At 38.3% G+C, this 63,828-nt stretch overlaps 2 long non-coding RNA genes and 1 pseudogene across 2 annotated transcripts in view; all 3 read left to right on the top strand.

Moving 5' to 3' along the window:
* Positions 1 to 11,226: 11,226 nt before the first annotated feature.
* On the top strand, positions 11,227 to 16,815 carry LOC126606814 (uncharacterized). The gene is made up of 4 exons (XR_007617383.1): positions 11,227 to 11,430; positions 12,103 to 12,153; positions 12,735 to 12,785; positions 16,776 to 16,815. It is a non-coding gene; the product is annotated as an uncharacterized LOC126606814 (long non-coding RNA).
* Positions 16,816 to 16,863: 48 nt separating this feature from the next.
* On the top strand, positions 16,864 to 19,160 carry LOC126606813 (uncharacterized; annotated as a pseudogene).
* A 44,603-nt stretch (positions 19,161 to 63,763) lies between these two features.
* LOC126606411 (uncharacterized) overlaps positions 63,764 to 63,828 on the top strand; it is a 6,352-nt gene continuing 6,287 nt past the window's right edge. The window contains exon 1 of the long non-coding RNA XR_007617201.1: positions 63,764 to 63,828. This exon is cut by the window's right edge and continues 486 nt beyond it. This is a non-coding gene — a long non-coding RNA (uncharacterized LOC126606411).

Below are 63,828 nucleotides of genomic sequence, written 5' to 3'. Positions count from 1 at the left end.
TCTCGTCGACCATTAAAAGATGTGGTTTGCCTTCGAAACCTATGATCAGCAGGAAGAAAGCGTCGATGCCCTAAATAGCAAATCTTATGACTTGCCGGCAAGTAAATAGATTCTTTATCATGCATGCAATGTGGACATGCTTTATATCCATGTGTACTCCATCCTGATAATATTCCATAAGCCGAAAAATCACTTATAGTCCATAAGACAGCAGCCTTCATCGTAAAATTTTGGTTGGAATACGCATCATAAGTAGGAGTGCCCACCTCCCACAACTCATTCAACTCATCAATCAATGGACGCATGTACACATCAATCTCTTTACCGGGGCTGCGTGGTCCTGGTATTAATAAAGACAACAACAAATTCAGTTCCTTCATACACATCCAAGGAGGTAAATTGTAAACTGAAAGCACCACAGGGCATGTGCTATGGTCTTGCCTCATTTTTCCAAAAGGATTAAATCCATCACTGGCCAACCCGAATCAGACATTTCGAATTTCTGATCCAAACTCCGAATATAAATTATCCAAATGCTACCATGCTGGAGAATCTGAAGGATGTCTCATAAACCCATCCTTAGGACATTCAGTTGCATGCCACCTCATATGCTTAGCCGTATGCTTCGACATATACAACCGCTGCAATCGTGGTTTTAAAGGAAAATACCACATAACCTTAGCTGCAATTTTTTTTTTCTAGAGCCATCCTCTTCATTGACATTTTTATATCTTGATTCACCACAAACTGAGCATGCGGTCAACTCTGCAGTTTCTTTCCAATAAATTATGCAATTATTGGAACATGCATCAATCTTCACATACGTCAAACCCAAGTCATTTATAAGTTTTTTTGCCTTATAACAAGATTCAAGCAAACAATCTCCATCAGGCAAAATTTTTTTAATTAACTCGAGTAACGTGGTGAAGATCCCATCCAGCATTCTTGCTAAACACTTAATCTGATACAATCTTACAACTGCCTCCAATTTTTTAAATTCCTTACAACCTGGCCACAAATCTTGATCTGCCTCTTCAAGCAACTTAAAAAAAGTCTCGACCTCTTTCGGACGCCATTCCCCAGAAAGGGGCTTAGTAAACGGCCCAATACCTTCTTCCGTTAATGGTTGGACAAATAAATCATTAAGAACATCATGAATACCAGTCAATCGATCTCCTGTTTCAATACATGGCCCAACACCTTCTTCTCCAATCCCCATATTTTGCTCTCCCATGAAAGATTCCCCATGATGTCACCACGAAGCATTTTTGTAATCTTTATCCATATCATACAACACAAGATGTTCGATAATAGTTTTTCTAATAAAAGTATATCGATTACAACATCTTTTGCAAGGACATCTAAACTTATCAGGGCCAACACCATTCGCAACTGCTTGATCCAAAAACAAATTAATTCCATCTGTATACGCTTCCAAATTTCGCGATGTTGTCAACCAACTCTTTTCCATGTTTTACCATTGTACGGTAGCAAATATTACGTTGAAACTAAGATGCCTACAATCTTTCAATCCCTATCATGTAGGCATAACTATTAGAAATTTCAATCCCTATCTTTCAACCTCGAACTATCACAATTGCAATTTAATTTCCAACACCTATCACAGTAAAACAAATTAAAAAAACAAGAAAAGGTTAACAAAAATATGTTTATCTACACTCTTCATTATTTATTAAATTTAAGTTTTGTATATCCTCATAGCATTTAGAGTGAAATATTTAATTAGTTAACATAATATATACCTATATTACTAATATTACCAATTTATGTTATATTAAATATTGTCAATTTAACATAAATATTTACAAATAATATTTATCTCATTTCTTTATAACAATTTAAGTAAATCAAATAAAGTAATGGAACACAAATATTCCTAATTTATATTACTAGTTAAATTAAAATCTCTAAATAAATAATCAAATAAAGTATGGAACACAAATATTTCTAATTTATCTTACTAGTTAAACAAACAATTTAAACATCAAGAAGTTCAGTAATAAAACCTGAACTATTGAAGAATTATGTCGTCGATCTACTCTTTATGTACTTAAGCACCTAAATAAAGCCCCTACAAAATCAAATCATAAAATAAAAATAAGCCATTAAGTGCTTGATGAAGAAAGAAATAGAAGATAAAAGTATGGAAGCAAAAGAAAATTAAAAACTTACTATGAGATGAAGAGAAGAATAAGATGAAGTACTTGATGAAGAAATAAATAAAAAGTATGAAAGCAAAAGAAATGAAAAACTTACTGTGAGATGAAGAGAACAAAAAGATTGATGATGAAGAGTAGAAAATGATTGAAAATTGAAGATTGAAGATGAAGATTGAAGATTGAAAATGAAGATTGCGGGTTAAAGATGAATAGAATGAAATCTGAAACTGAAAAACTTTTGGAATAAAAATAATAAACTATTAAATTTCTGTCGGTTTTAACTAACAGAAAATTCAAATAATAACGGCTAGAATACTAAAATAATAAAGTACTAAATTTCTGTCGGTTATAACTGACACCATGAAATCCAAAACCGCCAAAATATAAAAAAATATATTTTTAAAAAATATTCAAAATTCCTGGTGGTTATAAGAATTTTGCGTCGATTTAATCCGACAGTAAATATCCGACAGTAATTACTGTCGGTTATATGTGACAGAAATTGACTTTTATCTAATACTAACTAAATTATGTGTTGGATATCTTTTATCTAACAGAATGTCTCGTTAACCACCACCATCATCTGACACTTAAAGCTAATATTGTAGTAGTGCTCGTATCTGGAGCCCCACAAACGGCAAGTGAGTCGACTGAACATCTTACCACTTGTTTGACAAAAAAAAAAAACATCTTACTAGTAGGAATATCCCTTAGGTCTAAAATATATATGGGTTGATATATATTCTTTTACATTTTTTATTTTTTTGATAAACTAATACAACTCAAAAGAATTATAAATAACGCATGGTGTGGTGGCTAGATACCTACTTGCATCCCCTACGTTTTTGGGTTCGAAACTTATTTTTAAGAGTTAATTTTAGTTTACTATCATGAAGTTTCTTGATTTTCAACATTCCATTCATCAAGTTTTTTTTCGTCTCAGTCTGGTACCTAAAATCATAATTCTATGACACTTTCATACATTCGTTAAAATTAAAAATTAAAAAAAAAAGATTAAAATTAAAATTTAAAAAGATAAAGAACTAAACCTAAACCTAAACCTCCTATCTCCTTTTCGCATTTACCTCTTTAACGCCCACAAGAGCTAACTTCACCCAGTACCCCACCGGCGCACCTATACCTCCATTATTCATAATCTTCGCATAACCCTTATTCTTCCTCAATTTCTTTCTGTAAATTCCCCTTCTCTCTCTAGATTGTGGCTGAAGAGCCTCAAAACTTCTCCCCCTCCCCACGCTGCTGCAACTGCAGCTTTTCCCGGAGAAGCCAGAGTTGAAGGCGAGGCGTCGAAAGTACCGCCTGCTTCACGGTTAACGATGGCGAGTTGCTCATTTGTCTCGAGCATCAAAACCGTGTTCCAGCTGCCCAAATGGTCCATAAGCCCCAAACCCCCTGAAGTTGTTGTTAAACACGGACTGCCACACTAGCTTTAATGACTAGTGGCGGCGAAGCCACTGTTAATACCCTAACAATTTAGGTTGACCTTGAACTGCGTTAATGGAAGAATGGAGAGAAGGGAGGAAGAGGAAGAAGGAACCAAACATAATAGTAATTTCTGATTAAATTTCAATAATCCCTTTGCCACCACAAACATGAGGAATTTAACAACCTCTCTGCTAGCTCAGCACTAAAAGACAAAGTCTATTCAAATGACTCCTTATACTTACTACTATTAAAATAAAACCCCAAAAATCTCTTACAATTAACCATTCCCTTACAATTTCATCCTGACATTTGTGATCAGAGCAATCAGAATTACAAGGAACATAACAATAGCTCCTCCTTCAAGAACCTTGTCCACAAGGTTTACAGAGAAAATTCTGGAAACTTGGCTTAGAATTCATCAAAATCTTCCTAAGTAGCATCGGTTTCTTCTTGATCAATCCAGTAAACCAGCAATTGAACATCTGCTAAATTGCCCTTCTTATAGATCATTTGAGCTATAATCTTCTTTGGAGAGAGCAAAGATAGTCCATTATCCAAAACTTGAGGGAGTATAGGCTGCAAAACAGTATTGGAACCCAATTCTCTCTTGAGATTACTCACATGGAATACTGGATGTATTTTGCTTTCCGCAAGGAGCCTCAAATTGTATGCAACTGTACCAACCTTCTCTATCACCTCATAGGGTCCATAATACCTCAGTAGTAGCTTGTGATAACTGTGTGGTGCCAATGATTGTAGTTGATATGGTATCAATTTCAAATACACTGAGTCTCCAACAGAAAACTGCCTTTCACTCCTCTTCTTGTCTGCTTGCATTTTCATTCTGTCTTGGGCCTTTACCAAGTTTGAATGAAGCACAAATAGCACCTTATCCCTCTCCAAAAGGCCTTGTTCCACTGCATCCACATTAGTTGTACCTGGTTCATAGGCAGTGATATATGGTGGAGTGTATCCATACACAAGTTCAAAGCGAGTAAACCTCAAAGATGTGTGGTAAGATGTATTAAAACATCATTCGTCAAGATGTATTAAAACACCATTCGCCCCAAGCAAGCCATTGGACCCATTTTTGAGGTTCTTCCCCCACAAAGCATCTGAGATAAGTTTCGAGGCATCGATTCACCACCTCCGTTTGTCCACCACTCTGAGGATGATAGCCCGAACTCATACAAAGTTTAGACTGCTGGAGCTTAAAAAATTCCTTCTAGAATGCACTAATAAAGATGGGGTCCTGATCACTAACTATGGAGTGAGGCATTCCATGCAATTTAAAGACATGATCAAAGAACACTTGGGCAACAGTGGAGGCAGTGTAAGGGTGAGATAAGGCTATGAAATGGGAATACTTCAACAACCTATCTACCACTACCATAATCACAGATTTTCCTTTGCATAGTGGAAGGCCAACTATGAAATCCATGCTTATATCAGTTCAAACCCTGGTTGGTATAGGCAAGGGTTGCAGTAAACTTGGAGGGGATATTGTCTCATACTTGTTTTGTTGACAAGTGTGACAGGTAGCAATGAATAGCCTAATGTGCTTCTTCATTCCTTGCCAATAGAATTGTTTGTTCAATCTGTGATATATTTTAACCACTCCTTGGTGTCCAGCAGCTGGGGTAGAATAATACTTCTTAATGAGTTTGCATATCCATTCTGAATCAGGACTTAGCACAATCCGTTTCTTATAACACAAAAAGCCATTCTCAATGGAAAATTTACCAAGGGTAGAACTACCAACATTAGTATGAGCATTTTCCCTCACTTCCTGTATCTTTTGCAAAATCCACTCATCACCTTCATTAAACTTCTTTAGGTCATCCAACCAATCACTATATGGGTAAGAAATGTAGGCACATTTATTAGACTTCGTGGCATTAAGGTCTTGGAGTGGGGCAACACCTTGAACCCTTAACAATCCATCTGCAACCACATTGTCTTGTCTTACTTTGTACTGGATCTCGTAATCAAACCCCAATAGTTTAGAGACCTATTTATGTTAGAAGGGTGTATTAACCCTTTGATTCAAAAAGTACTTTAAGCTATTATGGTAGATCTTGATAATAAAATGCCTCCCTTAAAGGTAGTTTTACCATTTCCTCACCGCATAGACTATAGCAATGAGTTTCCTTTCATAAGTGGATAAAGATTGATTCCTTGGTCCAAGGGTATGGCTAGCAAATGCAATTGGTCTTCGACCTTGTTGTAGAACTGCACCAATTCCCAACCCAGAGGCATCACATTCAATTTCAAAAAGCTTAGAGAAGTCAGAAAGGGCAAGGATTTGTAGGGAAAACATCACTTCCTTCAACTTAGCAAATGCACTTGCAGCAACCTTAGACCACTGGAAGGCATCCTTTTTCGTCAATTCATACAAGGGTTGACAGATTCCCCTATAACTAGGAATGAACTTCCTGTAATAACTGGTTAAACCAAGGAAACCTCGCAATTGTTTGACAGTTGTTGAGGTAGGCCAGTCTCGGATTGCGTGCAAGTTGGTTGAGTCAGCCTCAACCCCATTCTTGGATACAATGTGCCCCAAATATTCTACCCTTTGCTGACCTAGGGAACATTTAGACATCTTAAGATACAACTGGTGCTATTGTAAGATCTAAAAAACAGTCCTCAAATGTGCCGAGTGTTTAGTCCAACTCTTGCGATAAATCAAAAGGTTATTAAAGAAAACCAACATAGATTTCCTGAGGTATGGTTTGAACAGATCATTCATTAAATTTTGAAAGGTAGTTGGAGCATTAGTAAGCCCAAATGTCATTACTAAGAACTCATAATGTCCTTCATGAGTTTTAAAAGCAGTCTTTTCAATATCTCTAGGGTGCACTAGGATCTGGTGATATCCAGATCTGAGGTCCAACTTAGAAAATAAACAGCACCAAAAGGCTCATCCAAGAGATCATCGATTAATGGAATATGGTACTTATCTTTAATAGTAAGAGTGTTAAGTTCCCTGTAGTTAATGCATATCCTCCAAGTGCCCTCCCTCTTTTCCACTAAGAGGACAGGGAAAAAGAAGGGACTGTGACTAGGCTGAATGAACCCTGTAGCAAGTAATTCCTCCACAGCCTTTTCAATTTCTATTTTCTGGAGGGGATCATAATGATAAGGTCAAATGTTTCAAGGTTGTGCTCTAGGTACCAAAGGAATGCCATGATCATAAACTTGGGAATGGGCCAGTTTTGAAAGGATTTCAAAGATGCTTGCAAATGAGTCAATGAGATGTTGGAGTTCTTGTTATTGGAATGGGGAACACAAATTGGAGTTAAGAAGAACATTCCCAAATTGGAATACAAGAACATTCCCAAATTGGAGTTAAGAAGTTCCTTTGCCAATTGTTAAAGAGAGACCTCTCGAATTAATGGGGCAATGGAAGGCATATGGAACAGTTTGTAGGTATGATTACTGCGAGTGAACTCCATAGTGAGTAAATTGAAATCCCATAAAACCAGACTACTGTAGAGAGCCATTGAACCCCTAAAACCAACCACATCACAGCCACCAAGAGGGATAGAATACAAATCTACCAAACAATTATAACTCCCAAGTGAGAGAGTAAAGGCCTTGCAGCAACCTGAACTCTTGACTTTACCACCATCAGCAATCATAACCTTAAAGGATTTAGTGGAGTGCACTGGATGTCCCCAATGTTTAAGCAATATGGAATCAATGAAGTTATGGGTGCTTCCCGAGTCTAGTAAGATTTTGATAGAGTGGCCATTAATGGTTCACTCAACTTTCATAGTACTAGGGGTGGGCTTATCACTAGTACCATAAAAAGCGTACTCACTCATCACCATAGTAAGCAATTCAGGGTTGGTGGTTTCCCTCTCATCATCAAAATTACACTGTGTCCCCCAAATCCAACATGAGTGATTGCTTAAGCCCACATTTGTGTCCTTGAACCCATTTGTCATTGCAAAACCAACACTCCCCTTTTTCTCTCTTCTGTTGAATTTTAGTTGGGGTTAGTTTCTTAACCTGCAAATTACCAGGGCGAGGTACATGGTGGAAAGTAAGAGCTAGGGGAACATGTTTAGCAGCAGTAATGGCTCTAGGAACATGCAATTTTAACTTAGCAAGTTTAGTATCGACCTAAACCGTAATGGCTATCGCCTCATGTACATTGGTAGGTTTATGGAGTTTCACATCATATTTCAATTCACGTTTGAGACCCCTCAAGAAGAAACTCTTAAGTAAAATAGGACCTAAATCAGATGTACGATTAGCCAAACGCCAAAATTCAGAGATATACTCATGAAGGGTACCTATTGGGCCCAGTTTGAACAGAGATTTTGCACTATCGTCAAATTTCGATGGCTGAAATTCACGGTAAAAGACTTTGGTGAAATCTTCCCAGCGAGAGAGTGATCGAGTATAATCCATCTGTTTAAACCATTGCAAAGATTCACCATCAAGGTGGAAGGAGGCAGTGAGTACCTTCTGTGCGTCATGAGTGTTGTAAAACGTAAAAAACTGATCGGCCTTATAGATCCAGGCGAGGGGGTCGTCACCTTCAGAGAAGTGAGGAAAATCAACCTAAGGCGTATATGGCGGCCGATAGGGTTGACCACCGCCAGGGTCAAGAAGAGGACGCGGGGGTGGAATTTGGTCCAAATTAGAATCAAGTGGATGATTTGGACAACCTAGAACCAAAGAGCGGGTTTGGTCATTGCAAATAGCGAGCTCACAGTTAAATTGCTTGAAATACACCGGAAGGCGAGTTTCGAGAGCTGATGGAAGCTGAGCTGTGAAAGCTTTAGCGACCGCAGAGTGAACAGACGAGTTGACTGCTGTCGTAATCATGGCCAGAAGGTTAGCAATGGTAGTTTCCAGAGCGGAAACATGATCATCCATGAGAGTGGCATGGTGACGGGGCATAAACGAGGAAGGAAGTCCAGGATCAGTGGGTGATACCAATGTTAGTACCCTAGCAATCTGGGTCGACCTTGACCTGCGTTAATGGAAGAATGGCGAGAAGGGAGGAAGAGGAAGAAGGAACCAAACAGAATAGTAATTTCTGATTAAATTTTGACACGGAGGAAAGAGAGCAGGAAGACCAAGGGGAATTGACTGAAATTGAGAGAGAACGGGGGAGAAGATCTAAAGGCTCTGCAGTGGATGTTCCAGAGAAGATCCGAGTACGAGAGTCGAGGAGAGAGAAGGGGAGATGAGGGTTTAGATTTCGGTTTAAGTTTTTAAATTTATTTTTTTTTTAATGTTCACATGGGCTAGATTGACACGTGGCGTCCAATTATGATCCATGTGAGTGCGACATCATCAGTTAACGGATGTTCTGACAAAAATTTATCAGATGTACAAAAGTGTACCAGAATTATGACTTAAGGTACCAAATTGAGATGAAAAAAAATTGATATATAAAATGTTCAAAACTAATAAAACTTTAGGGTAGTAAACTAAGATTAACCCATTTTTAATTACTAAAAAAATTAAAATAAAACATAAAAAGAAGCACAAGACCACTTGCACTGGGAGCTTTAATTTGGTAAATTGTTGCACATTTACATATAGGGTGAAGTGCCGATTTAGTTCCTCAACTATCATCTCAGTGAAAATTAGGTCATTGAATTATTATTTTTTTATATAAAATAAGTCCCTAAATTCATTAGAAATTGCTAATTTCATCCCTATTATTATATTCAAAGCTATTTTATCCAATTTTTTGTCAACTTAAGTCACTTGACACACTTTAGAGTGTAATACCGTCATTTTCTCGCCTATAAGCCTTTAACATTTCATATAGGTTACGAATCTAAGGACCAATTTACTCTTTGAAGTTAACTTACACTATTTCTTATGAAAACCTACCAATTTACCCTCCAAAGTTAACTTCATACACTATTTCTTTATGAAAAAGTATCTATCTATCCTCCAAAATGTATCACATGCAAGTAACATGACTTAAATTATCGAAAAATTCAATATAGTAGCTTCGAATATAATGTTAGAGATGTAATTGGCATATTTTTATAATTCAAGGATTGATTTTTCTGAAAAAAAAAAAAAAAAAGATAGTTTAGGGACCTAATTTTCACTAAGATGATAATTCAGAAACAAAATTGACAGTTATACACACACACACATATATGAATAAAATAAAATCGTAAATTGAGGGTCCTCTTTTGGCACCACTTATACACCCTTAAAACGGGCCTTGATGAATAACAATCTTAATTGTCTTTCTTTTAACAAGTTTAGTTTGTTCTATGTCCCCATGAATTTGGTTTCCCATATTAATTTTTTTCATCCATACAACATGAACAACATAATGCATATTTCCTTTTGCGTTGAAATATTCTTCATTGCACCAATTTACAAGGACAAAAAAGTGCAATACCGCAACCTAAAAAAATAAAAATAAAAGGAAACGGAAATCACTACATCCCTTTTTTCTCCTTCTATATATATTCATTTTTATTTTTAACCATCAAATTTGAAATTGGAACAAGAGACATGTTTAAATATAAAAGCGTGTGTTATTTTTTGTGAAAGAAAATTTTCACAAAAGATGAGGCAGTTATCATCAATGACATCAAAGGCATTTTGAAGAGCATTTCAAATCTGTGTTTGGTTCTAGATGATGGACAATTTAGACACGGTGACTAGGTAATTTTGTCGAATCAGTTATCTTGTTTCGGATCATTGTGAAAAAAAAAAAAGAACAGGCAAACAATATAATAAATGGGGGAAGGCTAAAGATTTGTTTATTATTTTTGGTCCTTCGTTTTTCTTATGGATCACTGCAGTCCATTGGATTAGAATATTCTCACCTTTTGGACCTTTGTTTTCAGGAGAAATGTGAAGGACATTCTCTCAAGAATGGTACTTTTTCTATGAATTCTTTTTCATTTCATTTTTTATAATATTTTATAATATTGATATAAAAAATTTATATTAAAAGTACCAAAATTTACATTAAAATGTAAGATGACAGAAGAGTTCTACGATGAGAATCTTTTTAACTATGTCTCTGTTATCAAATGCAATCTAACCGACCAAAACACTTTCTTTGTCGTTTCTTGTTTGTCTAATTGTAGCAAAGGTATTGATTAGTGATTACATATTAATAAGGAATGAGGCATGGCAGATTATATAAACATCAAATTTAGGGTTTATATTGTATGAACTTTTTTGTTGGAGGTAATATTTCTTTAGAGACATTAAGATTCTTCTAAAGTTCTTAACTGAGCCCTCAAAAGTGGTGGTGGAGTCTCTAAAATGGGGACTTATTGAAGATGCTCCTATATAATTCTGTATTTTCTGCTATTCCAGCAAACATTAACAAATAAAGACTCTACATTCACTAGATGTTTGCACTATGGTGAGTTCATAACATCTTTGTGTGTACAAAGAAAGATATAATGAGGATACACTACAAGAAAAAGGCCTTTTTGCGACACGTTTTTTGCGTCAAATTACACTATCGTCGCAAATAAAAGGAAATTAGCGCGGTATTTGTTAGCGCGAAAATATTTGCGACACCACTATAAGTAACGTCGCTAATAATGTCGCAAATAGAAATATATGTTGTCTTAAACATATTGTTTGCGACGCCCCTAACGACGGATAGAGTTTGAGCGGGAACAAATTGGGCGCTTAGGGTATGAGCGCGCGCGCTCCTTTTTTCTTTTTCCCAACGCAGCCTTAGTGCTCTCCCTCAACCGTTTCCGTTTCCTTTTCCTTTTCTCTCAAAGATTCAATCGAAAATTCTGGAGTTGTATCAGAGTTACGGAGCACAATCAGAGTTCAGGTAAGCCACTACAACCATCTCCATCTTCTTTCTTTTTTGATTCCATAAGTCTTGCTAAGTGATTTATAAGGTTTCTGTCAAAGGCGCACATATCTGCTAAATGTCTTCCAAAACCTAGGGTCTTTGGCATCCGGGATTGGGATGTCTTTCTTTTTTCCACCCATTCTGCTCAGAATCGGTTTGATCATCTTCCTCAGTACCTTGTTAAATCCCAACCCACGTCTTTGATTGCTAAGTGATTCCATAAGTCTTGCTTAGTTCTCTCCCTCAGCCTTAGTTTTCTCCCTCAACTGTTTCCGGTTCCAATTATTAGTTTGGACTGGACAACGCCTGCGTTCTGGGCTGCAGGTTTTCTTAATATGTTTACAGCACAAACAGAAAATTTTAGTTAAAAACAAACCCTGTTTTCTTAATATGTTTACAGCACAAATAGTAATTGATTTTTAGGGGGATTGTGCTTCTTGATAAATATTTGGTGTCTTTGCAGATACTTTATCTTTAGGGGGATTGTGCTTCTTGATTTTGTACGTGCCTTTATTTTTAATTCGTGGACATCTTGCCCAATTTTTGTTTTTTTTTTTTTTTTTGTAATTTTGTTGGCATTTGCAACAATATTTGGCTTCTTTTTCTTCCTTAAAAATATGGTGAATGATTAGAGTGTACCTTTTACAGGCGTTGCTTTTCCATAGATTGGGAAGATCTTGGAGAAGGCCCTCGCACAAGGTAAAGTGGATGATGTAGGATTGTTTTTTTGTGTGCTGACTAAAAGTTTACCTTGGAGTAATCTCTTATTTGTGACACTCCTTGAAATTCCGGATATATTTTCTTTGAGTATCATATGCAAAAGTCAAGTTGCCCAAAGTTCAGAGGATACATTGAATGAAGAATTGGATATGTATTTCGTATTTGCTACCCAAGAATATGACCGTTTGGATTGTTAATTACCCATTCCTAGCTAGTTCATGTGTTAGGTAGGTGAATGATGGGGATTAGTAGTGAGTTTATCTAATTTTTAAGTGATAGTTGATGGCAGACCTAGAGTTTGTCTAATTACCCATTCAACTCATATTATATAAGCCCACCTTTTAAAACTCAATTGCTTCCCTTTATTATTTATTTTTTTAATAACTAGTATTATCATTATGAATGTTGAGATAACTCTGTATGTGTATCGCCTATTCCGAGCTCACACATTATCATGCGTTAATGCATATTCTTTTGTGTTAAAGTAGAATATTGTTTTTGGAATAGTTTGGATTGACAACTTATCTCATATTGCTTAGTGTTTGACATTTCTTTTGTAGTTCAAATATTTTGGATTAACTATAGAGATCAGATCAAGGGTGCTTAGTTCGGTATGTTTTATATCCTCCTTTTAAATAAAATTTTGATTAATTTTACTTACTTTCTTTGTATTATTTTCGGATGACATTAGGTATGGACAAGAGTTGGATAGATTTAAATGACAGGTCATCTGACCAATTTAACTATGGGCTTGAACATTTTTTGGAGTTTGCATTTGATAACAACAAGGGTCATACAAGGATTTATTGTCCTTGCAAAAAATGTTACAATCGGTACTTTGTTACAAGGGAAGTAGCAAAAGCTCATATAATAGTTGATGGGTTTATGCCAAATTATAGAAATTGGATTCATCATGGAGAAACAAACCAACCATTATATTCAGAACAAGGTATTGGGAATAACACTCCATCAGCTTTTGTTGATGATATGTTTGGAATGGTACAAGAGGCATTTGGCCATTCAAATGTGGATCCTAATATGGAGAATGATCAGTCAACAGAAAATGAACACAGTGAGGGGCCAAATGATGAAACTAGAAAGTACTTCAAATTGCTACAAGATGCAGAATGTCCTTTGTATTCGGGGTGTGAAAAGTTTACTAAATTGTCATTCATTGTTCGGCTATTACACATAAAGGTACTTGGTGGATGGACAGACAGTTCAATGACAATCTTGTTAAATTTTCTGAAAGAAGTTTTTCCTAATATAGACGTACCAGACTCTTATAATGATGCTCGAAAGATTACGGAGGACATGGGCTTCACATACGAGACATGGGATGCATGTCCTAATCATTGTATGTTGTTTAAAAATGAGGATAAGGAGCTTGAATCATGTGGCATCTGCCACACATCCAGATACAAGAAATTTGAAGGCCAAATTAACAATGGTGTGAGTGGGGATAGAAAAATACCTGCTCAACAAGTAAGATATTTTCCATTGAAGCCAAGATTGCAAAGACTTTTTATGTCATCCAAAACTGCTTCGCTTATGAAATGGCATGCTGAGGAACGTATTAATGATGGTGTGCTAAGGCACCCTGCTGATACACCTGCATGGAAAGCTTTTGATGCTAAGTATCCAGATTTTGCTAGTGGAATTCGTAATGTCAGACTTGGTCTAGCATCAGATGGTTTCAGCCCATTTAGAACAATGTTCAAACCTCACAGTACATGGCCTGTTATTCTAATGCCATATAATTTGCCACCATGGATGTGCATGAAGCAACCATTCTATATCTTGTCTATTCTGATAGATGGCCCGCATGGACCTGGTAATAAGATTGATGTATATTTACAACCACTGATTGACGAGTTAAAGGAATTATGGCAAGAAGGTGTACTTACTTATGATGCCTCGATGAATCAAATGTTTAAACTACATGCTACATTACTTTGGACTATCAATGACTTTCCGGCATATGGGAACTTATCAGGGTGGAGCACTAGAGGTGAAAAAGCATGTCCTTGTTGCAATACAAACACTCGGTCTCGTTGGTTAACTTACGGAAGAAAGTATTGTTACACAGGTCACCGTCGATTTTTACCTACAAGTCATAAGTTTCGAAGAGATAAAGTGTCTTTTGATGGCACACGAGAATGGGGACGTGCTCCACAAAACATTTCAGGTATTGATGTGAAAAGACAGTTGCTAGGAGTACTTACAGAGTATAAGAAAGATGATCTTAGAAAGAGGAAAAGAGATGAAGTTGGGAGTAATAATCATCGATCATTTTGGAAGAAAAAAAGCATATTTTTTGAGTTACCGTATTGGGAGCATAATTTGATTCGTCACAATCTCGATGTCATGCACATTGAAAAGAATTGTTGTGAAAATATCCTTTGGACAATATTGGGTGTTGCTAAAAAAACTAAGGACAATTTGAAAGCTCGACGTGACTTAGAAGAAATGGGCATTAGGAAACCATTGCACCCTCAGCAACGAGGTTCTAATAAGGCATACTTAGCTCCTAGTTGTTTTACTATGACTAAAGACAATAAAGATGTGTTCTTAAAAGTTTTGATGCAAGTAAAGGTTCCAGATGGTTATGCTTCTAATATTTCTCGACATGTACACATGAAGGAGCGGAGTATTTGGGGTCTTAAGAGTCATGATCATCATATATTAATGCAACAATTACTTCCTATAGCAGCACGCAGAGCATTGCCTAAGAATGTTGTTGAAGCATTGATTGAGTTCACTAATTTCTTCAGACAACTTTGCTCGAAAGTGAACGTGCAGTCTGATCTGGAACATATTCAAGAGCGAATTGTGCATACACTTTGCCATTTTGAGAAGATTTTTCCAATGTCTTTCTTTGACGTAATGGAACATTTGCCTATCCATCTAGCTGAGGAAGCATTGGTTGCTGGGGCTGTCCAATTTAGATGGATGTATCCTATTGAGAGGTTAGTAAAATTGTAGTTGTAATTTTTATTACATTAACTACTTTCATTAGATTATATTTTAATTATAATACACATAGGTACTTATTAACACTGAAGTGTTATGTGCGTAATCGTGCACATCCTGAGGCCTCCATTGCCAAGGGTCGCTTAATGGAAGAATGCATGACTTTTTGTGCCCGATATTTGAATGAAGTAGAAACAAAGCTTACTCGTCCAGCTCGTAATGATGATGGTGGTAGTGACTATGGTCGTCCGCTCACCAAAGGAGTTAAAATACGTCTAGATGAAGTTACATGGACACAAGTACATAGGCACGTGCTAGTCAACACAGATGCTATCACACCATTTCGAAAGTAAGTGAAAGCACAATTATATTTATTACTTTGAATGCTTCTTAATTCACTTCTTTCTGAACAAATCTCATATACACAGCCAACACCTTGAAATACTTGCATTGGAAATGCCTCGTAAAACAAGTCATTATATCAGAAGAGTTCACACTGAGACATTTCACATATGGTTTAAAAATTATGTAAGTACTTACAATCATTAGATCTATAAATTTAATGTAGGCCAATCAAATTAAAATTTTCTTCTCTCTGACTTCTTTATAATAATGATATTATATAGGTTGATACACAGCGGCTAACTAATAATGAAGTATTTTCTGAAGACATCATCACTTTGGCTAATGGTCCTGACCAATTTGCACGAAGATATAAAGGTTATGTCATTAATGGCTCCAAATTTCGTACGAAAGAAAGCGAAAAAAGTAGAACCACTCAAAATTCTGGTGTTGTATCGAAAGCAGACACTATGAGCTATGCTACTGTTAAGGACAAAAGGCCTTGCTCAGGTGATGTCACCTATTATGGAGTGTTGAAAGATGTGGTTGAAATCCGATATACCAATGCCTTGAAATTTGTTTTGTTCAAGTGCGATTGGGTTGATGCAATTGGTGGAATGAAAGAAGATGAGTTTAGATTCACATTAGTGAATTTTAATCATCTGTTATACAAAGATAATGTTGTAGGGGACGAGCCTTTCATTTTAGCACGAGATGCAAAGCAAGTTTGTTACATACAGGATCCAATTGATTCAGATTGGCATGTTGTTGTTAATGTGACTGTAAGAGATATATTTGATATGCGTTCAAAGGATTCTTCCCACACCCCAACAATAGTGCCTCAAGTAGAGCTCTATGCACCCCAACAATTGGATGAAACTGTATTTATGAATGATGAAGATGTTGGCTGGGTCAGGGAAGGAGTGGATGGAGCAACCGTAGACACAAATGTTGAAGAAGTTGATGATCCTCCTGAAAATGAGATGGAAGAATGATTGGCCATATAGTGTATTAGTTAGTGATTATCTTGGAAATTCTTGTTATCAAGTGACACTATTTTGGAAATTCTGATTATATTAGTTACTTTATTACTTCTAATTGACTATGTTTATCAATGCATGTCTTCTTAAAATAGCTTATATATAAATATGTTAGATTAATAATCGTGCACAGGGAGTAGCATTTGATAAGGTACTTGGTAGGTACTCGGTTACATATTATGAATTATTTACATCAATCTTTTATGATGATTCATCGTGTGTGTACTAATTTTTTTAGTGCAACAGAAAATGGCACCAAAGAGGGGAAGAGGCAAAGCAATGGAGGAATTGATTCCCCCATCTCCAATGAGAGCTAAAATGGATAGGTCACAAGCACGACCATCTCAGCAGTGTGGACAAAGTTCGAGTCAGCCTCGGTTATCTAGGCCATCTCAGCATATCACATTGAATCAAACTCAACAACAGCCACCAATTACAAGGCGCACACAGTCTCAATTAGAGACACAACTACAACAAAATCCATCTGCCTCTAGTTGTGGGGATGAGCCTTTGGCAACTCCATTAAACAAAACAGGTTTGTGGTAAAGGACCATTAATTTTTCTAGTTTTTTATTCAATCATTCAAATTATATTTTGCTTATAATGAATAATTTATAGGTGAAAATCAATCTGAAGGTATTAGGAAGGGTCGAGGAGCTGCTCTTTCTATCTCAGAATGGGGAACTGGAACAAAAGTTCATATTGATTTTGATTCTAAATGGAAGCCAATCAAAGAAAATGCAACCAGGTTTAGTGGACAACTTGGAATTATAGCAAGAAATGGTCAAAGGGTTCCTCTAACATATGTTTCATGGACTGAAATGCCTGATCATGTATTAGATGATATTTGGAAAGAAGTCACGGTAAATAACACTTACAAAATTTACTAATTTTACTCAGATGCACAAGTCTTCATTTCATTAATAGTTATCATCTAATAATTGCAGGATAACACAGATGTCCCTGATGCATATAAATTTCATTGCTTAAAGGTTATTGGCAATAGATGGAGGGATTGGAAGTGTCGGGTTAAGCAAAGATGGTATGACGCATACTTGACCGATGAATAACGATTATCCTTCACTCCTCCTCAAGTCACTACAGATCAATGGAAGACACTAGTAAAGTATTGGGGCCTCCCTAATATAAAGGTAAATTAGGAAAAATTACATTTTAAGTTTATAATAGTGATGAATTATGGTTGCTTTAAACATGTGTAGGAATATTCTGAGGCAAATAAGGCTAATCGTGCACATGGAGGTGCTCCTCATCGGACTGGTCGTACTTCATTTGCTCAATTGAAACATGAGGTCAGAACACTAGTTTTGCAGTGAGTAATAAGTGATAATAATTAACAATAGGACTAATACTAATAGAAGCAGGGGATGTATATATATAAACCATGCTGGAAAACTGGAATGGTATCATTTGTACCAGGTCCAATTTGAATACGGCATGATGGAAATGCTGGAAAGTTTTTATTTTCTCCATTTAACAATTTTCATTACTAACTTGATTAAACATTGTGTGCTCTTAAGATGAGAGAGAAGGGAGAGAAAACGGATCGGTTGAGCATGTTTATAAAAACAAGAACAAAGAAAACAAAGAATGATGACAGAGACCTTTTCGATGAGGAAAGTGGCCACATTATTGTAAGTATCAGTTAGGTTATATATTTTTCACTCAAAGTAAAACTTTGCATATTCACATCGTTTTGATTAGTTGGGTTGTGCATTATTTTTATCTTTTGGTCATTTGAATTGGTTGGGTCATGTTCTGTAGAATCAATTTAATCAATGCTTGGAAGAAAGGGAAGAGCATGAGCAAGACGAGGATTATCGAGAGGAGGTGTTTACTAGAGTTATGGGACCTGATGCATATGGACGTGTTCGCATGTATGGAACAGGTATAACTCCATCTCAAGTGTTTTGTCAAAGTTCAAGATCTTCCAATGTTAATGAGGACACCATACGAGAAGAGGTAGAAAGACAATATAAGACTAAGATAGATGATCTTAAGGCTAAGCATGAATCTGAAATTGAAGATCTCCGATCCAAGTATAGTGAAGTCAGTTCGAAACTCCATCTCGTGATGACTCATATTGGTTTCCATGTTAACACATCACCAAGTGGAAGTGGACAGGTATATACATTCGAATGTGATTTTGTTCTCTTTTCAATTTATTAGAATAAATTAGTGTGAAAATTTGAGCAATTTTGATTTCTATTTGTCGTGTTGGTGTTAAATATAGGCTCCAAATACATCAAGCCATCTACAAGAAACATATGGGAGTAATGAGCAACAACCTCAGTTAGACCCAGAACCATAGAAACAATTGCTTCATAAAAGGTTTGTAAAGAAAACATTATACTAAAGATTAAACTTTTAATTGACACATGTTATTGATGGCTGTGTAATTCTTATTTTTCAGGTTTGCATGGAGATTGTGATGAAGAGTCTTGATCATAATTAAACTCTTGAATATGTTGGAGCATATTTGAAAAAAAAAAATTATGTTCATAACTTTTGAGACGAGATTATTTATATTTGACTCTAGTAGGATTATATGTATTGGGATATGCGGATGGTGTACTTTCTATGTTATTAGGAATTCTAAAAGCATAGTTCTTTTGATTCATATATTATTTTACTTTTGAACTTGGGATGATTGTGAATAAGATTATAAATTGCAAACTAATCTTTCATTGAACAAATATCATTTCCAACCATTTTGTATTTATAACAAAAAAATTGTAGGGATAAAAGCATTTACGACGTGTCAAACATGTCCCAAATATTTTGTTTAATTCCACCATCAAAGCCATTGCGACGCTAACTATTGTGTCGCAAAGCTGTCGTAAAAGAACTTCGCGACGCTTGAAATGTGTCGCAATAAGTTGTGAAAACTTTTGCGACATGGGTTTGTTGCGACGCAATCACAAGTGTCGCATGAGCGTCGTTAAAACGCATAAACGACGCTTTCATGACTTAACACGACGAGTTTTTAGCGTCGTATTTAGCAAGTTTTTTTGTAGTGATACATATTCTTTCTCTATTTAGTTCAGAGTGATCGATAAAGTGTGGATATCATTTATAATAATATCTCAATAACAAAACGTACGAACCTTATATTGATACATTTACGATAATATCGATGTAAGCTTTGTGGTTTAACAAAGGATGGACACCCTCCTCATATTTTTGGTGTGATAAAACCTTGTATTAAAATGATCCAGTTTGGTACAAGAACACAACATTTACCCTGGAAGCAGTTATATCACTATTTAAGATAAAATCAGTGTGACATTTTTCTTCTTTTTCTTTGTGAGTTGAAACGAAAATGGGTTTATTAAAACTTGTTGCAGGGATTGGATTTAGCCGCCCAAGATTTAGCGTCCTTAATCAAACAAACCGAAGGCGAGGAGTCCTGTTGTGGACTAGAGATGGAAGAGACCACTTGGGAAGCATCACACTCCAGAACAAACTTGGAGTGGTTAGGAGACCTTGCCAACTTCAGCCCCTAGTGAGTGTGACATTGAGGGCTTGGAATATTTCATGGACCCTTCTTTCTCTTATATGCATTGACAATGACCTTTGGTAGAGTAGTCTTCCCAAAATCTTAATTGAAAAAAAAAGAATAGTAATTAGAGAACTCAACGGAAGGAGATATTTGTTATTGAATAATTCTTGGTACTGATTAGTGTACTTTAAGTTTATTTTTGAGTGGCCACTTAGTATTACGGTCTAGTGATATTCCTCTTCACTTGTGAGCAAGGTTTTAAAAGATGCTAAGCGCTAGTCAGACGGTGAGCTGGAGCCTAGCGCCTAGGCGGCTAAGCGAGGCCTATGACATGCCAGACCCCGATATCCTCCAAACACTAGGGTAGGCACGTGCTGGCCAACACCCAAAGGTGACGAAGCCATACTTACATGCATTAGAACTATGAAGAAAGAATGAACATAAATAAAACTCTTAATTTTAATTATAATGAATATGCAATTGTGGAATGTGTTCAGAGCATACAACTAAACCAAAACATTGAAAAAGGAATATTATAAAGAATGTATGAACAAAGAAATGGGTCCTACATCGAGAGGACTCGAAGATACGCTGCGAGAGTGCCTCTACGCCAGGATTATACGCCTCGATTCTAAGTCCTGAGGGGACGCAAAATAAAGCATGAGTGGACCAAGTTGATATAGAAGTAATACTAAAACAATTATTCATCAACGTACTAACCCCCAAAGTTTATGAAAACTCATCTAGCATAATATGTAATAGGTTTTCTGAAAACCCTAGCATGCCATAAAACCTTTGTAAAACATATATCATATAGTGCTCTTAGTAGTGGTATCAAAATCACCCGAAGGCAGTATCATTCACTCGTAGCCCTATATCACCCGACCGAAGCCATTTTCTAAGCCCATATTGCTGGGCCTTCATTCAAATTTGTTAAATAGAAGGTTGGGCTTGCATTCCTTATGTTAACAAAATTGCACCGATAACCTTAGCTTAAAGCTAGCTAAAGCCTAAAGCTGCAATCGCTAAAAGCCATTGTCGCCATATCCATCTCTGTAATTGCACAAACTTCTTCTACAACTAGGGGTGCAACTTGGGTTGGGCCAACCCGAACCCGCTCATGTTCAACTCAACTTTAAACCTAAACAACCTGATTTCAACTCGTTCATTGATTGGGTTGGATTAATCATTTGTCAAACCCAACACAACCCGACCCAACCCAATTAACCAAACCCAATTAGGTTGAGCTATGCAACATGCTTCTCAATGACCTTTACACCTTTATGGAGGATTCACTAGTGACTTTTAATAGATTATGATAGAAAAGTGCATGGAGTTGCAGAAAGCAATTGTTTTTTTTGTAGCCATACTTTGATTTTTTCTGCAGGAGATTCGAAGGACAAGACTTGAGTTGGGTACTAGCTTTGTTTTTCTGCAGGAGCTTTGAAAGACAAGACTTGAGTTGGGTACTAGATTTGGACAATGAAGTGTTCTATTTTTTTTTTCTTCTTCTCTTTTGGTACTAGCTTTGGTATTTCTTGTATTTTAATTCAAACTTTGCATGAACCCGATTAAAACTTTAAAAAGTTGGGCATCCTGAAACCAACCTAAGTAAACCCGAACCTAATTAAACCCGAACACGAATTGTAAAAGTTGGGTTAGGGTTGGGTTGACCTTCTAACCCGCCCAACCCGCCCGAGTTGCACCCCTATCTACAACTATCGTCGTCACCCATTCTGCAATTACATAATTCTCATCTACAAGACTACAACTCTCTCTCTCTCTCTCTCTCTCTCTCTCTCTCTATCTCTCTCCCTCCTTCCCTCCCTCTCTATCTCTCTCTCACTGCTATTCTTCTAGCAAACCGGGAAGGAGACGACGAGATCGAGGAGACAGACTAAAATTAACAAGAAAAAAGAGAAGAACAAGGAGAAGACAATTGATTTAAATACAAACACACGACACAAGAAAACCTAAGGTCATGAATTCATTAATAACAATTTTATTTACTTTTCCTAGAGTCAACTACTATCCAATTACCATACCAATGTTAAAGGTTGTTCTTTCTAAGCTATGAATTAATCTGTGGTCAAGCATCAACTCTTGTATCTCTATATGATAATTCTATCCTATTGGCTAGGCATACAATTAAACACATAAAAACCCATTAAGCGTAGAATAATCATGTTAACCAGATAGGACTAGCTTGATATTGGTCATCCTCACTAGTTTGTCTACTCTTCTTAATCTTAATTCCAATAAACTCTTAATTCCAATAAACCTAATTGATTGATCATCCTCATAGATTTATCTAAATATCTAGATGCAACATTCCTAAAGGTGATCAATCATTAGAAATCCGAATCTATAATAAATTACACACAAAGATTAAGAATATAACATGTCATATGATCGGATAATAATTAACAAAGTACTTTGCAAATATTCATGTCATGGCTTCATTATTCAAGAGTGAATTGATAGGGCTCTTTCTACGAATGAATGGGTGAGAAGCTACTCTAATACTGTAGTCAAACATGTGGTCTTGGAAGGGTCTGACCATGCCATGTTGGTACTGTCGATACAGGTGGGCCAAGTTCGATGGAAGAAGCGCTTCATGTATGACCTGAGGTGGAATCAAGATGAAAAGTGTGCAAAGGTGGTGTGCCTTGGGTGGAATGGTGGTCATGGTGTGTCTCCCACCCATGATTTGGTCAATAAGTTGAAAAAGGTCAAAAATGGTTTGTTAGGGGCGGAAAAGGGCTGGAAGGAACGAGTAAAATGAAATTTGCCAATTGAAGGATGCCATTCGGAACGAATATCAATAACTGATTTTTTATCGGAATCGAGTTCGAGAGATGGAAGCAAAACTTACATAGGCAATTAAAAATGAAGAAATTTATTGGCGGACGAAATCTCGAGTGCAATGGTTGAAGGAGGGGGATAAGAATACAAAATTCTTTCATGCTCAGACTGTGAAACGGAGAAGGCGGAATGCAATTCAGGGGTTGGAGGAGGAGGATGGATCTTGGTCCACGGATAGGTACCGTATTCACGAGGTTGTAGTGCAGTACTTCCACTCTCTATTCTCTTCGGCTAGGGTCTCTAACTTTAATGAGATTATCTTATGTGTGCCGAATAAGGTGGGGAGTTTAGATAATAATTTTTTGTGTGCTCCAGTGTCTGATATGGAGATTGGCTATCTACCAAATGTACCCTACTGAATCTCCTGGACCAGATGAGTTTCATGCTGGTTTCTTTCAACACCATTGGGAAACGATGGGTGGTGGAGTTATTGGCATGGTTAAAACCTTTTTCCAGACTCGATGAATGTCAAAGGAGGTAAACCATACCAATATTGTACTTATTCCGAAAGTGGATAGTCCATGTAAAATGGCCCAATTTCGGTCGATTTCTTTATGTAATACGGTGTATAAGATTACTTCTAAAGTTCTGACAAATAGATTGAAGGAAATTGCTCCTAAAGTAATTAGCCAGAACCAGTCGGTGTTCATAGCGGGAAGACAAATATCAGATAATATATTGGTGGTTCATGAATTGTTGCATTCCATGAAGCAAGGGAATGAGGAGGCCATGTTGCATAAGCTAGATATGGCAAAAGCTTATGATCGTGTTGAATGGCCTTTTCTGAATGCCATGTTGCATAAATTGGGATTTGATGATGTTTTCTGTCAATGGATTATGGAGTGTGTGCAAACCGTCTCATACAGTGTCATTATTAATGGGGAGGCCATGGGTCATATAGTACTATGTCGGGGGCTCCGTCAGGAAGATCCCTTATCTCCCTTTCTATTTTTAATCTGTGTCGAAGGCATATCGGTGTTAATTCAAAATAAGGAGAGGGTTGGGAATATTCGGGGGATGATGGTTAATCACTTGGCCAAACCCTCTTTCATGTGTTTTTTACGGATGATTCGGTGTTATTTTGCCAAGCTACGAAATTGGAGGCAATACATATTAATGGAATACTCCAAAAATATGCCGAAGGATTGGGGTAGTTCATTAATCTTGATAAGAGTTCGGCATTTTTCAATTCTACTTGCCCATTAGCTTTGAGAGTCCGGTTATCTGAGGTGTTGGGGATTACTTACCAGGAGAGTTTCGAAAAGTATCTAGGTATTCAGGCGGACTTTAGGGTGTCAAAGAAGAAGGTGTTTGAAGATATTCGAAATAAGTTGGAGGAGAGAATTAATGAATGGGCGGAACAATTCTTGTCGGTGGTGGGGAAATAGATGCTTCTTAAAAGTGTTGCTACTGCCTTATCTAATTATACCATGTCTTGGTTTCAACTTCCTGTTCAATTGGCAAGGGAAATTGAACAAGTCATTGCTCATTTCTGGTGGCGGGATCAGGACACACAAAAGGGGATTCATTGGGTGGCATGAAGGGCTAGGTTTTAAGGAAATTATCTCATTTAACTTAGCCATGTTAGAAAGGTTGGGTGGCGTATTATTTGTAATCCAGATTATGTCCTTCCTAAAGTTCTCTGGGTGAAATATTTTCATTCCTCCTCTTTTTTGGAGGCACCTATGGGAAGAGGCACGTCGTGGGGGTGGAAAAGGATCTTACAGGGTCGCAAAATATTGAAAGGAGGGCTCCGATGGTGGGTTGGAAATGGTGGGAGTATACGGATTGCTACAGACCCATAGATGCCAACCCTACATACCTTCCTTCCCATTTCTCGATCTGTGGATATGCCACAAATGGTTAGGGAGTTGGTGGGCATTGGTGGTTTATGGAAAAAGGATATAATTGATAGGTATTTTAATGAAGAAGGGGCCTGTGTTATCTTAAGTATGCCTCTTAGCAAGTTTGGGTGTTCGGATCGACACATTTGGCATTACACACCAAATGGACTTTACTCTGTTAAATCGGGTTATATGATTGCTCAAAAGATGAATCACAATGGAGAGATTGGCCGAAAGGGTATGGGACAGTCAGGTGGGGAGCATATTAGGGATCATGTTTGGACGGATTTATGGAAGTTGCAGGTTCGTCCAAAGCTTAGGCATTTTATTTGGAAGAGTTGTAAAAATATCCTTGTTATTCGAATGAATTTGCTTCGACGTGAAGTTCGTTTAGAGACAAATTGTCCAATCTGTGGGAACTAGGGAGAAACACAGGTACATCTTTTTTTTAAATACCCGTATGCTCGGGTCTTTTGGTTTGGTTCTCCTTTACAATTGGATATGGTATCGGTAGAAGGGGACAATTTCCTAGAATGTTAGAAGTGGTTGTGTAGGAAATATGGTGAGGAAATGGAGGGGATCCAGCTTATGCGTTGAGTTGTATGTGGGTTGTGGAGGATATAGAAGTTTAGAAACCAATGATTTTTTAGATTACTATGGTGGAGCCAAATGTTGCTTTGGAATTATTGCAGCAGCATTAGGAAGAGCTTGAAGGGTTAGACCGAGAGCACATACGGCTTGCAAGTCGTTCACGTCAGGTTGGGGGTGAGGAGACTCAGGTGGCATGGGTGAAGCCTCATTTTTAGACAATTAAAGTGAATTGTGATGATTCTTGGTGCAAGCAAACGAGAAGGGGAGGGTATGGGTGGATTGCTAGAGATTTTGCTGGGATTTTTAAAGGAGCTGGTGGAGTGGGGAAAGTGTTTTGTGAGTCGAGTTTGATGGTGGAAACAGAGGCAGTGTGCAGGTTTGTCGGCATGTGTGGAAAAAGGCTATGGCTTAGTTCAACTTGAGACAGATTCTAAGGTTTTGGTGGACAAGTTAACAAGTGTATCACAACCAGAGGCATTTATGAAGGCTATCATTTGGGATATTCATCATCTCAAGCAACAATTGAGTTCAATTAAGTTTCTTTTTACTCCTCGATCCTATAATGGGGCTGTGTATTTGGTGGCAAGTCATGCCACGCGGCTGGGGGGTTATCATATGTGGGATTTTCTCGAACCAAAATGGTTGTTTAATGCTCTGGCTTTTGATGTGAACATTTCCATTCGTCTTTAATAATATTCTTCTCTTTGGAAAAAAAAAAAGAAAACAATAACTACAAAAATAAAAATAGAGAATGAAAAACAAAATTAATTAAAGCGCAATTAGCAAGTTGAATTGGGATTAGGGGCAATCCTCGGCAACGGCGCTAAAAACTTGATGGATATTTAAACTAACCTAAATAATAGATTAATTTGAACTAAATTAAACTCGGAAGCGCACGAATTAATTATAGTAATATATGCAATTACGAGGTCGATCCCACATGGATTGCTTTAACACCAATTTAACCAATTAATCACACTAGACTAAATTAAACAAACAAAGGATAGATTGAATTGAATAATCGAGTAATTGGTTAAGACTAAAATTAACAAGAAAAAAAAAGGTGAAGACAATTGATTTAAATAAACACACACGACACAAGAAAACCTAAGGTCATGAATTCACCAATAACAATCTTATTTACTTTTCCAAGAGCAAACTACTATCCAATTACCATGCCAATGTTAAAGGTTGTTCTTTCTAAGGTATGAATTAATCTGTGGATAGGCATCAATTCTTGTATCTCTATATGATAATTCTATCCTATTGGTTAGGCATACAATTAAACACATAAAAACCCATTAAGCGTAGAAGAATCATGTCAACCAAGTAGGACTACCTTGATATTGGTCATCCTCACTAGCTTGTCTAATCTTCTTAATCTTAATACCAATAAACCTAATTGATTGATCATCCTCATAGATTTATCTAAATATCTAGATGCAAAATTCCTAAAGGTGATCAGTCATTAGGAATCCGAATCTAGAATAAATTACACACAAAGATTAAGAATATAACATAACATATGATCGGATAATAATTAACAAAGTACTTAGCAAATATTCATGTCATGGCTTCATCATAAACCTTAGAAAATAACTTAGTCACATATAGAAATAAAAATAAAAGAAAGATAGAACCCGGAGTCCATGGAAAATCACGTCCCTAAGCTCTTCTTCACAAATTGCGGCGATGGTGAATGGTAGTATGGTGTGGGGTGATGTCGAGAGGATGCTCTAGAGAGAGCTTAGGACACCTTATGTATACTAGAAAAACCCTAAAAGGTTTGCAAGAAACTCTCCTAAAATAAAACAAACTCCTAAACAATTAATAACACAAATTAGGAAAGAATCCTTCTTGACTTGGGAATACGTCATCTGTCTTGCATGCCAAATTTGGAGTTGATTTATCTTCTGGAAAATTGTATAAAAATATGAGAAACATAGCTTTATCTCTTATCTTTCCAAGAATATATCGCACGCTACTATGAAAAATCGGGAAAGCCTTGAAATCATCATTCTCCTACAGCTGCTCAGTTCTGACGGAAAACAACTTCTGCGGGATTGATTTGTAAAACTGGAATAAATATGGCTCCATGGAAAATTATGAAATTTGGAAACAACGAGATTCAGCCTCTTAGCTTCCTTCTCCAATTGGCCTTGCACATAAACTCCTCTGGAAAGTCGAATTATCACCAAAAACGTTCTAAGTGTGCAGATTGGCTGAAATTAAGGAAATGAAGTAATAAGGCTCTTTTATAATCAATTCTTTACATGAAAATATGATAAAGAATGAACCTATGAACAACTTTTTAGAACAGTGCTTGTGAGTGAGAGATCTTAGGTTCGATTCTTGTCAAAGATAAATTTGAACCACATTATTGCTAGCCTATTGTGAGGCTAAGCCCACCAGCTCCCCCTTTAGGGTGGATAATATCGTTTGTTAAAAAAAAAGTTTATTTTTTAGTGTGATACTTCTCAGCGCACATTCGTGCTTAGGTTCCTGGATAAAAATATCCTGAATGCCGCTTCGAGCGAGCAATTATATTTTGATTCGGCTCTAAAACAGGAATCGGGGAAGAATAAGCTCTTTTGACCAAAATAGAGTTGGTTGAAGATTGCGAGACAGAGGTTCAGGGCCGAAGGGGTAGAGGAAGACCTAAGAAAACTTTGGAAGAGACTCTAAGAAAAGACTTAGAGTACTTGGATCTAACGAAGGACATGACACAGGACCGAGCACAATGGCGTTCTAAGATTCATGTAGCCGATCCCACTCAGTGACTTGGATTTTCCAAGTCTCCAACCGAGAAGTTTTCCTCACTCAGGAAATTAAGGGAACACTACCTCAACCTACATGCTCCACTCACAAAGCTCCAACAAAAGAAAATTCAAAGAACTTAGAGAAGAAGGCTTTGGTGTATTTAACACAATACGTTGAAATGAAGGAAAGCTTATTTATTGATATCCCCGATAAGCTACAAATATGTACATATACATGAGTCAAAATAAACAAACAAGAGAGAGCCTTCACAAAGGTTGCTTAGGAGAAGTCGCAGCAGTCGGTAGAGCCCCAGAAAGAGAAGGCACCGGAGGGGGATCATTCGGAGCCTCAGTACTGGACAGAACCCTAGAAGGAGGAGGCATCAGAGGTTGATCATTTGGAGCTTCATTACGCGGTACAGCCCCAGAAGACGAAGGCAATAAATGCCTTTGGAACAAACCCACAAATCTCTGATGATCAAGTAAAACCTGACCATCAGATTCCTTCATCTGGTCCAGCTTCCTCTTCATGTTTGTAGCATAGTCATGTGCGAGACGGTGCAACTGTTTATTCTCATGCTTGAGCCCTCTAATCTCCTGTTTGAGACTCATCACTTCAGCCGCCAATGATTCAACTTGGCGGGTTCGAGCAAATAGGCGTTGGGCCATATTAGACACAGAACCTGCACACTGAACACTGAGAGCCAGAGAATCCTTAACAGCTAACTCATCAGATCGTTTGGAAAGTAGTCTGTTATCTTTGGGAGTGAGAAGGTTCCTGGCCACCACCGCAGCGGTCATATCATTCTTCATAACGGAATCCCCAACGGTAAGAGGACCAGTAGGGGAGACGAAGGATGGGCGCCATATGTTGTCTGGAGAAGGCGGGGCTGCCTCTTCAACAAGGTTCAAGTCAAAACGACGGTCGGAGGGGCCAGACATTTTCAAAGGTGTTGAAGAGAGAAGAGGTCGAACAAATCAAGATCTTAGAAGTGTAAGAATGGAGCTTCTACTGGTGGAGATTCAAGTGTGCTTTGGAACTTAATGCCAGCCCCTATAAAAATCTGCACTCGACGGAGCTTCAGAAATCGAAGAGGCGCCTGCTCAGAAATCGAAGAGGCGTTTGCTTTCTCAAAAGCTGGGCTGCTCAGAGACCACGAGGGTCGATCTCAGAAATCAAAGAGGCGTCTGCTTTCTCAAAAGTTGGGCTGCTCAAAGACCACGAAGGCCGATCTCAGAAATCGAAGAGGCGCTTGCTTTCTCAAAAGTTGGGCTGCTCAGAGACCACGAGGGCCGATCTCAGAAATCGAAGAGGCACCTACTTTTCCAGCCTTGGCAGCACCTGTCACACGCACACTCAGCTTTGCGGAAATTATGGGCATTCTGTCGAAGACTTCTGGTGAAGTAGAAAGCACATGAGTCTTACTGTTCAATCACCCACTTCCCACACGCAATAGTAGCTCATGTGTATCACAGATAACTTTGCCAAAGTTCTCTGCCAAAGTTGAGCACGTGAAGCTTGCAGCTTCCACTACATCGCTCTGACCAAGACGGGTAAAAGAATAGCAAAGAAACAGCACTAACAAAGTTTAGACACATAAATTTTGAAGGTCTAGCTACCCCATATTATTACCCACAAGGGTAAAGGAACAGTATCACTGCTGGATAATTGGAAAGTCCCTGTGTGTCAACCTCTGTGCTTCGTGGCAAGGTAGACTAGCAAACATGCCCAACCTTTACTCACATTCGAGAAAACACTCCCAACAAGATTGCTTGCTCCAAAATCGAAGAGGCACCGTCCTCCGAATCTCGAGAGCCAGACTCCCAACATGACTACTTTCTCAAAAATCGAAGAGAGGGTAAAGGAACAGTACCATTGCTGGATAATTGGAAAGTCCCTGTGTGTCAACCTCTGTGCTTCGTGGCAAGGTAGACTAGCAAACATGCCCAACCTTTACTCACATTCGAGAAAACACTCCCAACAAGATTGCTTGCTCCAAAATCGAAGAGGCACCGCCCCCCGAATCTCGAGAGCCAGACTCCCAACATGATTACCTTCTCAAAAATCGAAGAGACACCGCTCTCCGAATCTCGAGAGCCAGACCCCCAGCAGGATTGCTTTCTCAAAAATCGAAGAGACATCGTTCTCCGAATCTCGAGAGCCAGATCCCTGATAGGATTGCTTGTTCGAAAACCGAAGAGGCAACACTTTCCCAACTACAAGAGCCGGATCTCCTTGGATAAAGCTGTCTGTAATCTTCACACGCAACATCAGCTTTCCACATACCACAGACCACTTTTTCAAAGTGCTCTGACAGGGTAAAGGAATAGCATTACTACTTGTTGTTAAGGAGACTCCTATATATGTCAACCTCCATCCCCAACGGACAGACAGACCTGCAAAAATGCTCAACCCTTCCTCATATATGAGAGGGCACTCTCAACGAAGCCTTTCGAAATTTTCAGCTTTCTTTCCCCCCGATAATACCTCTTCAAACAAGTTATACTAGAGCAAGAATATCTCATATCATCAGGGTTAAAAGCAAGAGTATCCCATATCATGCTTTTTCCCTGTCTTTTCCTTTGGCCTTGTTCTTACCTGCAAGACAAGGAGAAAGAGAGCAATCAGTCAGCACTTGGAATCAAGCTTCCAGCCAGGAACTGACTGCCTGGAACTTACTTACCTGGCATTGCTCTCGAGTACTCATCTTCAACATCTTATGCTTCCAGGGAAGATACCGCATCTGCCTGAGGAACAGATAGGGCAAGTGAGAAGGATACAAGGAAGCATGTGGAGACAAGCGTAACAGCACACGTGCCGATACATCCATTACTCTGTCAAAGCAAAAGTATCCCATATCAGTAGGGTCGAACGTACTCTAGATTTGATGGACTTGTTTTGACCCTCAAATTCTTCAGTCGGCCTTATACTCTGGAGGAAACCAGAAAACCCTCCAGCTCAGTTCAAGAATAAGCCTGTGGAAAGTTACTTCTTCAAAAGCAAAAGTATCCCATATCATCTCTTCTCATTTTTCTTCTCTTTATCCTTCATGCTGCCTGCAAGATAGGGAGAATGTGAACAATCAGCCGGAGCTCTGATTGCTTACCTTGTCTGTCACCTCTTTCAGCAAATCCCCTAGCTCGGCAACTTGAGGGACTCCTACTACATGGTTTGTATCGCGCTTGACCAAGCCTGAAACTACAAGTAAGCTTCAAGTGAAATTGATACATTACCTTGTGCATCTCTACCAGTTAAAGATACCACCCCTGGATGGAGGAAGAGTACTTCCAGAGAAGATGCCACATCTACCTGTGAGACAGATAAGGCAAGTCAAGACGATACCACATTCCGATACTTAGAAGTTTCGTGATTACGAGATCATTCTCCCACAATATTTCCTAATGTCATTTGTACTAAATCATTCACCTGTACTCACTAAAGGAAAGCTTGAACCTATGTACTTGTGTAAACCCTTCACAATTAATGAGAACTCCTCTATTCCGTGGACGTAGCCAATCTGGGTGAACCACATACATCTTGTGTTTGCTTTCCTATCTATATCCATTTATATACTTATCCACACTAATGATCGGAGCAATCTAGCGAAGATCACAAAAAGCGACCGTTTTCGCTACCTAGGATATATCGTGCAAGAGAACGGAGAATTAGAGAGATCTCAACCATAGAATAGAAGTTGGATAGATGAAGTGTAAGAGTGCATCCGGCGGGTTGTGTAACCGTCGTAGGCCACTGAAGCTCAAGGGAAAATTTTATAGGACGGCAATAAGGCCAGCGATGTTGTATGGCACAGAATGTTGGGCGGTGAAGCATCAACACGTACACAAAATGGGTGTGGCGGAGACGAGGATGCTTCGTGGGATGTGTGGGCACACAAGAAATGATAAGATTGGAAATGAGGATATTCGAGGTAAAGTAGGAGTGGCCGAAATTGAAGGAAAGATGAGAGAAAATCGGTTCCGGTGATTTGGACATGTGCAAAGAAGGCCTACTGACGCTCCGGTTCGAAGATGTGACTACGGGACAGAGGTTCAGGGCCAAAGGGGTAGAGGAAGACCTAGGAAAACTTTGGAAGAGACTCTAAGAAAAGACTTAGAGTACTTGGTTCTAACGGAGGACATGACACAAAACCGAGCGCAATGGCGTTCTAGGATTCATATAGCCGACCCCACTTAGTGGGAAAAGGCTTTGTTGTTGTTGTTGTTGTTGTATTGTTTACAATAGTAATTTATATATTTAGTTTTTCTTGAACTTCTAAACACACATAATATTTCGACCGTAAAAAAACACACATAACATCTTCTGATTACATCACAAATTCAGTATATTATCAATACCCAAGTATTATTCTTTGTATTCACAAAAAGAAGGAAACAATGCCCGGTAGGCCTAAACCCATTTATTTGGGCTCCACTTATATATGCAGGCACATTAGTCATTTGTAGTGAAATTTAATTTGCTCGTTGAAGATCTAGGGCGTGGTTTAGGAGTGTTGTAAAAACCAATTTTGTTGTTTGACTCGTTCTGTAAGAAAATATTCTTGCTCATAAGCGTTGTACTAATTTTCTTTTATGACTTCTAATTTTCATTTTCGGTCTTTTCTTTTATTACTGCTAAATTTTCATTGTCATCGTTCTCCATCACTATCATGAATGAGGATAGAGAATTGTGCATCAGAATTCTTTTTAGTTGTCAAAAAGTAATTTTAGCTCTTACAGAAACAATTTCACACAAGTAATTGTTAGAAGCACCTGAAATTTACATGCAAACAAAGATCCTTATGAAATATTACACTAAACTTTTCTATAAGAATTTGCTTTCCTTGAAATTGCTTCTTTTTTTTTCTAAATTATAATTTGTTTCTAAAGAGAAATGAATTTTTTTTCTTATCAAAGAGAATTATTATTTCTTTTATAATTGTATTTGGACACAACATTCTTTTCTTCGCACCAGAAAAAATGGAGGACAAGAGTAGAGAAGGGAATAGGATCTTCTCCGGATCCCGAGGATTCTTCAATCTTAACTGTTCAAAAGAAAATTGAACGGTCAAGAAAATGTTTTGGCGCCATCGGAATAGGAAGAAGCTGTGATGGCCGCAATGGCCACCGCATCATTTGCATCGAATCCCCGACCATGGTGTTGACGGCGGGAGGGGTTGAGAGGGTGCGGAGGTGGAGGCAAGTTGAGATCGTGGCTTTGCGGACCTGTTCGAGGAAGAAGATGAAGCTGCAATGGCTTTGCTGTTGTGTTGGAGGCAAGGCTTGCAGCCAAACTTCAGGATTTGGAGAGGATCCCTTCCCTTAGAGAAGGACATGCAACCAGTTTTAACAGAGGAAAAACAGACGAAGAGGTAGGTTAGTGTTTACTGTTAAAGAATTGATTAGTTGTGGCATTGATAGATCGTTGCTATATTATTGTCCAAATGCTAATATGACATGTTATGGTATCAATTTTTGTTGTTCCCGTCGTTGTGTGTATTATATACGGGATTGACAAAGACCTTTGTTAGAGTAGTCCCCCCAAATCTTAATTACAACTAGTATATGCTCACACACTTGTGTGTGGGTGTGAAATTTTTTTATTTTTGTTTTTTAAATTGAAGGAGAGAGTGAAAGAGAAATAATCAAGCATAAGATTGTAAAGGGCTAAAAGAGTTATTGATGCTCAACTCAGTTAAATCTGAGAGAGATAGTAAATTTGTATTTATAGAGATGATTTACATCAATAAGTTACAAATAGTGTTTGATACAAATAACAATTCTATAAATCCCAAAATATGAGATAATACAAGAGAGTATATCAAATAACTCTCAGTAGAGGTAACTTGAGTGAAGGAGTCACAGCAAACAATGTTGAGGATATGGATTAGAGACTTATAGTTTATCATGCCCTCGCAAGCTGAACGGACGACTGAGAACGGGAAGCTTGGAAAGAAGGAAACGAAACCGAGTGGAAGACAAACCCTTTGCGAGAAAGTCAGCCACCTGATCTGGAAAAGCAACATAGCCCACAACAATTTCCTTTCGAGTAACCTTTTCACGAACATAATGATAATCAACTTCGACATGTCACATTCGTGCTTGATAGACAGGATTGGAAGCCATGACAAGAGCACCTATATTATCACACCATAATTGAGGTGGTGTAAGATAAAGATGAAGATCATGAAATAAGTTTTGAAACCATGACAAAGTAGCGGCAGTATATGCTAGTTAACGATACTTGGCTTCAATGCTTAAGCGAGAAACGCCGTGTTACTTCTTTGAGCTCTAGGAAATCAAATTAGAACTGAGAAAAATATAGTAGCCTCTTATGGATCGACGATCATTAGGATCACCGACATAATCGGCGTCGGCATAAGCAGTAATAGAGAGAGAACTCGGACGATAGAGCAAGCCATGATCATGAGTGCCCTTAAGGTAACGCAAAATGCATTTGACAGCAGCCCAGTGTACTGTTATGGGAGAATGCATAAACTGGCAGACCTGGTTGACGGAGAAAGCAATGTCAGGACAGGTGAAGAGATATTGAAGAGCACTTACAACACTGAGAAACTTTGTGGCATCAGAAAGAGGTTCCCTGTCGTGCAAGAAAAGGTGACGGCCAGGAGAAGATGGTGTGTGAATAAGTTTACAATCTGCCATTAGGGCTGGGTTCAGTTCGAAATGGTTAGGTTTTCTGCCAAAACCGAAACCGAATCGAAATTTCGATTCGGTTGAGTTTGGTTCTATTTCTTTTCAGTTTTTTTCGGTTCGGTTTTGTTTTTTATTTATTTTTTCTTTCCTTTCAATAGAAAAAAAATTCCTAATAAAACATTGTTGTTGATTCAGTTCAAAACGTCACAAATGATAAGGGTTAGTGAATCTTTTATGTCACATCTCGACCTGGGCCCCCACTAATCCCTGTCTCGACTCCACCGTAGAATGATATTGTCCGCTTTGGGCCTCGACCACGCCCTCACAGTGTTGTTTCTGGGAACTCACATGAGAACTTCCCAATGGGTCACCCATCATGGGATTGCTCTCGCACGAACTTGTTTAACTTCGAAGTTCCGATGGAAACCAATGCCAATAAGCTCCTAAAAGGCCTCGTGCTAGGTAGAGATGGGAAAATACATATAAGGCGTACAGGATCCTCACCCCTGGACGATATGGGATCTTACAATCTACCCCCATTAGGGGCCTGAAGTCCTCTCGGCACACTTCAGGCCAAGGAGTGGCTTTGATACCAAATTGTCACATCCTGGCCCGGGCCCCCACCACATCCCGAGCTCGACTCCACTGTAGCACGATATTGTTCACTTTGGGCCTTGACCACGTCCTCATGGTTTTGTTTCTAGGAACTTATACAAGAACTTCCTAGTGGGTCACCCATCATGGGATTGCTCTCACATGAATTCACTTAACTTCGGAGTTCCGATGGAACCCGAAGCCAATGAGCTCCCAAAAGGCCTCGTGCTAGGTAAAGATGGGAATATACATGTAAGGCTTATAGGATCCTCATCCATGGGCGATGTGGGATCTTACATTCTAGTTGTAGAAAAATTTGCAACGAGGACCTATAATTATTTATGTGAACGAGGTGCTATCCCATAGTTCCCACTTGCATTTCCGAAATGATGCCCAGCAACAACCACTTGAATTCCATGGTTTCCCACAACAATGGAAGCGATGTGCTTGTAAATTAAAACGAGATCCATCAACTGTCTTTTGAAATGGATGTTTAAACACATGAAAGTAAACATAAATATATCACCTTTCCATAAAATTTGTAGGATTACTACACTGGTTTATTAATTTTTTGCTTTCATGTCAAAATAAATTGCATAATTTATTTATCCTAACACCAATGATTTGTTGGGTTACTAGAAATTAATGGAGAAAATGAATAGACAATATGGAAAACCCCAAAATATGAACAATATGCAAAAACTCAACAAAATAATTAAAAGAAAAACCCATTTTAATTCAGAAAAACCACAATACAAATCATATTTGTTTTGATTTGAAAATTACCTGTGAGAGATCGGAAAATCCAGTTAGAATCTTATAATTTGGAGGGGGTTCCGATTCGAAAGGGACGAGGGAAAATGATGGTTTGGAAGAAGGAATCCGTGAGAAGGACATAAGAAGACTGGAGAGAGAGTGATTTGGAGGAAGATAGGAAGGAGAGAGAGAGAGACTGAGGAAGAAGGCAGAGGAGGGAACATATAGAGAGTTTGAGAATGGAAGTGAGTCGAGTGACGGCTAGGGTAGGGTTTGTAAACTTAATTTTTTTTATTTATAAAGCATTAAATTTTAGAATCCGTATAAGTAACGTATTTGTACAATTATAGCAAACAAAACTAGCAGTCAAGTTGGCTTAAAGCAACTATCCTCAACCTGGAGGGAAGGGGTTCGAATCCTCACACCACCAGGTTTTGAGGATTTATATATGATTTTCATATATTGGTTTGATTTGGTTTCCGAACCTAAAAAACTGAAACTGAACCAATTAGATTTGGTTCGGTTCGGTTTTTTTTTTGTCTCGGTTTGATTTTCGGCCCGATTTTTTTTCGGTTTTCAGTTTTTCCAACCCATCCCTATCTGCCATGTTTGTGCATGTGAGAAGGTCCTTGATGTGTTTAGCCTAAGCTAAATGAAAGCCAGAAATTGTGCGAGTGACCTTCATACCCAGAAAATAATGGAAGGGCCCAAGATCTTTCATGGAAAACATTAAACGAAGCTGAGCAATTTGTTTTGTAATCTGTGAACTGTTATTGCCAGTAACTAAAATGTCATAATGTAAATCAACAGATAAATAATTGTGGTGCCATCAAAGTAGGTTAATAAAGATGAGTTAGCTTGAGAGGCAACAAACCCGAGTTCCTCGAGATAATTGGAAAAACAATGAAACCATGCTCATGGAGCTTGTTTGAGACCATAAGAGAACGTTGTCATTTGCAAACATGAGTAGGCAATTGCGGATAAACAAAGCCCTAGGGTTGGCGCATATAAACATCTTCAAAGAGAGAACCATGTAAGAACGCATTATGTACGTTCAACTGGCAAATGGACCAATTATAGTGAAGAGCAACATAGAGAATTAATTTGATGGTGGCGTGCATAACCACGAGACTGAACGTTTCTGCATAGTCGATGCCCTCCTATTGGTGGAAGTTGTTAGCAACAAGACGGACTTTGAACCGTTCGATGGACCCATCGGAGTTGAGTTTGATCCTGTAGACCCATTTAATTGGAAGAACATTGAGATGCGGTTAAAATGGCACAAGTGTCCAGGTACCAGTTCATTGTAATACCGTGAACTTCTCAACCATTGCCCCACGCTAATGTGGACATTTATTAGCCTGTGTAAAACTTGAAGGCTCAACCAAAGTAGTTGTGTCAGGAATTAAGGCATATCGAGGATTTGGTTTTCGAATGCCATCTTTGGCCCTTGTAATCATGGGATGAGGTGGAGGAATAGTCATCACAGGCACGGTAGTTGAGGTCCCAATAGTCGTAGGAGAAGGATAAGGATGGGTTGTATAAAGAATAGAAGAGTCTGTGGTATTAGGTGTGTGGAAAGCCGAGATAGGAGGAGTAGGTAGGGATTGAGGTGATGTGGCTGGAGGTTGAGTAGTTAGGGTATTGGTGATCGAGATAGGGAGACTAGGTAGAGGTGGAGGTGGGGTAGAGTTATGGGATAAGGTGGTAGCATTGCGGTGCAGGGAACTATTAATCGAGGGAGGGATACTAGTTAGAGGTGAAGGTGGGGTAAGGTTATAGGATAAGGTGACATGATTGTTGTGCATGGAAGTAGAATAAGGGATAGAGTTAGGAAGTGTCAGGATAGTGTCAAAAGGTAACACGTTTGTGGATGTGGAAGTTTGAGTCTGAGTAAGAAGCATATCCTTGTAAGGAAAACATTTTTCATAAAAAATAACATGGCGAGACATGAAAATTTTGCCCGTGGAGGGATCAAAACAATGATAACCTTGCTAATTTAAAGAATATCCTAGGAAAATACCTTTTTTAGACCGAAATTGAAGTTTATTTTGATTATATGGGCAAAGATATGGAAAACATGCACAACCAAAAACCTTTAAAAAATCATATTGTGGAGGAGTAGAGAATAATTTTTGAAAAGGCGATTCATTGTGCAAAACTTTGGTGGGTAAGCAATTAATCAAATAATTGGTAGCGTGAAAAGCCTCTACCCAAAACATGGTTGGGATTAATGCATGAGCAAGTAGAATAAGGCCAGTTTCAACCAAATGACGATGTTTACATTCTGCAAGTCCGTTTTGTTCAGGGTGATAAGGGCATGTAAAGCGATGATGAATGCCTTTAGATGTTAAATAATTTTAAAAAATGTGACTCATATATTCTCCACCTCCATCAGTTTGAAACGATTTTATTTTCCTACTAAACATATTTTCAACTAGTTTATGAAAAGAAACAAAAATATTAAACACGTCAGATTTAAGTTTTAGAGGATATATCCAAGAGTAACGTGAATAATCATCAATAAAAACCACATAATATTTATAACCATCAATCGAGTAAGATGGGGAAGTCCATACATCATAATGAAGTAATTCTAAAGGAAATTTTGAAATTGAACTAGAAAGCGAAAATGGAAGTTTGAGGACAAGAATGACATAGAGCAGAAGTCACAGGACCATGAATAGGCAATTTATTCTTAGCAACTAAAAACTTTAAAATAGAATTAGATGGATAGCCCAGTCTAGAATGCTACACTGTATCCGACACGCGACCACCAAAAAATGCAAAAACGCCATGATGTTGTTTAGATGAAATACTGGAAAAAGATAGAACCCATTCTTACTTCGGCCTTGCAAAAGGATCTTCCCTATGGTGAGATATAAGGTTATTGAACAGTTGTTGTCAATGGTAAAACGATTTATAGAAATGACATTGGTTGAGGCATTGGGACAGTATAAAGTATTGGAAAAATTAAAGGTATTTGTGGGAGTGCAAATACTGGAGTGACCAATTTTAGAAATAAGCAAACCTGTGCCTCCAACTACACCATTCAGATGATTAGAGCCATTGTAATCTCGAGGTTCAACTACATGTGCCATGTCATTTGTAATATGGGCATTAACTCCGGAGTCAAAGAGCCAATTTTGAACTTGGGGAGCAGCCACGGGTGGAGGGTCATGGGCATGAGCAGCAGTGGTAAAAGCTTGAAGTTTGGGAGCGGGAACACGTCGTTCGTATGCCATGTTTATACGATTGTAGCAATTAATAGCAGAATGACTAGGCTTGTGGCAGATTTGGCACTGAACACGTCTATTTGGATTAAAGGCATTCCTTTGCTGAGGAGCTGCACCAAGGATGCCATTGTTAGGAGCACAAGCTTCTAGTTGGCGAAACATGCCACGACCACCATGGCCACCATAACCAGCGGCAGCCTGAAAACCATGTCCAGCAGGCTGAAGGCCATGACTAGCCCCGGCCTGAAAACCACGCCCTTCATGTCCATCAACGAAGGTAGTAGAAGCAGCATCAACGTGGAAGACATGACTCATTTTCTGTTGACGTTCTGTACTGAGAAGCAAGGCTTCCAAAGCACCATAGGAGATGGCATCTTCTCGAGCTTGAGCAAACGACACTATGCTTTCATAACAGGACCAACGTTATTGAGAACGATAGCCACTAATTCCAAGTATGAAACAGGAGACCCCAAGAGGGAAAGGGTGTTAGCGAGAGAGTTTACTCGATCCAAAAAAATAAGCAATGGATGAATCACCACGATGAGTGTTTATCAGGTCACTCCAGAGTTGCAAAAGACAGCCAGTGGACGTCAAAGCATAACACTCGCAAAGAGAAGTCCAAGCGGAGTGAGAACTAGTTTTGCCAATAAAAGAGGCCAAAACTGTGGGGTGAACAGAACTGTTGATCCATGAAAAAATCATTGCATCCTGCTGCATCCAAACTTTAAAGGCTGGGTTCACATCATTAGTGAGATTTCCTGAGGTATCTTTGAGAAACGTCAAACGACAATGACTAGTGCCATCAACAAATGGAACTAGGTTCTTGCTACGAAGCAGGGGTAGAATTTATGCCTGCCAAAGGGGATAATTTGTACAATCAAGTTTGATCGTCAAAAAATTGGAGACATTAGGAAGAGCGAAAGTGGGTAGGGCAAAAATAGGATGAGTCTGAGGAGGAAGAGGTTGAGGAGGCCATGTCGAAAAAAAATTGTTGTTGTCGTGAGACTTTCTTAGCTCTTAGATACCATGAAAGAGAAATCAAGCATAAGATTGTAAAAGGCTAAAAGAGTTATTGATACTAAACTCAGTTAAATCTGAGAGAGATAGTAAGTTTGTATTTATAGAGATGATTTACATCAATAAGTTACAAGTAGTGCTTGATACAAATAACAATTCTATAAATCCCAAAGATAGGAGATAATACAAGAGAGCATATCAGATAACTCTCAGCAGAGGTAACTTGAGTGAAGGAGTCACAACAAACAACATTGAGGATATGGATTGGAGACTTATAGTTTATCAGGGAGGAAGAGAGAGAGAACGTGGGAGTGGGGAGAGAAGGAGAGATATTTTTTAAAATTTTTTAAAATCAGAGATGTTAAAATCACTTGTAGCAAAATTTTGTTTTGTGAAACTACGTTGCTGCCCTTACTTTTTTGTTGTGATAGAAGACTAAATAGTCTTTTCACTCTCTTTTAGTTGACAAAGAGGGTTTTATTAACATATAGTGTAGATTAAATAGTAATTAGAGAAGTAGTGGAATGAGATATTTGTTATTGGATAATATTTAAATACAGACTAGTGTTTTATGAAACGGTACGATATTCATTGATCAAGAGAAACATACAGAGCTTGAGGATACTGACTAGTGCTAGAATAGAATCAATAACCGGAACCCTCTTCGTGATTTAGGAATGCAATTTTACTATTGTATTTATTGCAAGATTCCTTCCACATATGGATTATGTCAAGCCCTATATATTTTGTACTCATTGTGAATTATTAATTCAATGAACTATATTTTTACAACTATGTACTCCAAGTTTATTTTATTTTATTTATTTATTTTTAAAAAATGGATTCACTAGTGCTTTTGTCACGGCAATCCATTTTTTCGACGGCAGGATGACTCACAAAGACTTTTGAGCCTTTTTGACCACCATCGTGTAATTCACCAGTGCCATTAATCAGATCCAAACCGTGCTAGTATAATACTTCTTAAAATAGCGATTTTGTATTGTGGTCCAATGATATTTCAACCTTCTTATACCGTGTCTAAGTTTTTGAGTTTTAGACGTATGATTTTGTCGAACGGTGACCCTACATGCTTAACACCTCTCAGTAATCAGTATAGAAGATCCCCACTGAACATAGGTGCACATGATTGGGCTTGCAAGCCCAACCATTTCCGTAATGAATTTGGTCCTCTGATTTTGATATTTGAGTAGTCCCATAAGGACTGCTTCGGCGCAGATGACTAAATACACATTTTACTCGCAAGATTTTTAGCAGGTTTCAAAACTGTCTACGATTAGAGGGAAAAGAAACGATTGCCGATTTCAGAAACTTAATTAGTTGTTTCTAGGATTAGAGAAAAATTGTTACAAGTGTTGTAAACATTCCTAGAATAAGTATGATTGTGTAAATCCTAGATTAGATTTGATTCTAGTTATCCTTTCCTATTACAACTTGTATTACTTGGAGGAGAAGGAATATCTTCTCTCCCTTTACTACTATAAATAAAGGCACAATGTAGGAGGGATAACAACACACACATTCCCCTACAATTCTACAAACACACATCTCTCTTCTCTCTCCCACTGCCGCCGGCCCTATCTATTTTGTTAGATAAAAATAGACCACAACACGTTATCAGCATGGCCTGCAGCCATGCCCAGTTACCCCTGACGACCTGCAGTCGTCCCCGACGAATTTTTGTCTGAAAATTTGATTTTTTTTTTAAATTACAATCGAATTTCTAGGGTTTTACAATGAATATCGAGATTTTTTCAAATCTCCGTTCACCCCCATGGTCACCATGACTCAAATCAAGTCTTAAACAACACCCTGACCGACGCCAGAAACGCCAGGTCCGGTGTTCTTCTCTGGCAACACACACCCAGCACGGGTGTTTGATCCCAAAAACCCGAGCCCTAGTGGGATCCTGTCCCTTGGCCTGCATCAGTGCCCTTTGGGCTTGCTGCTGCTCTGAGATGTCACGGCCCAGCCCGTGCGGGAAAAGGAAAAAAAAAAACAAACAAAATTTTTTTTGGCTCGCCTGAAGCGACCCGTGAGAAAAAAAAGAATTTTTTTTTTTTTTGGGGCTGCACACAGCAGCCCATTCCCCTTGCCCATGTCTCCCCGTGAGCTCCATGTGCCACCTATGGGCTTTGCCTATATTTTTAGGCCCCGAGATTTTATTATTTAATATTTTTAAATAATATGGGTTTTTATATTTTCACCCACACTTTAATTTGGCCCCGAAGACCAAATAAATTAATTCAATTATCATTATACAATATTTTTGCATATATTTGTTGCATATTTGTTTGCATATATGAACCTGAAGTTCATAATTACTTTGAAACCCGAAGTTTTTTATAAACATGCCTTGTTTGAAAACCTGAAGTTTTCTCTTAAACATATCACCCATGAAAACCCGAAGTTTTTCATGCAAAATTAAACCAATACATGTCTATTAGAACCTGTATGTTCTACTCCTATGTGAATGGATTGATTTGTCTCCATTACACTAACCACATCTTGTCCATCTATTTGTGATAGGAACATGTCGAATTTGAACAAACTCGACTTCACCGCTTTTGAGGTCTCTGGAAGGAACTACCTCAAGTGGGTTCAAGATGTGAAGCTCCACCTCACTGCCAAGAACTTGCGTCCTGCTATTGAAGAAGCAACAACTGAACCTGTTGGCGAAGCTGAAAAAGCCACTGCTATGATCTTCATCCGAAGACATATTCATGACGCTCTGCAAACTGAATACCTTGCTGAGGATGATCCACGTGCATTATGGGTCCCTTTGGCTGATCGTTTCGATCACCAAAATGACATATTCTTGCCTGAAGCAAGACACGACTGGCAGCACTTGCGCTTCCAAGACGTTAAGTCTGTGAATGAATATAATTTTGAAGTTTGTCGAATCCGATCACTTCTCAAGTTTTGCAATGAAACTTTGACTGAAGAGGATCTCCTGGAGAAGACCTACTTGACCTTCTCTGCTTCTAATATTGTCCTGCAGCAACAATATAGAGCTCAGAAGTTCACTAAGTTCTCGGATTTGATCTTTGTTTTACTTCTTGCTGAAAAGCAGAACCAGCTGTTGATGAAGAATCATCAAGCTCGACCTACTGGGGCTACTGCTGTGCCTGAAGCACATTATAGCACTAATCAGCACCCAAAACGCCAAAAGAGGCGTGGTAAGGGCGGCCATAAGCCATCCCACCAAGGTCAACAGAGTCAAGGCTCATCCAAGGGAGGAAACAAAGCCCAGAAGCGCCCAAACCTCGCTCCTAAGGCCCCGAACTTCAAGAATAAGGGCAAAGCACTTGCCACAATGAATGACGATATATGCTATCGTTGTGGTTCAAAGGACCATTGGTCCCGTATTTGCCGTGCTCCCAAGAAGGTTGTAGATGAATATCATTCTCGTCGTAAAAAGTTTGAATCAAACTTCATGCAAGTGGACGAACCGAAGACTACAAAGATGGAGGTTTCTGACTTTCAGGAGGATACCACTCCTATGGAAGATTAGAATCTTAGACATAGACTTTTTTTTAGTTGAAATAAGACAATTGGGGCCGAATTCCACATAGTGGCCGCACCCCACCTTGTTTTTTGGTTGATTTTGAACAATTTTCCTTCATGTTTTGGATTATTAGTTGGCGATTTATTTTGGATATTCAGTTTTAATCCTTGAATAAATGAAATTATTTTGAATTGATACTTGTTTTTATAAACTTTTATGCATGTGACCAATTCAAATTAATTTTTCATTCTAAGTATGACTAGTGGGAAAGTTAGTTGTCTGGCAGATAGTGCAACCACGCATACTGTTTTGCGTGAACGCATCTATTTCACTAACTTCGTACCTAAGAATGCACCTCTGACAACCCTCTCAGGCTCATCCAACTAGATAGAAGGATACGGTAAGGCACGTATAATGTTGTCCAATGGTACAATCTTGACCATTGCTGAGGCACTCTATTCTTCACGTTCCGGAAGAACATTACTAAGTTTCAAGGACATTAGAGATAACAATTACCACGCTGAAACCCACGTAGAAAACGGAGTTGAATTTCTGTGCGTAACTTCCTACGAATATGGCCAGAAGCGTATTCTAGAGAAGATGGAGCGTAACCCGAGTAGTCTGTATACTATGACCATACGCCCCATCGAATGCCACTATGTGGCCGGCCCTACCACAGGGACCGCGTACGAAATTACACTTTGGCATGATCGTTTGGGACATCCTGGACGAATAGCGATGCGCCGTATCCTCAAACCTTCACACAGGCATCCACTAACCCGAAGCTTAGGTTTGATCCATGAAATCGCATGTCAAACATGTTCTATGGGAAAGCTTATTACTATGCCTTCTTATGACAAGATTCGTTCGAATCCTCCCATTTTTCTACAACGGATTCAGGGGGACATTTGTGGACCGATTCAACCTCCATGCGGACCATTTAGATATTTTATGGTTTTGGTTGACGCTTCTACACGTTGGTCACACGTGTGCTTGTTGTCCACAAGGAACGCTGCATTCTCCAAACTGTTGGCTCAGGTTATCAAGCTCAGGGCTCACCACCCTGATTATCCGATCAAATCTATTCGATTGGATAATGTTGGAGAATTCACATCTAAAACTTTTGATGACTATTGCATGTCGGTTGGGGTTGAAGTTGAACATCATGTACCCCATGTTCACACCCAGAACGGCCTAGTAGAGGCTTTCATTAAGCGTTTACAAATGATTGCTCGATCATTGGTCATACGTACCAAGCTCCCGATCGCTGCTTGGGGCCATGCAATATTGCACGCAGCAAAGTGGTCCGCTTGAGGCCTGTTGCGACACAACCATTTAGTGCCCTTCAGTTGGTCACTGGATGTGAACCCGACATATCGCATCTGCGCGTATTTGGTTGTGCAGTCTATGTGCCGATTTCGCCGCCCTTACGTACAAAAATGAGGCCTCAGCGAAGGATGGGAATCTATGTCGGATATGATTCTCCTTCGATTATTCGTTACTTAGAACCTTTGACAGGCGATCTGTTTACCGCTTGTTTCGCGGATTGTCACTTCTATGAGACAGTCTTCCTGCCGTTAGGGGGAGATAAGAATGTCAACGTTCCGAATGAACAACGCGAATTATCGTGGATGACTCCCACTTTGTCTCATTTAGATCCCTGCACCGCTCAGTCTGAAGCTGAAGTGCAGCGCATATTAGATCTCAAGAGCATAGCTCAGAGCATGCCAGATGCTTTCACCGATCTAGCGCGCGTGACAAGATCACATATTCCAGCTGCGAATACGCCTGTAAAGATAGATGTACCAAATGTACGACGGACTACCCTCCTGGAAGCCCGGGACGTCAATTCTGGTGATCCACGTACATTAGCGGCTAGCCAATCATCTGCCCCTACACAAAAGCGTGGCAGACCCCTTGGTTCAAAGGATTCACACCCCTGGAAGAGGAAAACCACGGCATAAGGTCCTGAAGAGCCTACCGTGAATCCGACTATCGCTTACTCATTTTACCCAACTCATGAGGAAATTCTAGATTATGGAAGTGTCCTTGAAGAGATGAATCCTCCTCCCAAGAATCGTGAGATTTCGGTCTATTATGCTAGCTTAGATGATGTGTGGCGTAGAAATGAGATGATTATCGACGATGCATTAGCATTTGCAGTAGCTACTGAGATCATGTTGAGCGATGACATTGAACCGCGTTCCGTTGATGAATGTCGACGTAGAGCTGATTGGTCAAACTGGAAACAAGCAATCCAAGTCAAACTTGATCCACTTGCAAAACGTAAGGTGTTTGGACCTGTAGTTCCTACTCATCCACATGTGAAGCCCGTTAGCTACAAGTGGGTTTTCGTTCGAAAGCGTAATGAGAAGAACGAAATTGTGTGTTACAAAGGTCGTCTTGTAGCACAAGGTTTCTCACAACACCCCGGGATTGACTATGACGAAACTTACTCACCCGTTATGGATGTGATTACTTTTGGATACCTTATCAGTTTGGTAGTTTCCGAAAAACTGGATATGCAGCTGATGGATGTAGTAACCGCGTATCTCTATGGGGATTTTGATACGGAAATTTATACGAAAGTTCCCGAAGGACTTACATTGACTGGTTCAAATATTTCCAAACCCCAGAACACGCTCTCAATTCGGCTGAGGCGTTCACTATACGGTTTGAAACAATCCGGAAGAATGTGGTATAACCGTCTGAGTGAGTATTTGACTAGTCAGGGATATGTGAACAACGAACTATGCCCTTGTGTGTTCATTAAGAAGTCACATTCCGGATTTGCGATTGTTAGAGTATATGTCGATGACATGAATCTCATCGGAACTCCTGAAGAGCTCGCTAAAACTGCTTCGCACCTGAAGTCGGAATTTGAGATGAAAGATCTAGAAAAGACTCGATACTGTCTCGGTCTCGAGATAGAGCATTGTTCGGATGGAATCTTAGTACATCAATCGAACTACACCCAGAAGGTGTTGCGCCTTTTTAATGAGGATAAAGCGAAGTCTTCGAGTACTCCTATGGTCGTTCGTACGCTAGATGCAAAGCGAGATCCCTTCTGTCTGAAGAAGGATGATGAAGAGATTTTGGAGTCTGAAGTTCCTTATCTAAGTGCGATAGGCGCTTTATTGTACTTAGCTCAATGCACTAGACCCGACATCTCCTTCGCTGTTAATCTTTTGGCAAGATACAGCAATGTACCAACACGCAGACATTAGACTGGCGTGAAAGACATCTTCCGTTACCTTAAGGGTACTACGGATTTGGGCTTATTCTATCCCTACGAATCCTCGAGTGATGCCGCACCCTATACTCATCGGGTTGATTCTCGCCTTGTTGGTTATGCCGACACTGGATACTTATCTGATCCGCACAAGGCGCGTTCTCAAACGGGTTATGTCTTTACCGTTGGAGGCACCGCAATATCTTGGAGGTCAACTAAACAGACCTTAGTTGCCACTTCATCTAACCATGCTGAAATTCTCGCCTTACATGAAGCAACTCGGGAATGATTTTGGTTGAGAGCAGTAATGGGCCATATTCGAAGCTCATGTGATCTTCATCCCGCCGTTAATGCCCCGACAACGATTTTTTAAGACAACGCAGCTTGCATCGAACAGCTCAAGAAGGGTTACATCAAAGGAGACAACACCAAGCATATTGCGCCGAAGTTCTTCTTTACACATCAACAACAAGAGCATCAGAAGATTGAAGTCACGCAAATCCGATCACAAGACAATCTGGCCAACCGCTTCACCAAATCACTACCAAAGGCGACGTTTCAGAAGCTTGTTCATGGAATTGGTATGCGTAAACTTTCTGAGTTGTAACTTTGCTATTTCTCTTTGGAATTATGTCAAACTCAAGGGGAGTATCTTCTGGATACTTGCTTGATCTTAATGTACTCTTTTTCCCTACGATTAGGAGCATTTTTCCCACTGGGTTTTTGCTACCTAACTAGGTATTAACGAGGCACCCACCTTGGGCTGGTCATATCCCTGATGACGTCCTGTAGGCGTTTCTTTTGACTTTGCATTTCTCACGCATTTTTCCTTAGACTATGGATTTTGTCCCTACTTGGGTTTTTGCCATAGCCTTAGGGTTTTTTTTAGTGAGACTTACTACTTATGCAAGTTCCTACCTTATTGAGAATAAGCGTTGTTCCTTGGAATCAGTGCCGACGAGTCAACTTCCTCAACTTCTGCATGATGCTAAATCTACCTTAAGTATTCGCACACTCAAGGGGGAATGTCGTAAACATTCCTAGAATAAGTATGATTGTGTAAATCCTAGATTAGATTTGATTCTAGTTATCCTTTCCTATTACAACTTGTATTACTTGGAGGAGAAGGAATATCTTCTCTCCCTTTACTACTATAAATAAAGGCACAATGTAGGAGGGATAACAACACACACATTCCCCTACAATTCTACAAACACACATCTCTCTTCTCTCTCCCACTGCCGCCGGCCCTCTCTATTTTGTTAGATAAAAATAGACCACAACAATAAGAAGATCAAAACAAGCAAACTGGCTTACAAACTTGTGAAAAATAAAAAAAAGTAGTATTAAACATTTTCCCTATATAACTTTTCTGTCTTTCAACTCTTTCCTTTAACCAACCCATTCCATCCTTTTACATCTAAGTTGCCATTCAATATATATAGCATTTGAATGACCTAGTTACCCTATAATTAGCAGCTTCTTTTGGTCCTCAAAATAAGGGTTTTCAATACGATCCATTTTTTATACCAAAATCGAGGGTTTTAGCTTTTATTTGTAAATCCTCACTTTGGAAGTTTTGAGCGAAAGACTTTCAAATTTCAAGATATTTAAGTAAAATAAAGAAGAAATGAATTACAAATAGATAGACGAAAGAGATAAGAAATGCACAACATGTGCATTACTAATGTATGTAACAGAAATTTGCAAATGACTACTTGAAAGAAGTCATTTACAGATCCTTCTTACACATGCATCTTTGTAATGATCATGTGGTCAACTTTTAATCCCTTCTACTTAACTTTGTGTGATCCATTTCTTCCTCATATTTTATAAACCCCTTGGAATTTGGAAGTTCCTCATCAAAACATGAGGCTAAGTTTGAAGAATTTTCAAGTATAAAGGGATTGTTGCCGAGTAAATAAGAATGGATTACAAAATGTTAAATACGAGAAATTAAAAATGCACCATTTGAGCCACTCAGTACTACGGTTTGGTGGTATTTCTCTTCACTTGTAAGTGAGAGGTCTTAGGTTTGAATCTCGTGGATGGCGAATTCAATACCAAATTAGGTTGTCCATTGTGTGGCTTAGCCAAACTCTCCCCTCCCCTTAGTGCAAAATATATCGTTGTACTAAACAAAATTGCACCATTTGAGCATCACAAAAGCATGTGGGCAAGATTTGCAGGTTTTCATACTTCGAATGAGTCATTTCAAATCTTTCATGCATGCCTTTGTTATGTTCATATTGTACATTTTTAATCCTCTTTCATGATACGTTATGACCCATGACTTACTAACTAGGTCTCAATTCGTTAAGATTGACGAATTCCTCACCATACATAATCTTACACTATGTTTGGATTAGAGAAAAAACTTGGAATTTTGACAAAAATTAGAATATATAAATTGACATGCACCAATTTCCTTGTAAATAAATTTGGAATTTGAGACCTCTAATTTCCTTGAATTCATAAATATAGAAATTTAAAACATCCACTTGGAAATAAACTTGGAATTTGAAACCTCCAATGTGACAACCCGTCACTAGTTCTACGATTTTATAAATTTTAAAAATATGAATTTACGAGAATGCCCTAGAGGCGAGGGTATTGACTTTCGTCAACCAATTTATAGTGAGACGTATGAAATATTCCTTTATCGTACTCCAGAAGTACTCGACAGTGTGAACACATAAATGCAAGCAGAATTGAAATCGAAACTACAATGGAGGTTTTACAGAACTAAAAATTTGAAAGTACTTTTGTAAAGATTACTGTTTATTATTTTATATATTTCTCATAATTATTATATAATTATTTTTAAATTATTTTTGTGAGATTTGAAGGTAGTGAGAGTATCAGGAAGGAGCGGAATCAAAGCAGAGGAAAGAGATGAGGGCATTGGCTGCCCAATCAGAAAAGGAGGGGGAAGACCAATCAAAGTAGAGAGGGAAGTGAGGAACCAATCAAGGGGGAGATCAGGGAGGGAAAGGAGAGCGATGAGTGGCTCCCAAACCAAACCTCCATCCCCTTGACCCATATAACCAAAACCCGACCTATGGTGCCACTGGTTTCGAAGCATTTTTCTGTGGTTTTCCAGTAAATTAAGACTCCTCATCACTTGGAATCATCCTAGGATCCTTCCCTCTACCCTTTTTCCATCAAAACTCGAGCCATTTTGGCTCTTATTTCGTGAAGATTTAACCATGGACTTCGTGGGTAACCTGGCGGCAATCCACCCATTTCTGAAACACTTACCTTCAATCACCACCACCAAAACACTTATCTGGAGGTCAGTAACAAAGCTCAAATGGTTTTAGGGGCAGTGGTGTTACGGATTGATCAAATTGAAGAACACCCAAATTCTAGGGTTCCGACAAGTTCGTGGCGATTTGAAGTTTTTCCTAGCCAAATTGGACTTGGCCATAGGTATGAAACTTGCTATACTCGTTGAGATCTTCATTCCAGTAAATTTTGAGAATTTTTAGAAATAGTTTATTTTTCCGGCGAGTCGGGGCAGCAGACTGCCAAGTGCGGCAGCGCGTGGGTTGAGGCACCCTTTACCTTCCTAGGCTAAATTTGATACTCCAATTCTATATGTGAAGTCTGATTGATGAAATATCATTGCTTGAACATAGTTTTGATAGAGACCGCCACTTGATCTAAATTTGATACCCCAATTCTATATGTGAAGTCTGATTAATGAAATCTCATTGCTTGAACATAGTTTTGATAGAGACAGCCACTTGATCCTTATATGAATTGACGATCAAACTGTTGGATCGTCACCAAACTTTAATACGTTATAGTACGAAATATTTGAAGATATTAGAAAGTTACAGATCAGGAATCCACAATGAATCTTCCTGAATTGGATTTGTAAGCTCGTAAAATAAAACGTTGACTGCCACTTAACGGAGATTCAACAGTTGGATCGTAATGAAACTTTAGTATGATATTCTAGAAGCATAATGTGGATATTTGGAAGTTACAGATTAGAAATCCAAGCTGCAGATTACATAGGGTTATGGACCCTACCATCGACCTTTGACCGACGGTTAACTTTTGATCAACGGGTTTCAAATCATTCTAGAAAGTCCTTGGCGACAATCCACCAATTTCTGAAACATTTACCTTCAATCACCACCACCAAAACACTTCTCTGGAGGTCAGTAATAAAGCTGAAATAATTTTAAAGGTGGTGGTGTTACGGATTGATCGAATTGAAGAACACCCAAATTCTAGGGTTCTGGCAGGTTCGTGGCGATTTGAAGTTTTTCCTGGCCAAATTCGACTTGGCCACAGGTATGAAACTTGCTCTACTCATTGAGATCTTCATTCTTCTAAAATTTGAGAATTTTTAGAAATAGTTGATTTTTCCGATGAGTCGAAGCGGCAGACTGCTGAGTGCGGTGGCGTGTGGGCTGAGGCATCCTTGACCTTCCTAGGCTAAATTTGATACCCCAATTCTATATGTGAAGTCCGATTGATGAAATTTCATCGCTTGAACATAGTTTTGATAGAGACCGCCACTTGATCCTTATATGAATTGACGATCAGATCGTTGGATCGTCACCAAACTTTAATACGTTATAGTACATAATATTTGAGGATATTAGAAAGTTACGGATCCGGAATTCACACACGGATCTTCCCGAATTAGATTTGTAAGCTCGTAACATGAAACGTTGCCGCTACTTGAATTTGCAATTAACGGAGATCCAACCGTTAGATCATAATGAAACTTTAGTATGATATTCTAGAAGCATACTGTGAATCTTTGGAAGTTATGGATTGGAAATCCAAGTTGCGGATTACGTAGGGCTATGGACCCTACCATCGACCTTTGATAGACGGTTAACTTTTGGTCAATGGGTTTCAAATTATTCTCGAACGTCCTTGGGGGATGTGTTTTATGTAAGTTATGTGTTCTATTGATAACAATTTTGAGACGTGATTTGATAATTGTTCTAGGAGCCGATCGTTCGTGACACCTCGATATTCATGCTAGGGAGTTGTAGTGCGAACTCCAGGTGAGTGGTTCTTTTTCTTTTTATAGTGTGTGTATATATATATATATATATATATATATATATATATATATATATATATATATATATATATATGATTGATAGTTTCTGCAATGCTTTTGAATTGATTTATGCATTTCATGCCATGATTAAATTATGTTATGTGAAATTTGCATTGTGATGAAATGCCAAAATGATTCTACGGGGTGCGCAGGTAAGTTCAGGTAATCTTATTATATTGGTTACAATCATTGAATCATTATGGCATGCATATATTCATGTAGTGCTCATCATTGCTGCACCCCGGTGTTAGTGCTCCTGCTCCGAGCCAGGGCCAGCCTTTACGTGATTGTTCACCTCCCGCGCTGCACGCTCGCCTTGGATCCAAGTTAGGTGCTAGCCTGTCATACAGGTTGCATTAGGTGACTCCAACTCATAGGTGATCCCGTATAGCACTATCTTCACGTGATCATAGCGCTAGAGCATATATTATTACACCTAGCTTGTCGTACAGGTCACATTAGGTGACTCCGACTTGCGTGCTAGTATAAAATATTGAGCACATGATTATATTTATATTGCTGATGAGATACCTTTTTGAGGCATACTTCTGGATTCACTGTGAGCATGCATTTGATTTCATACTTGTACATAGTATGATTTTTTGGAAACTATACATGTTTTACGGTGAGGGGTTATAACGTTTTCAAAAGGTTTTTATTAAACTTTATTTTTAGGCCCACTCACCCTTGTTTTTCGCCCCTCCATGTTTTGGTTGCTGATCGTTTGTATCGAAGAGGATTCTTGGAAAATCTCAGTGTAAGTGGCTACCGTTGAAGGTATAATCCTTATCCACTCTACTGTACTTTATTTATGCTCTGATGTCACATGTGAAATGAGTTCATTCCCGCTCACTAGCGAACTCTTATATTTAGACACTTTTAGGTTTAAATTTATTCATATTTTCCACATTACTACACTTTATGGCTTCATCACTTTCTAGGTATCGGCCAGCACAACTCGATTCAGAATCCTAGTGGACATTTCGGATCGGGATGTCAGTTTGGTATCAGAGCATAAGTTTGGGCAATATTACGTTCATCACACGCATGATGTAAGCATTTTCGATTCTTGAGCCTAATTTTTTATTCTTACCACCTCGTTGAGTACGAAAAATGTGTTAACTTTTTCTCTAATTTTTTAGTGACATAGATGACTTATCGACATTCTAGAACATTGTCTTGGTGGACACCTCTAGATTTAAGCAATGAACCTCCTTACCAAGGAAATATGTGGATTTGAGACAAGTTGATGGCCCTGAAGTTAGGTTACTATACCGATAGTTGTGCATCACGGAGGATTTACCCACCAATTCCACACTACCATTTAGTCATTTCTACCAACCCTTTCTAGAATGGAAGCTAAGAATAGTTTTGATCCCTTGGCAGTATCCATTAATATACCTCCTATCAGAATTCCTATGAGGTTTTACTTTCATCAAAATTTCTAGAAATGTCTCTAGTGACAAGGTGGTGCTAAAGGGGTAACACTTGATGTAAGTACATCAAGGGGGCAATCACTTTTGTTCCCTGATAGCACTAATCTTTCTAAATGCACTAGTGATCATTCCGGATCTTCAGGAGGAAGATCGACTTCCGTTTAAGTCTGTCCTAAAGTAGATTGTTAGAAAATTCTTTTTCCGGCCTTAGGACGTTCCAACCAACGCTAGTTTCCTAAGTTTCTTTTGGTGATGTACTCGTCATTTCGACAAGCATAGGCACAGGTGTACGAGTTGTTATACCTATGGTCAATAGAAATCCCCGAAGTAGTAAGTATTTTCCCTAGAATTAATGAAACCACCTCACCAAACCAGTTCCTAACCAATCGTCCAAAACCAACTATCCAAGAAAGCTCTAGCCTATAATCAGCCTATGGTGGTGCTATTAATTGATAATATTGTTTGATATCCAAGGACTGTCGGCCAGCATTCAGACAGTATGATTTCTGATATCGAACACATGTACTAGTATATGGGAGTGATACCTATACGCCAGAATGCTGGTTCACGGTTTCAGAGTAGCAAACAATATCAAAAAATATCATATATCATATGTGCGTTAATTAGTGGCGCAACTAATAAGCCAATTAATAATTATTACCTAAGCCAAAGTAACTTAGGTTCAAGTTTTGTATTAGGATGGTAAATGAATGGTTGTTTTTACCTTATAAACCATCTAGGTAAACAAAACTTCTTTGACTAGCCACCTCTCGATCACTTCCATAGGTAGACAGTAGAATCGAAGTACGAGATGATATCTCACTGTTAGAGTGATTTGAGTGTCAAGAAAACTATGAAGACCTTTTAGTTCGTGTCGTAGAGTTGGTTAATAGTATAATATGTTTTGAGGATGTATACCTTTGGCGTCATTTCTCAAAATTTTACTTGGGATGCCACTGAATGCGAGAAGTAGAATACACCATCGATCCACCTTGTTAACACCACATTTATTCTCCCTATTTCTTATCGAACAACTCCTACATCATTAAGAGAACTTAGTTACAAAGTTTACCAATTAGGAATTTACTAAACACTTTATCTTGGGAACTTCAAACTTATCCGCGAAGGTGAAAGACTGAATCTTAGGATCGTATCTAGATTTTAGCAACTTAATTAGGTGACGATTAAAACCATTAACCCATACTTCGAATTAGTGGTCTACCCGACCACCTTTGGAACTTGAGTTTTCTCCTGTAACTTGTTGAATCCGTTGTAGTCTTGCGGGTTACTTTTCCATCTACTTCAGCAACGAGACCAAATTCTCTAAACCTAGACAATCAGCTTTATACCAAATTTCTCAAACGTTAGTTTTGTTTAGATTGGTTCTTTTCTTGAGAGACGTGATATTTGCAGACGATATTACTTTTTTTTCCAAAATGTTTTCAGCAGAAGAAAGTGGAAACTCTCATAAAGTGTTGTGAAATTCGAGATATCTTCAATCTTGTCGATTTATCGACAATTTGTTAAGCGATCTTTCAACTATAGTGTCTTTCCCTCACTTACGACCAAGGAAAGTTAGTTTAGTTGTGATGTTGAATATGAATAAAGTTTCTGACAACTGAATTATTGTCTCATTTCACCTTCATTTTACACCTTTCGAGGATAATGATCATTTTGGAAATCCACGATGACGTATTCTTTGGATGTTTCGACTGTGCAGAGGCAACATAACAGAGTATCATTTATATTTTCCAACGGTTAGAACCGTTTGAAATGAACCATCATATATGACGTAAAGTCGACAGTTGTCATTTTCATTTGGAAACCGAATGGTATTTCTCTATGGAGAAGCATGTCCAGTACATTTATTAATCTTAAACTTCTCAAATACACCTCCTTTTAGAAAGAGCTAAACTTCTAACAGCGGCAGTGGAAGAACTAAATCAACTTCTACGACTGTACTATCATGTATCATCCCGGTTGTGCAAAAAGACATAAGTACCCTTGAAATACTTTCAGCCTATCTTATTCCATTTTATTTAGAATCCACGAGCATTGGTTTGACATTACTTACAAATCATCAAGAAATCGTTCGAATGGTTATAATCACTTTTTGTATCTGAATAAAGTTAGGAAATATCATCATACACTCTCAGTATGATGTATCTTGTACATGTGGAGATTATGATGATGTTTCGATGGTTATAGATCGATTTGATTAGTCAACTCACTTATGTTGGTCCAGAAGGACCACATTTTTGACCACTTGGTAAAATTCCTCTTTCTCAAAATTATCAGATTCTCGGGCGCTTAGATCAGCATCTACTCTTATGGGGATTCCATATTCACTTCTTTGTGTTGGAAGGTATTCTAGTCAATCTTGGGTCCGTGTCTACCCTACTACACTTTGTATTATTCTTGAAACAGAAAAACCGTCTAAAGGAGTTACTCGGACATTGACATCTTGTTGTGATCATTAATTTCTTAATCACCCAACAAATACTTTGCAAAATGAATTTTAACCGTTAGTGATTGAATGTTCCAAAAACTACCAAGGTAGCGAGGTGTTATGCATTAATCCCAGTACCTTATATTCTAGATTTGTTTCTTTTAGCATTTTCGATGCGGTTTTTCACTAAATTCAAGAGGGAAATTCAATATAAAGCTACTCACTAAGACATCGTGAACTACATTGTTTGACTACTTGGTGTGCATATCACGATTGCATCTCTATGTGGCACGTGTTTTATTTCCAAGTCTTGGGAAGCCTTTCTGAAGGTTATGAGTACTAAGTTTTGTTTAGTACCACATTTTCACCCTTAAGCTAATGATTAGTCTGAAACGAGCTACTCAGACCTTAGTGGACGTGTTGCATTTTGTTTGTCTTACAATTAGCATGGCTACAACATACAATTATCTTTATTTTAGTTGCTTGTAACCACGGTTACAAGTTTTGGTTTGGGTATGGCACTGTAGAGATGTAGTGTGGAGATTTATGCATAATACATGATTGACAGAACATTATTGTGAATAGGTATTTGAATAATTGAGATTACAAGATGAAAAAATTTATGATATTGACGATGTTGCCCGAGAGGGCAGTGCATGAACGCGGTTAATGCTTTGATTAGACGATGTATGTGTATTTTCCAAATGAGAGGCAAGATGGTAATATTGTACCCTTCGGAATTTGTTACTTACTTATCAAGACAACAGTGAGTTGTTGGTATTACGGGTTGTAGATCGTAATATTAAGAACTTAATTGTTGAACTCGTTAAGCAAGTGGACATCTAGGTTCGTCTACGTTTAGTTGTTTATTTATTTTTGGGCTTAACCCAATGCTATATATCTATTTTTTGACTTGATGTTTTCGTAAAGGATTTTATACTGTAGCATTGTATTGAAGGAGAATGAAAGCTTGAGTTTGGAGGCATGAAAGAGGGATCAATGCAATCGACCATGACGGAATGACATTCTCTTTTATGCAACCGCTCTAGCTTGATTTCTTCTTTATGTATTTTCTATCCATCTTTGAGTATTTTATGTATACCAACTTATTTCAAATTTCGGGGACGAAATTTTTTTAACGTGGGTAGATTGTGACAACCTGTCCCTAGTTTTAGGATTTCATAAATTTTTGACAACCTGTCCCTAGTTTTACGATTTTATAAATTTTAAAAATGTGAATTTATGAGAATGCCCTAGAGGCGGGGGTATTGACTTTCGTCGACCAATGTATAATGAGACGTATGAAATATTCCTTTACAGTACTCCAGGAGTATTCAACGGTGCTAACGCATAGATGCAAGTAGAATTGAAATCTTAACTACGACAAAGGTTTTACGGAACTAAAAATCCGAAAAGTACTTTTGTAAAGACTACTATTTATTATTTTATATATTGCTCATAATTATTATATTATTATTTTTAAAATTATTTTTGTGAGATTTGAGGGTAGTGAGAGTATCAGGAATGAGGGGAATCAGAGCAGATGAAAATGATGAGGGCATTGGTTGCCCAATCAGGAAAGAATGGGGAAGACCTATTGGAGTAGAGAGGGAAGTGAGGAACCAATCGAGGGGGAGATCAGGGAGGGAAGGGAAGGGAGCAAGGTGAGTGGCTCCTAACCTAGACATCTATCCCCTTAACCCGTATACCCAAAACCAGACCGACGGCGCCATTGGTTTCGAAGTATTTTCTGGTAGTTCTCCGGTAAATTAAGACTCCTCATCACTTCGAATCATCCTAAAAATCCTTCCCTCTACCCTTTTTCCTTCCAAACCCAGGTCAATTTGGATCCTATTTCGTGACGATCGAACCATGGACTTTGTGGGTCACTCGGCAACAATCCACCCATTTCTAAAACATTTACCTTAAATCCAACACTATCAAAACACTTATCTGGAGGTCAGGAACAAAACCCACGGTTCATGGTGATTTGAAGCTTTTCCCAGCCAAATTGGACTTGGCCACAGGTATGAAAATTGCTCTACTCGTTGAGATCTTCATTCATGTAAAATTTGAGAATTTTTAGAAATAGTTGATTTTTCCGACGAGTCGAGACGGCAGCCCTTTGTGTGCGGCGGTGCATGAGCTGAGGCACCCTTGACCTTCCTAGGCTAAATTTAATACCCCAATTCTATATGTGAAGTCCGATTGATGAAATCTCATCGTTTGTACATAGTTTTGATATAGACCGCCACTTGATCCTTATATGAATTGATGATCCGACCGTTAGATCGTCACCAAACTTTAATACATTATAGTATGTAATATTTAAGGATATGAGAAACTTACGGATCGGGAATCTGATGTACGGATCTTCCGAATTAGATTTGTAAGCTCGTAAAATAAAACGTTGACTGCCACTTGAATTTGCAATTGACGGAGATCTAACCGTTGGATCGTAATGCAACTTTAGTATGATGTTCTAGAAGCATAATGTGGATCTTTGGAAGTTATGGATCGGAAATCCGAGGTGCGGATTTTTCGGATCGAGTTACATAGGGTTATGGACCCTACTGCCGACCTTTGACCGACGGTTGACTTTTGATCAATGGGTTTCAAATCATTCTAGAACGTCCTTGGGGGATATGTTTTATGTAAGTTACATGTTCTATCGATAAGAATTCTGAGACGTGATTTGATAATTGCTCTAGTCGCCGATTGTTCGTGACGCCTCGATATTCTTGCTAGGGAGTTGTAGCGCGGACTCCTGGTGGGTGGGTCTTTTTCGTTTTATAGTATATATATATGATTGATAGTTTCCACAATACTTTTGAATTGATTTATGCATTTCATGCCATGATTAAATTATGTTATGTGAAATGTTGCACTGTGGTTAAATGCCAAAATGATCCTAGGGGATGGGCATGTAAGTTCGGGTAAGCTTATTATATTGGTTACTGTTTGTATCATACTTGACCAATCCCGAAACTACTGAACACCGGTCAACGTTATACCGTCAAGGACCCAGAAGAGTTTCCCTCCAATCAGGAGGCCAATCACAGTGCAACACGTGTCGACATTAGAAGCCAATCATAACGCGACAGGTGTCAACATCAGAAGCCAATCACAACATGACATGTGTCAATGTCAGAATGAAACTAGAAACTCTCTTTTATAAATAGAGATCATTTTCTCACAATATTTCCTAATGTCATTTGTACTAAATCATTCACTAGCACTCACTAAAAGAGAGCTTGAACCTATGTACTTGTGTAAACCCTTCACAATTAATGAGAACTCCTCTACTCCGTGGACGTAGCCAATCTAGGTGAACCACGTACATCTTGTGTTTGCTTCTTTGTCCTTATCCATTTACATACTTATCCACATTAGTAACCAGAGCAATTTAGCGAAGGTCACAAACTTAACATTTTCTGTATTACCAAAGTCCCCACTAATTTTGTGCATCAATAGTTACAATCATTGAATCATTATGGCATGCATATATTCATGTAGTGCTCATCATTGCTGCACCCCAATGTTAGGGCTCTCGCCTTAGGCCAGGGCCAGCCTTCACGTGATTGTTCACTTCCCGCACCGCACTCTCGCCTTGGATCCAAGTTAGGTGCTAGCCTGTCATACAAGTTGCATTAGGCGACTCCGACTCATAGGTGACCATGTATAGCGCTAGCTTCATGTGATCGTAGCACTAGAGCGTATATAATTACACCTAGCTTGTCGTACAGGTCACATTAGGTGACTCCGACTCATGCGCTAGCACATATTGATGATCCATAGGTGCAGTCGTACAAGTCACATTAGGTGACTCCAACTTGCGTGCTAGTATAGATTATTGAGCAAATGATTATATTTATATTGCTGATGAGATACCATGTTAAGGCATACTTCTAGATTTACTGTTAGCATGCATTTGATTTCATACTTATACATAGTATGATTTTCTAGAAACTTTTTTGGAAACTATACATGTTTGACGGCAACGGGTTACAACGTTTTCAAAATGTTTTTATTAAAACTTTATTTTCAGGCCCACTCACCCTTGTTTTTCGCCCCTCCAGGTTTTAGTTGCTGAACATTTGTATCGAAAAGGATTCTTGGCGAATCTCAATGTAGGTGGCTACCTATGAAGGTATAATCATTATCCACTCTACTGTACTTTACTTATGCTCTGACGTCACGTGTGAAATTGTTCATTCCCGCTCGCCAACGCACTCTTATATTTAGATACTTTTAGGTTTAAATTTATTCACATTTTCCAAATCGCTACACTTTATGGCTTCGTCACTTTCCAAGTGTCGCCCAACACAGCTCAATTCGGAGTCCTAGTGAACATTCCAGGTCGGAGTGTGTCATCCAATTTCCAAGTTTAAATTCCATGTAAATAGGTGTTATTCTAAATTTCTATAAGTGAGTCTAAAAATAAAAATTCCGTATTTAAATTCTCTTGTTCTTTTAGGTTAATCAAATAAGAAAATTCACAAATTCTAAAAAATAAAATTCCGTCATTTCTATTTTCTTCATTTTGAAAATTTTTAGTAATCTTAAATGTAATCGTTCAGGAAATAGCGGCCGGGTTTATTTCCTTCCCGATCATTCGATTCTAGTTTTAAATTTTATTATACTAAACCAACCTGTCAAAAATATTTGTTTTCCATGTAAAAGATGAAACATGGGGCTGCCAAAATGTCAGATCCAAGAAAATCCATTTATACTGTGAAAGAGAGAGAACCCATAGACTTGTGATTTGCATTATCTTGAAAAGATAAGTGATACATAATTATTGGCCTAAATCAAATGTTAGTGATCCCATAAAATTCAATGACATATAGTAATCAACAATGTTCTAAAAAATGGTCTAGGCAGCTCCTAGGCATTGGGCGGTGGTGAGCTGAGACGTTTTCTTGCAAATTGGTTGGAAAAATTGGATGGACTCTAGGCGGGGCTAGGCGGTTTTTTTTTTTTTAATGAAATTAAAAAATAAAATAAAAAGAATCCTATCTAAGTCTAAGTGGTTTAAAATTGTGAACTTGTTATATATGCGTCATCTTACAATACTACTCACTATGATTATATGGCATATATGCTTAATGTGTTTTTAAATTTTGGACTTGTTGGATACTCTTTTTGTATTTTATCATTCTTTTATTATTTTATCCATGGATTTCATACAAATATAATTTTTTGTAAGTGTCAATATGCACTTATTTACAAGATATACAATAAATTTACCTAAATCCGCATAGGCCGCTTAAGCGCTAGGCACTAGACCACCGCCCGACTAACGCCTAACGTTTTTTAGAACTTTGGTAATCAACATACAGACGACACTTACGAGCAATTTCTACTGTATAATTACGTATATGTATAACTAATTACCATATCCCAAATAATGGAACACCTTCTGAAAAAAAAAATTTAATGGAACACCACACTTAACAGCCTACATTCACAAGTCAGATTCAGATACACATATTGTATTAGCGGAATTTATAATTAAACAAATGGAGTATAAATAAAGGCCATGGATGAAAGCCCCCATCGACATGCACATGGCCTTGTTCCCTTCCCTCACTTGCCTCAGAGAAAAAAAAAATATTACAAGATCAATACAAATATACAATACCTTATATTATTGATTTGAACACATGAAGGGAAATTGATCATAAAATTAATCAAGAATCTTTTGATGAAAAATAATATATAAAAAAGTAGCATTAATTTGAAGGAATAAAAACACACACCAACTATGACAACAAGGCCAACAACAAAAAATAATTGGGTAATTATAAAGAAAAGCTTTTTGCTACGCATAGAAGTCCTAAACACTCAATTTTTTTAGAAATATTCACTTAGGCATTAGAGATCCATTGGCCAAACCCCCCACCCCCCACGTCGTGGGCACGTGAGGCTTTGGTTTTTTTATCAAAGGAGTTAATTGTTTTGTAGGTACAAATTCGACAAACTGAAGAAAGCATATTTTTGCTACCACAACCACATTCAACTTTTGTGGAATGACCTCAATCTTAATATGTATCTATTTACAACCGAATTATCGGATTAACGTATCATTGTATGTCTAGTAAAACCTCAGAGTAGGATCAAACGAAGTGGAATGGTTTTTACGCTCTTATACATGCCTTCTTGATTCCAACCTTGCCATTTGCATGTAACTCGAGGGTGCCAATCACTTAGGCATTTAGGAATCTAGTTTAGAATGTGGCACATGGAATCAAAAGTAAATGAATCTGTCACAACAGAGATTCAAGTAAATGAATCCCTCAATGGACACAAGTAAGGGAATCTGTCTACGAATGCTAATAAGTGAATTCATCTACAAACTCAAAACGTAGCTCAATAGGTTGGGCCACAAAGGCACTACTTATTTGGTCCAAATGAGGAGCTAGTCAAAACAATTATATCTTAGAATAAGTTAAATCAAATAATTATCATATCATATCACCTCTAGTCTACACATAAAAATTTTTAGGTTAACGAGTTCGGTTTGAGAGCAAGTCTCCTTCTTTAGATTATGCCAAGTGTTGGCTAGTGGCTCAGTTTCGTGACTTGACTCTAATGTGTTTCTAAAGTTGTAGTTCCTCCTCTTCAATGTTGCTTATATTCTCATTTTTGGGTATCTCGTCGCTTTCTATTGTGGCTCTATTTTTATTCCAGTCTACTAGAAGTTGCCAATACCTAGATGACTCAAGGTTAATATTGATGAGTCTTGTGCCAGACGTGCTAGATTTGGAGGGATCTTTAGCTTTTTGGAGGTGGAGTGGTAGGTGATTTTGCATCAAACACAAAATTTGTAAGTTCAATTGCTGCAAAAATTATTATCTTCGTTGAGGCTGTGCGTATAACTTGAGCCAGAGATTTGGAACATTTACGGATTGAAACATATTCCATATTGGTTATTTATTATCTTTTCGAGGTTCCTAACGCGGCCCCTTGGTTTCTTATGGTGGATTCGAAAAATTCCTTGTTGACTTTGTCAAATGCTATTTATTTGTACATATATTTATCGAGAAGGAAATCAAGTTGCAGATGTTTTAGCTTCATTCGGGGAAGATAGTTATGTTTATTACTAGTGACCTATGGTTCTAAATTTTGTAGCCTCTACCCATGCTCGTGACATTTTGTTTTCTACTTTTTATCATTTTCGCTAATCATTTTGTCTTTATGGGTCTTAGCATAGTTCCCTCACTTGTATCTTTTTCCGTTTACGTTCATATATCATCAATAAATTTGATGGAGGATGGATGGTCAGGGAGTTTCTAGGTGTAAAGGTCCTCACCCTTTCGGGAGAGGGTAAGTTCCTGGCACGCAATCATTGTTGAAGAGCTAATTTCGCTTAATTTTTCTCAAATTGACAAAAAAATGAGGCCATTATTTCAAGAACCTCAATCCATCTCCTGTTATATAATAGGGTAATGCTAGGGAGACTAAATTTCTAAACTAAATGATGTGGTTGTTGATGATTAGATTATTACTGAAGAGTTAATTAACGTTACTTCCTATTGGTGACACATTATTTAGTTTGCCAATTTAGTTTAAAATTTTAGTTTCCCCAACAGTACCCTATATAATAGTTTTACTATTCACTGAAGATTAATGAAACGATGAAATCTCTTTTCTTACTACTGAAGTAATTCTCAATCTCTCTCTATAAACTTCTTCTTCTTTATGTGTCTTATCTGTTTATAT

Source organism: Malus sylvestris, chromosome 16, assembly GCF_916048215.2.
Source record: "Malus sylvestris chromosome 16, drMalSylv7.2, whole genome shotgun sequence".
Classification (NCBI taxonomy): domain Eukaryota; kingdom Viridiplantae; phylum Streptophyta; class Magnoliopsida; order Rosales; family Rosaceae; genus Malus; species Malus sylvestris.
Note: the sequence above shows the minus strand (reverse complement) of the source record. Positions and strands in the feature narration are given on the sequence as shown.